The sequence below is a fragment of the Helianthus annuus genome, chromosome 4, assembly GCF_002127325.2.
Source record: "Helianthus annuus cultivar XRQ/B chromosome 4, HanXRQr2.0-SUNRISE, whole genome shotgun sequence".
NCBI lineage: Eukaryota > Viridiplantae > Streptophyta > Magnoliopsida > Asterales > Asteraceae > Helianthus > Helianthus annuus.
Window position 1 is genome coordinate 9519225 of NC_035436.2, and position 60948 is coordinate 9580172.

The 60948-nt window shown below is 35.5% G+C and overlaps 4 protein-coding genes and 1 long non-coding RNA gene across 5 annotated transcripts; 2 read left to right on the forward strand and 3 right to left on the reverse strand.

Moving 5' to 3' along the window:
- The first annotated feature begins 9557 nt into the window (after positions 1-9557).
- LOC118491705 lies at positions 9558-10016 on the forward strand. The gene is made up of 3 exons (XR_004891984.1): positions 9558-9696; positions 9786-9855; positions 9949-10016. It is a non-coding gene; the product is annotated as an uncharacterized LOC118491705 (long non-coding RNA).
- A 2087-nt stretch (positions 10017-12103) lies between these two features.
- On the reverse strand, positions 12104-17634 carry LOC110932898 (receptor-like protein 56). Its single transcript, XM_022176150.2, has 6 exons — positions 17521-17634; positions 17045-17078; positions 15599-15745; positions 14470-15467; positions 13360-14215; positions 12104-12225 (listed from the first exon to the last, which is right to left on the reverse strand). Exons 1-6 carry the CDS (start codon positions 17632-17634, stop codon positions 12104-12106), a joined length of 2271 nt encoding a protein of 756 aa, XP_022031842.2.
- Positions 17143-19612, forward strand: LOC110935730. Its single transcript, XM_022178080.2, has 2 exons — positions 17143-17332; positions 18513-19612. Exon 2 carries the CDS (start codon positions 18518-18520, stop codon positions 19505-19507), a length of 990 nt encoding a protein of 329 aa, XP_022033772.1. The 5' UTR covers positions 17143-17332; positions 18513-18517; the 3' UTR covers positions 19508-19612.
- Positions 19613-24104: 4492 nt separating this feature from the next.
- On the reverse strand, positions 24105-29559 carry LOC110935731 (receptor-like protein 15). Its single transcript, XM_035989202.1, has 6 exons — positions 29385-29559; positions 25983-26057; positions 25739-25894; positions 25574-25645; positions 24355-24498; positions 24105-24256 (listed from the first exon to the last, which is right to left on the reverse strand). The coding sequence occupies exons 1-6, from the start codon at positions 29557-29559 to the stop codon at positions 24138-24140; spliced, it is 741 nt and encodes a 246-aa protein (XP_035845095.1). The 3' UTR covers positions 24105-24137.
- Positions 29560-35319: 5760 nt separating this feature from the next.
- LOC110932899 (receptor like protein 21-like) lies at positions 35320-50945 on the reverse strand. The gene is made up of 6 exons (XM_035989718.1): positions 50850-50945; positions 50606-50761; positions 50441-50512; positions 40098-40241; positions 39925-39999; positions 35320-37611 (listed from the first exon to the last, which is right to left on the reverse strand). The coding sequence occupies exons 2-6, from the start codon at positions 50754-50756 to the stop codon at positions 35396-35398; spliced, it is 2658 nt and encodes an 885-aa protein (XP_035845611.1). The 5' UTR covers positions 50757-50761; positions 50850-50945; the 3' UTR covers positions 35320-35395.
- Positions 50946-60948: the final 10003 nt, after the last annotated feature.

Consider the following 60948-nt stretch of genomic DNA (forward strand, 5'->3'; position numbering starts at 1 on the left):
GGATTGTATCCTTGCTGACTCAAACTACTGGGTTGAGGGTAACGTCACCTTCAAAAGTGGGGCCTACTACTATAACTTAGATAATCTCTTAAAAGTGCAAAAGTGCGGAAATCATCAAAGGTTATACTAAAGGCGAGTCGGATCCAAGTGATTCATCTTGTCTATCTGTTTATTTTTATTTTAATTTTCAGCATTTTTAGTTTTTATTTTCATGTTTAAACCTTTTTCTAAATTTTTGATTTGATTAGACGTTGAGGATAAACCGGTACTAAAAGCTCTTGTGTCCTTGGACGACCTCGGTATCTTACCAACGCTATACTACGCTCACGAGGGGTGCACTTGCCCATATGTGTGCTTAGTGTTAGTAGAATATCGTGTTTTATAAATTTAAAACTTGACTAAAGTGTTAAAAAGGGCTAAAAATATAATTAAAATCATATAACGCTACACACGCATCAAAAGTCAAACAAAAGTCATCGTGTTGCATGGCGGGCCCCATTTCGTGAAAATTGTAGCGTTTTCAGATTTGAAAGTGATATGATATAATACGAATTTGGATGATAGTTATCATCATTCTAGAACCCTTGGATGAATTAAGCTAATCAAGAGACGAATTTGGCAGACGAGAAGCATCGAGTTGAAGATTTTAAGCATGTGGATCAAGATTTTCGAGGGTTTCCACCTCTGGTTTCGTGTTCTTAATTGCTTTTGATTTTCACCATGTTGCCTTATTTTGAGAAGATGATTGCTTTTGCTTTTGAAACCATGCTAGGCTAAATACTTAGTATTGACTAGGTTAATGATGATTATACTGTATATTTGACTATACTATTATCGGTTTTGGACTTGTCTTGTGCATTTAATAATAAAGTAGACAACTTGGTTTTAACGATTAGATGTTTATGCGTATTTAAACTTATTCAAACTCTTTTACACGTGTCACTTGTGTTTTTATAAATATCTTTCATGTATGAATGCCAGTTAGGTTGTTGACTGTGTATTATCGACTAGTTTATGGTTAATTGTGCAAGATTTTCGTAGGAACCGTGATTGATGTTTTGAATAGGATTAGGTATTCTACCGATCATAATAGTTTTGAGTTGAGGGTTGTCAGTCTGTCTTTAGTGTTTGATTGCTAGGGTTAGATACTTTGAGAGAAGATCGCCTTAGTTTACCTTTCATTATTTGCTTATATAGTTTGATCAAGACCGTGGCTTTCGTGTTGTGAGGTAGATTGTCTAGAGGGTACTTTATTATTACAGTAGGAAAGCCCGCGAGGGAATCCACTAAACCGGTAGTTCTACAACTTATCGGTTTCCATAGGTTTCTCATTGAGAAAGGTCGAGGGTCCTTTAAGTTTAGCATATGAAGATCTCGGTTCCACAACAGTTCCATTACCCATAGAAGCTTGTCATTTATGTGTAGGATTCAGACCTGGGTGGTGCTTTCTCATTATCTGATCTTATCTTCAGTCTAGTTCGTGTCCGTGTCCGTGTTAGCTTTAGTCAATCTTGTAATTAAGTTCAGTAGATTGCTAGAAACCCCCCTTTCAGAACAACAAAACAAATTTAGCGGAGTCAGTTTTAGATATCTAATCAAGTCTAGTAATCATAATTAGCAGAGTCTCGTGGGTTCAGTATTCGGACTTACTTTAGTTGTACGACATTGACTAGTACACATACCGATTGTGTGGTGTAGGTTTAGAGAGTCTTAGTTTATACATTTAGAACTTAGAGTGTCTAGGTTAGGTTTAAATTAGTTAGTTTATATAGACCATTTTGTTCACATCAAGTTTTTGGCATCGTTGCCAGGGACCTCTTTGGCAATTGCATTTATGAGCTTTGATTTGACTTATCTGCTACATCTGTGCTAATGTCCTTTTGTTATGTTATGAGACAATCTAGAGTCTTCTCACCTTTCTTGTGTTTGTTTTGCAGTGAACGCCCCATTTGCGCTCGCAGGGACCGCCCCCAAGACCACCACATTCGGATAATCTTGTGCTCACGGTTTACACACCAAATGTTAGTACTTATTCTTCTTCTTTTTTCTCTGCCCTGTCTGGATCTACTCTTCAATCTAAAGCGTCCCTTTTTTATTTTCCTCCCAAATCTTCACCACATCCATCTCCACCACCTAGTCCACCACCTGCCCATCCTATATTGACCGAACGTAGGATAATTCACCAGCAGTCCACTCAGGGCTTCACTGGAGTTAATTCTCCAATCACTTGTCCACTAATCACAAATGATAATTCCTGGCAGATTCCCTCATGCATCATTACCGCCTTTGCTAAGTCTTGCCAGTTCCATCGTCATGATATTGAGGATGCTCCTGCCCACATAGCCTGCCTAACCAACATATTCGGTACTTTCAAGCTCCAAGGTGCCATGGATGATTCCATATTCCTTCAACCGTTCCCATTCACTCTAGCTGTATGAGCTGCCACTTGGCTCAACTCTTAGTCGACTGGTACTTTACCACATGGGCGACACTTTGTGAAAGATTCATGAATAAATACTTCCCACCTGCTAAAGCTTCTAGGCTTCAGGACCAAATCCATTCGTTCTGAATGGAACCCGAGGAGCCTTAATATCATGCGTGGGAACGTTTTCGGTCACGAAGGAGAATGTAATTCTATACGATCGTTTCCATTTGAAAAATAATTAAAATACCAAAAACTGTTTGTGATTACTAATGCTCTGCTTGTTTGTTTTTGCTAATCTTTGTTTTGAAGGCATGTCAGGTGAGCCGTCTTCGAGTGTGGGTCTGAAAATGAAGAGAGGACTGCAGGCTCACCGACGGGGAGATGCGGCTGAGCAGGTTAAATCAGATTGGGTTGGAAAGCATCCGAAGATAAAGTATTCATATAAGGAGAGATTGTCGGTCTGCAGCACATGATTTCTGGGGGAGCATACTCTACTACAGTTCTAGTTAGGTACTCCCGATGCTAAAAGGTGTAGTACGCTTATTAGTACTGAGTTATTGGAGCATAATAGTACTGATATGTAAGAACTCAGGAGAGAATAAGGTGAACTGGTTGGATCTGTTTTGCATGTTGCGCATGGTCCAGGGCGGAGATGCCAATTTGGCATGTGTTTAAGCATCGTCTTTTCCTAGAGGTAGGACAGGAGAGAGCATGGCTATATTGGATAGGTTCCAAGAAGTTTGGGAGTGTTTGACAAGTATAGGGTTGAGTATTTGACGTTAGGGCCGGCGACGACATATTTTGGGGTTAGAGAACTACAAAAGGCAAGGATTTTGACTACGATTGATCCTACTGTGTGGGAGGTATTCAGGGTAGGACCACATGTTCAGCCTCTTAAGGAGTCAGCAGCAAGAGAGGAATTACAGGCGGGTGTTTCGACACGTAGGCAGAGACCGCTGCACATGAGTGAGTTACCTGGCCGACAGTATCCCCGTATTGAGCCACCACCGGTACCACTTATTCTAGATACACTTTGTGAGAGGATGGATAGGCGGTATGGTGAGCTGCAAGAGTTGGTTGTTAGTGGACAACGCAGGCATGAGGATGCACTCAGGCACATGATGAGCTCTTTAGGTATTAGTGTTCCAGATTATTTCAGAGCTGAGGAGCCTGAGAGACAGGAGGATGCGTCAACTTGAGGAGATGCACAGTGTCACACCTCGACCCGCAACGGATATGGTGCGGGGCATTATGATTGTCCATAGCTCACTACACTATTATAAGTTTAATATTTAGAACATGATCCAACTTAAAATTTGTCACACTTTACATGGAATTACAAACAAATCATACAATAGACATATTTACCAATATATAATAAAATCTAATTCATTAATCTAAGGCATGTCCTACGTGTCTTTGTCTTCAACTCTACCTGCTATTCGTGTACCTGTATCATTCATGCGTAAAAAAGGGTTTGGGGTAAATTCAAAGTTGGTGAATTAATCTACTTTTAACAGTAAGTATCTTCCTTTATTATTTGATTTATTTTACTTAAAAGAAATGATTTAAAAATATTTGGAGATGCAATTTCATGTGTAGTAGAAACATCCATAACATCTCATAATCACCACAATCACAACAACAATCAACAAATCACCACAATCATTATATAGAAACAATGATACTCAAAGACTGTAGCGTCTCAAGCCTTGGGGGGGGGGGGGGGGGGGCGAGTCTAATACCGGTGGATATACTAAGTTCACCCCATGATCGTGGGGAACCTAGTCAGCCATGAATCAGCCATGAATCCACAATAGAAACCTATGACAAAAAGCGAGTAAATACATAGATACACGTATATGGAACAGTAGATACTAAATGAATGGATAATCTATCGATTTTAGGAAATTGGGTTATCCTATTTGGGAACTTAAATATACATACAATAATTGTCCAAGAAGAATAACTGAAATAATAATTCTATAATTTATTAACAAGGTAAAATCATACAATTACCATTTTAACAGGTTTTAAATATTTTGATAATGCCAATAACTAAATATGTTCATCAAACTCATCTAGATATTATAATATAACATTAAATAATTATCCTAAATTTTATTTTAAAACAAAAATTTTATAATATGATTTATTTGTTTAAACAAAATAAACTGATCCCGATAATTGATTTTGTAGATCTAGATTTTTTCGTTAGTGGCAAGATTGTAATTATCTTTTGTAACTTATGTGTATTTTAATAGAGACAAGGGTATAATTGTATTTTCTCTCTTCATTTAATTAATTTATTTTTCTCTCTCCTGATTTCTCTTTCCAATTAAATGAGTAATTAATTAAATTCTCTATACTATTTTCTCTCACAAATTACCTAACTTAATATTTGATAATTTAGAAAAAAATACAAACATTAACAAATATTGTTCCATCTAGAACACGATTAAAAATATTTAATTACATTCTCTATACATATATGTATTAGATCAATGTTTGATGAAAAGATGCATAGTGGAAACAATATGTAATAATACAAGTGTATAAGTTTAGTATATACCGACCTCTATATACTATGTACTTGAATAATACGTAGGTGTATGCGTCTGGTATATACCGACCTGTATACACATATATATGTACTTGAATAATACACATGTGTATAAATCTGGTTTATACCGACCTGTGGGAACAAGATGTAATAATACACAAGTGTATAAGTCTTGTATATACTAACTTGTATACACATATGTTAAAAAACGTAATTTAATAGGTTTAATATTTAATTTTAAAAAGAACATAAGAGTTTATTTATAAAAAAAAGCTTAGCTCTTCAATCTCCTATAATTAAAATAATGGTGAAATCTATACTATATTATAATGCATGAGAGAGGGGTATTTTAAGATACCCAAAAAATAAGAACTTTCCCCCTCTTTATTTATAGAAAGACCCCTAAAATTTGGATATTTTGGTCTTTTAAATACTATTTATTTTTTAGTTCCTAAACTTATTACACTTAAATCCATAAGGTTTAACAAAATTATAGATAATTAGTTACAATTCATCCCTCCACAACAAACTTATAATTTTTTACGTTTTCTTGACATATCTTATAAAGTATACTGTTAAAAAAATCCAAAGATAGGATGACGATCTACACATTTTTGTCGACGTTTCGGTAGTTGTCTTGTTCAATATCGACGTACGGATTAAAAGGTACAAGTCGATAATGCTTTAATGTACAAGTAATTAATACGTGTGATCTAATATGTCTAATCTACAATTATGTGCTCCATCTATGCAAACAAAAACAAAAAGAATTAAAAGTACCGTAACATAAAATGAAAATATTATGTGTCACATTTTATTTTATTAAAACTGGCTAATATCTACACTTAGATATATCTTATAAAAACTTAAAACTAACCACAACAAACTTCCTAAATAAAGGGGTGACAAAGCTAAAATTAAACCCTAATGCACTTGTATAGTTACTACTATAAATACATAGCAGGACACCCTATATCTATTGCTAAACAAAGTTAAAAAAATAGATCCAGTTCTGAATTCAATTGTTGCGAAAAAACAAGCATGCGAGATTGAAAATCCTAAAGTCAGTTCTGTTATGTCGCAGCAGTGAATAATTGTTTTCTTTTGTTTACTTTTATGTGAATGTTAACTTATTTGATTTTTCAGATTCAGTTGCATGATAAACATGCAATTTAAACAATCCATTTGTCGAACAAGCTTCTAAGGTATTGATTTTGCTGGTGTTTAAGTATTATTTTTGCGTATATCTTTCATATTAACATGTTCGTTATGTTATTATATGTGTGTTTTATTGCAGGATGATGGTGATAAAAGTGTTGATATTATTTTTTATGGTGCAATGTTTAGTCCATACATGTCTAATCTTCAACGTGAATTTAGTGAAGAGGTAATTTTAAGGTTTATTTAATCTTTTTTAAATTTTGTATTCATTTTTTTTCTTTTTAAGGATCGGAAGTTTGAGACTCAAAGGAAGAGATCCAAGAGACTCTCTGAATAGAAATGGGGTGAGGTTATTAATTTAGACGATTTTGATGACAATGACAAAGAAGAGAAATTAGAAAATAATGCCGATTCAAGCACAAACCAGAAAACCCGATTAAAAATATCTGAAGTGTCAATTCAGAAGCAGAACAGATTTCATGCAGTTTAATATAAAATCTATCAAGTGTTTTTATGTATTTTTTTTTTCATTTTCAATTGTTATGTTTGATCTAGACATATGAATAAATTTTATTTTGTATTTGACCTTTATTTTTTATGTTAATATAATGTAGTTACTGACCATATTAATAAAGTTCAAAATAAAGTTAGTATCCTAAATTTACAAGTCAACTGAATTTATATAAGTTAATATCCGAAAGTCTCAATAAATAGATATTGCAGATAGGGTGGGAGTTGGCTACAAAGTCCATTTTTCCTACAAAGTGTACAAAGTTATAAAATACTACAATTTCAGCCATAAAACACACTCCAAACCCACAAATAATAAAGTGAATATTATTAAAACACCATATTTGTGGGTTTTGTATTGTGTTTTGAATGATAAGTCTTTCATTTTCGAATGACTAACATTAGTGTGTTTTATGTTGATTATCATATTGTGTTTTATATTCATAGTTCTATGATGGTGTGTTTGAAGTTTTTATGGACTGTTAGGGTTAGGATATTGTGTTTTAGTGATCTTCACTCTGTTATTTGTGGGTTTTGAATGTGTTTTATGTCTGAAAATGTGGTGTTTTATGACTTTGTACACTTTGTAGAAAAAATAGACTTTGTAGCCGAACCCCACCCAGATATAGTCAAGCTGAAATTATAAAATATTGCAGTTATTCTTGGATATTAATATAATAATTTGTATTTCTTAATTAAAAAATAATAAAGTAATAAACTTTAAAGCTAAACTAAAAACCTGAACTTACTATAATATAAAGTTAATAAAGATATAAACTCTTAACATCCTATTTTTTATAAAAATTGTTTTTAAAATTTTATAAAAATATGATTTTTTATATATTTAAAAATGAAATTTAACAATTAAATTTTAAGGTGTAAAACGTTTTTACGAGTGAACTACTATTTTTTATTTTTATAAAAACAAAAATTTTAAACTTAAAGTTTATTCGATGAGTACTGTGTGGATATTAAAAAAAGTTATCAACTTTAAAGAATACAATTATAAACATTATCATTTAACCAACAAAATAAACTTACTTTACAACTATAACAACTTATCTTTTATCTTTTGTTTGTTTGATTGTTATTTTTTATTAAAATTGAAACTTTACATGTGTAAAACAGTTTTTTTTATTTATTCATAAACAAAACATTTTGTTTTTTATAACAAAATAATTCTTTTATAAACATTTTTTGTAACAAGTAATATGAATAAAATACTCCAGAAATTTACGATCTTTACTAGATAAATACTAAAATGTGTTGCAAATTTTTAGGAATTATAAGTTCAACTATATTGTTATAGATAATATTAGTCAGTTTCAAAAGAATTCTTTACCAACTTGACTAGATACATGGTAGATGATGTTGCATATTTTTAGGATTATAAGTTAAAAGTAAACTCATATAGATAAGATTAGTTAGAAACTAAAAATCTGAACTTAGTATGATATAATGTTATTAAAGATATAAACTCTTAACATCCTATTTTTTTTATTAAAACATCTCTTGAAATTTTATTAAAATATAAATTCTTTATATCTGTAAAAAACCAAAATTTAACAATTTAAGTTAAAGCTCTAAAACGTACTTACGAGTCAAATACTATTTTTTATTTTTATAAAAACAAAAATATTAAACTTAAAGTGTATTGGATGAGTACTATGTGGATATTTAATAAAAGTTATGAATTTTAAAGAATAAAATTATACTTCATAATTTAACCAATAAAATAAAATACTTTACAATTATAACAACTTATCTTTTATTTTTTGTCTTTAGATTATTAATTTTCATAAAAAAAATAAAACTTTACATATGTGTAACACTTATGACATATATCCACCACAATAATGTTATCATAATTATTATACTAATAAGAAAACTACCAGAGTGCCGCAATGCAAAGTGTCGCCCCCGCCGCATCGCGCGGGCACCCTACTAGTCTATACTATATTATAATGCATGAGGCAAGAGCATTTTAAGATACCCAAAAAATAAGAACTTCCCCCCTCCCTTTATTTATAGAAAGGCCCCTAAAATGAGGGTAGTTTGGTCTTTTAAACACTATTTATATTTTAGCCCCTAAACTCATTACACTTAAATTCTTGAGTTTTAATAAAATTATAAATAATTAGTTACAGTTTTCCCCCTCAACAACAAACTTATAATTCTTTTACCTATTCTTTTCATAAACTATGATGTATTAAAAATATTGAAGGTACCATGGCGACCTTCTAATTTTTTTCGACGTTTCGATGTTTGTCTTGGTCAGTATTGACGTACGGATTAAAATGTACAGATTGATGATGCCTTAGTGTACAAGTGATTAAAGCTCAACGTACTTTTAGTCGTCGTCAGAAGTAAAATATAGATTAAAAAGGTAAAATCATTATCAATTTAAAAGTAAAACCATTGTTGAATAATTGATTAAAAATTTCCTTTACATTTTAGTCAAATTTTAACAGAACTTCCTACTTTAAAGGGGTAACAAAATTTTATTGTTAACCAAGCGGGAAAATTTTTAAAATTTAAACTTTAAATTGCAGTACTAAAGTTTATCCTCTAATCTATATCTATACTATTTTATAAATTGTATTGGAAGGTTAAACTGGCCTTTTCCACAAATCTATTAAAATTGAACGATTTACACACGCGTATCCAAGGGAGATTCAAAATTAAAAAATAAGATCCACAATAACCTCAATATCCATTCACGTATCCGAGTGAGATTCAAAATTTAAAAACTAGATCTACAGATCTCGTTATCTCTCAACAAACCTTTTTTAATTATTGTTTTTTTTTTTCACTCAGAGACCAAATCCCAAATCCGTTCCAGATGTCGATGGCGAAGACAAAGGGAAATCGGAGGTGATGAAAGTCTCAACATTAGGGTTAGGGTTCCGCCATATCAGCGACGGTTTGAGATGTCGCCTTACGAAGGGTAATGGTTGTGAGCTCCTGAAATGAATCGACATCTACATGTCTCAGATCTGGTCAGATCATCAATCTCTAAGACCAATCCGACGATTAGGTATGTTTCACTTGCTCCGGTTGTTTTCAGTTTGTTATGATTTCGGTGATCTGGAACATTGTTTTTGGTCTATTAATGTTTGTATATAGATATATTTTTGTACATTAGAATGAGGATATAATGTTGTGATACGTACACCAACAGGTGATATGTCACAAGGTAAAACTCCTGTACTTTTTACTCATCTTTCATTATTTTTTTTCCAATTAATTAGTTAGTTTAGTTCTGATACTTGAAATTCAAAACTTGCAGTGGGCAGAAGTTCTATTTGCAGATGCTTTTTCATCATTTTTGAGGATGCTGGGTTAAATGCTGATAAGGTATGATTGTGCTTATAACAATTTACCTAACAACTTCATTGTTACTCTCCTTTTAAATAACTCCGTTAAGGAAGAAAATACAAAAAAGGAATTGAAGAGCTGTCTTTTAAAAATAACACAAACTGAGTTTTATAAACTCAAGAAATGATAAATGAAGCGTATGTAACCGGTTTATTGTTGAAACTACACACTATACATGCACCAAAAAGTCATGTCAAGACACTTGAAACTGAACACAAGTGAATTTCGCGGGTTAACACGAAAATGACCCGTTCAATCAGAATATTTTATTTTATTTACTGAATATTAACGTTGATAAGTCATATATCAAGTCATTTTACTCATAACTTTGTGATTTGAAATGCAGATTTCTATCGAATTATGAGGGCCTGAACCCTGTCATGAGCCCCTGTTGAAGCACAATGGCTTTTTACAGACAACTACATGAACATCCAGTGGAATACTACACATATATAGTGGTAGCTTAGCGATAGGAGGTTCAAACATAGTGGAAGTTACACAGCAATAAGTAACCCAGAAGGGGGTATACTAAAATATGAAATGGATGACAAAATTGTGATACGATGCCGCATTTGTTTATGTGTAGCTGCCAACTTAAAGTTATTTAATTTATATCTAACGTTAATCATGTGTACGTAGTTTTCTGTGAAATTATCTTAGTATTGCACTCGTTGGACCAAGATGCGCTAAAGGGGCTAACACCATCAAACTGAGAGGAAAAGCATCTAAATTTGCCAAAGCAACAATGAAGGCACTAATGACATCATTCAAGGCCTGTTTAAAATTCGCATCCGCATAACTAAAAGAGAGTCACATTTCTTTATGTTTAGGTCACAGTTTCACTTAGTTACTTGTGAAATGATATGTTTCAGGGGCATGTTCGAGTTGTTATTTATTCGGTCAATGGTGGTGTTCATCTACTGTAATTATTACGAATCGACATAACATTAAAATAGCTTCCCTTTCTGTCAACAGAGATTTGGAGTATGGGCTGACTGGGACAACCTTTATCTCACTCTTGATCAGAGGCTACTCAGGTAACTAAGCTAAATCAGTATCACCTATAGTTTTTTTTATTTGACCAGTAATTATATTTTTTAGTATCTTATTCTTTTGGCCTTTTAGATTGGAGTGTTCGGGCAAATGGTTTATAAAGGGTGAGAAAGCCAATTCACTAGAGTCTTTCATCCTGCACTAGGTATGATTTCCGTTCTACCTGACCTCTATTACTGTTTGGGAAAAATCCGGTTCACTAGGGTACTTCATCCCTTAATTCACTTGATAAATAAAGTAGAGAAAGTGATAATCACAACATTAAAATTCATGCTACGAAGAAATATTACAGCCATGGGCTAAATTTCCTCAAAAGTAATGACTTTTAAAAAGTTATGATGACCCAGTTTAAATCTTAAAGCTCATGTGTCTTAATATTTAAACCTCATGTGAATTTAGTGCGAGTTATATCGACTTTTTTATGCATATGTAATTGGTCGACTTTCCGTTTTTTTGTGTGTTAATAACTTTGAAGTGTGTATTTAACTATTTATTCAGTTATGTTGCCAAAAATTGTGACGTGGGACTACAAGGTGAATGGACTTCAAGTGTGTTTATTTTGTAATGTTGCCATTAATGTAGTTGCTGCTATTAGAAGCATGGATTATCCTACAAACAGTTTTATTACAGTTGATTATATAGTTATGGTTATTTTGATTATATAGTTTAGGTGCATCTGCTTGTATGGAGTGGTGAAGATCCGTGCTAAAAAAGGTTTGACATGTGGGGTATACGGAGAATTTTGGCCTATTTACTTAAGAACTGGTCGATTCAGGTCATGTTTGTTCTCTTAAGAGTTGTATGAAGAAAACAACTAAAAACGAAACATGTTAAACGGGTCGGATTTTGTCCAAGTGTACATTCTTTTCCATATGTTAAAGAGAATGAAAGTTTTTTTATTTTGTTGACAGGTTTGTGAAGAAGGAATTAGCTGCAAAATAAAGTCATAATTCTTTATTTGGAGACCCATCCCTCAACACTGTAAAAACCTTGAGGTAATGGCCATTGGGTATTCAAACCATAAGAAATATAAGACCAAGAAACAAAGATATGTTCCAGTCTTTGATGGTCCAAAATTTCCACTTTGGTGTCATGTATTCTTTGATCAAGTATTGGGTAGCGTCTAGCGATAACACTGGGTATGTACATATTCATAATAAATAAAGCTTTAAGAGTAAATGTTTGGAGGTCAAACATGATTTTTCTTTTTCCATTTATTTCATTATAAATACCTACCATCATTTTGCTAACACCTACTTTTAACAAAATTAGGTTGGTGTGAAATATGATTACAAAAAAGTGTATTATTTTTAGAAACTAATGTATTTTTATAAGTAAACGATATAGCAGAAGTTCCATTGTTTCTATTTGTGCTATTCATGCAATCTGTTAGAGATGAAACATAAATTGTATCGTCCCACTAATGCTCTTACCTTTTTATTCAATCGGACAATCATGGTATCATAAGATCGAGAACTAGACAAATCTTCATAGTAAGTACCCCAAAAAAGAAAAAGAAACAAAAACTCTTAAACTTAAAAATTCCCTTATTTTGTTTCTCGAATGTTCATTTACGGATAGCCAATACAAAGATCAAATACCACGTGGAAACAATGCAACGGATATGAAATGAATTATACAAAAAAAGTATTATCCATATGACTTCACTACTAGAAACGAGTGCCGTAATGCAAAGTGTCGCCCCAGCCGCATCGCGCGGGCACCCTACTAGTAATAAAAAATGAGAGAGAGAGAGAGAGAGAGAGAGAGAGAGAGAGTGAGAGAGAGAGAGAGAGAGTGACAGAGAGAGAGAGAGAGAGAGTTAAGAGATGAGAAAATTAAGGGATTTTAATTAAAAATATTTGGGTAATGTCAATCTTACCCTTTTAATCTAAAAAATATCAAGGGTCAAGATTAGTTCACTCTCAAGAAGTTGTATTTGTGAACAAATGAACCTAATCCTATAGGGGAGAGTTATCTTGAGAACGCTAAATATTGCGAAAATCGTGAGAACGAACGAAAAAACCAATCAAAACCAAATTTTTTAATACAAACCTCAGTGTAATATATATATATATATAGGTGGGTGTGTGTGTGTGTGTATGAATATGATATATAGCACGCTTGTTTGTGTAGCTGAATTATATCGCACATATATCATAATGATGAAGTGTAGATACCTTGAAATTAAAAAGCATGGCCTACTTTCGAAATAACATAGAGATTTTCCTTCCTATATAATAAAAGAAGTAGTAACATGTATACAAACATTCTTCAACGAAGTCCAACCACCTTTTACGCCAATAAGGATTGATGTAAAGAAGAATGGCAAATCCAAACATGAACACCAACCATGTGGAACTAGAACTTCCATAGAATGATGTCATATCAACATCATGCCATTTTTCATATGTTTCTTCCTCATTTAATTGATAGGTTTCGTGTGGTTCAGTCGTACATTTATACTCTAATGGTGGTCCACAAAGAAGTGGATTCCCTTCATAGCTCTCTTTGGTAAATGTACTAAATTGTTCTTTCATTTCTGGGAGTTTACCTGATAAATTGTTGTAAGAAACATTAAAAACAGCTAAAGAGTGTAGCTTAATAAGTTCAACCGGAACTTTCCCTGTCAAACCATTTGAAGAAAGGTCTAAGCTCTCAATATCTGTGAGATTTGATAAGCTCACTGGAATTGGTCCTGTTAACACATTGTGAGACAAGTTCAAAACACGAATATGTGTTAACAATCCCAACTCTTTAGGGATATCACCGGTTAATTTATTACAAGATAGATCTAATCCCGACATGATATTGAGAATGCCTCCCTTGTAGAATAGAGCGAGGGTTTTTGTTGTGAACGTAATTTCGTCTTGTGTCTCAAACAAGTTATCAGAGTCATGGATATTAAACTTCTTATTTAGAATGCTCCTATAATTGTAAAAAGAATTCCTATGGTATGAATGGTAGCTAGTCTCCATGAAAGCCTGGTACGTTGGGCGAGCAATATTTTTTAGACATGGAGGTATTTGACCAGAAAGAGAATTACTAGATAGATCAATCAAACTCACACTGGTTAACTGGCACAACTGCTTTGGAATAGAGCCACTAAACTTATTTTTTCTTAACTGAAGAATCCGTAAGTCCGATAGTTCACCGAGAAATTCAGGAATCGTTCCTGACAAACTATTGTTGCCAATGTCCAAAGTCAAAATACTTAACATACTACGAAAAGAGTTGGGCATTGATCCAGTTAATAAATTAGAACCCATATGAAGATGCTCAACAATTTGCAAATTTAAGCACGGTGGGATGGTACCGGAAAAATAATTTTCTGAGATATCGAGAAACCGGAGTGAAGCTATTCCACAAGGAAACTGACCTTCCAACCTATCCAGTGAGGAACCAAACCTGTAAAAAGGTTATTGCTAATATCCAAAACTGTTAGTTGAGACAATGTACTCGTTTTGTTGGGCGCACTTTGAATTTTCCCTGAGAAATAGTTACTATCCAAGTGAATGCTCTCAATGTTACCGAAGCTTAAGTTTCCTGAAAGTACTTCACCATGCAGTCTGTTATTTGATAGCTTTAATACAAACAATTCAGAGAGGTTCGTAAGCAGTCCTGTTGGTACTTCTCCGGACAATTGATTACTAGATAAATCTAGTTTCTCTAATTGCCACATATCACCAATTGAACACGGTATGGCACCCTCTAAAGAATTCCTGGACAAATTCAAATTAGTTATATAGGGAAGGAACTTTTGTATATCTTTAGGAATAACACCTATCATGAGATTTCCAGACAAATCCAGCCACCATATATTAGGATTCCTATAAAATGGCATAAGGAAATTATGGCAAAATGAGTTGTTCCTTAGATTAAGAAGTTCCAGCATTGTGTTGTTTTTAATCAACCAATTAGGAAGTTTTCCTTGTATGGAGTTGTGAGATATGTCTAGCACTTGTAACTTGTGTTGGTTAACTAGAAATCCAGGAAGAACACTTCCTTTTGCTCTATTCACATTGCAATTAGATAGCACAAGAACTACCAACTGGAACATAGGAGTCCAACCTATAGGTTCTTCTGTTTCCACCATGAAGTTGTCATTGTCACTTGTTAATTCAACAACCTCAAGCTTTGTATGATTAGAGAATGAGCTAAAAGAGAATGAGCCTTCAAATTTGTTATGACTAACATCAATGTACTCCAGAGATGTGAGATTAGCAATCAAAGATGGCAAAAGCATTCCGGAGAATCGGTTTGACGAGATATCAAACAACCTAAGAGATGATAGCGTTTTGAGACATTCCGGCAGGTTTCCACCAAACATGTTAGCACTAAGATCTAGCTCATGGAGGTTCTTTAACTCGCAAATCCCTGTCAAATTAAAAAAAAAGTATGATTCACTCTTTAAGAGTAAAAACGGCTTGCACTAGCATGGACATTTGTTGACAAAAAGGTTAACTAACTATTAGGTTGTGTATACAATTTTGCTTTTGATAACTTACCATGATCGGGTAATGATCCATTGAGCTTATTCTTAGAAAATGATACAGCTTTCAGAGAAGATAGTAACTTTATGTTTGATGGGATGCTCCCAAAAAAATTGTTGTTACTCAGATCTAAGACCTCCAGACGGTGAAAAGATGTGAAAGCTATATGGAAGACAACAAGAGAGGATTAAATATGTAGGGTAAAGTTCTTGTACAAATAATTTTAACATACTAAACATACAAATTGAAGGAAAACTCAAAAAGACAAGGTGACATTTTTGTAATTATCAATAACTATCAAAGTTACTCTACAAATATATCTAAAAAAACCTAACCACTCCCCCCACCCAAAAAAAAAAACCTAAACCCCCCACCCCCCCCACCCCCCAAAAACCTAAAAAAAACCTACCCCCCACCCCCCAAAAACCTAAACCCGCCCCCCCCACAAAAAAAACCTAAAAAAAAACCTAACCCCCCCCCACCCCCAAAAACCTAAAAAAAACCTAACCCCCCCCCCCCCACCCACCCAAGCTAAAATGCTAAAAACTAAACCCCCCAAAAAACCTAAAAAAATAAAAAAAAATAAAAAAAAACACACAAATTATTTTATTTTATTGTTTAACATTTTTTATTAAAAATCGCTACTTTTAGTAGCAGCCAAAAAAAAAATTTTTTTTTTTGCTAACGAAATGTAGCGATTTTTTAATAAAAAAAGTTAAAAAAAATTTGTGTTTTTTTAGGTATTTTTGGTTGTAACTTTGATAGTTGGTAGTTACAAAAATGACACCTTGTCTTTTTGGGTTTTCCTTCAATTTGTATGTTTAGTATGTTAAGATTATTTGTATTTGATCTTTTGCCTAAATATGTATATTACTAAACAAAGACTGAAAATCTATACAAGTAATGTTTTATCAATTACTTTCAATTGATTCTTGTGTTGGTATGTTGACAGATATATTTTTATTGAACCTAAAAATATAATTTGAACTTGTGGCTTCGATCTCTTCGTGAAGGGAGTAGTGCTTTTTTGTTTAACTACAAAATAACACCTTTGTTTAACAAGAAATATTATTTAAAAAGAGTAATAAGTTCAGTTTCAAAACCATAAAAGAAAAAAAAATCGCATTATTTTGACAAAGGACTAAAACACATAAAATGTTGCAATAATTCAAATGTGACCATTGGTTATTACTCACATGTTGAAGAACTGGGGTCATTAGTATTATCGAGTCATAGGGAGTCTTTTTAGTTTTTCACGGTTTTTGATGTTACTTTTTCTTATAGGCTATATTTAATTAATAATGTTTGTTTCTGTACAGAGATATATCAATTTTTTAATTAATAAAAGGGTTTTAAATAATTAGGTATAAGAACATATTTACCCTTCACTTAATACTTAATGGTTAAAATTAACTGGATTATGACAAGACAAACCATGTAGAATTTTGAAACATTAAGTACAAAACTCGTTAAATTTAAAGGCAAATGATGTCACCTGAAATTGAATATAAAGATAAAGTACAAAACTTTCAATTCACTTTTGTTATAAACCAGACATTTTAGGCCCAACCCATTACTTATGGGCTTTAGGGTTTACAGTTTTATTTATCTATATATTGTAATGAAACAATGAGAATTGAGTTGATCCCTATTAATCTTTTGTTTTTATCACGTTATCAGCACGAGTCGCTCTATTCATCAGGGAATTTACTGGCCTGGATTCAGATAATTGTTGTTCATCAAATCCGGGTACACTGTCATTTTTTTTTTCTGCAATTTTCTTTGAAACTTTAGAAGAAAGTAGGACTGTCCTGTTTTTTTGTAAATTAGGTTAGAAACCATACACAATTAAGTTAGTTTTTTTTTTCTTCAAACTGACACGGTTCAAATTCAAAGTTTCAAATTGAAAATCAAAGAACAATATTTTTTTTCCTAACAATCCGGCGGTCACTGCCGCCACCAACAACCGAACAAAACGCATCATACATAAAATTTCTGATCTGAAAACTTTTCTCCGGCCGACGAATATACTCACCGGCGGACCGGCCCATGTGCATCACGTCTGGTTCTGTTGAAAAAAAAAAGGAAGAAAATAATAATAATAATACAATAACCGACCGGCGAGTTTGCTCGACGACGGCGAATCGACACAACTAGGTTACGACGTTGATCGCGAGAGAAGTACTTGATGTCGAACACGTTCTCCGGATGGCCTTCGCCGGTTCAGTGGCCGGACAAAACGGCCGGTTGTCAACGGCGAGAGGAATGGCGGATTTGTAATCTGGATCGGCGTATGTACCGGTGATTTCCTATGGTTTTTTTGGTTGTGGATGCCCTTGATGAAGATTTGTGGGGTTTATTTATTAATTTTTTTTCTCTTTTCCCTTGCAAATTATTGTTAGAATAAGGTTTTGAAATGGAGATAGAGAAGGATATGACGAATCTGAAGAAAAAAAAAAGAATTATTATCTTCCTGATTTGAGATTTGAGAATTTGCTAGATATTTCTCCTCATTTATTTAATAATAAATAAACTTTAAGTGTGTTATAGCTGTTTTCCATCTCAAAACAAATTAATGTATTATTTATTTATAAATAATATTAATTTAAGGTATTTATCGATTATTTTTATTTAAGTTTGAAAGGAGTTAGGACGGTTGGCAAATTCTCAAGTCCATTACAAAACCATCAATCGCGAAGATTATCATTTGTTGAATTGTTTCCACTTGTTATTATCAAGAAAGGCAATCGTATTTTAATCTATTCTTTATCATATCATCATCATATATATAATATACTTTTATTATTATATAACAACAGCTTAACATATAGAACCCGAAGTTCTACATTTAGAGAACCTGAAGTTCTCCTACAATGAATATATTTTATATTGCGGCTCCATTTTAAATCCATGCTTCTTTCATTTGTAGACAAAATGTCGAATTTACCAAAGCTTGAATTCACCGCACTTGACATCTCGGGTAACAACTACCTCCCGTGGACTCTTGATGCTAAAATTCATTTGACGGCAAATAATTTAGGGGAGACAATTATTGATGGTAATCAAAGTAAACCTCAAGATAAAGCGAAAGCCATGATATTCCTCCGCCATCATCTTCATGAATATCTAAAGCGGGAATATCTAACTGTTGAGGACCCTCTTGAATTATGGACAAACATCAAAGAACGTTTTGACCACCAGAAGTTGGTCTTACTCCCCAAAGCCCGCTATGAATGGCTTCATTTACGACTACAGGATTTTAAGACCGCTAGTGAGTATAATTCTGCCCTGTTCCGCATTACCTCTGAACTTAAATTATGTGGTGAGAAAATTACCGATGAAGACATACTTGAAAAAACTTTCTCAATGTTCCATGCCTCAAATATGCTCCTGTCGCAGCAATACAGGGAACGTCAATTTACTAAGTATTCTGAATTGATATCATGTCTTCTGGTCGCGGAGCAAAACAACAAGCTCCTACTACAAAATCATCAATCGCGACCTGCCGGTGCAAGCCCATTCCCTGAAGCGAATGTGGCCAATTATCAAAGCGGACGAGGTAGAGGTAGAGGCCGCGGCCCCAGCAGAGGTCGTGGTCGTGGTCGAGGACGAGGATATACATGGCGTCGGGAGTCCCATAAAACTAAACATAGCGGTGGTGTATCGAGTCGACACAATACGGGGCGACCTTCGAAAGGAAAAAGTAGCGGGAACCAAAACAATATTTGTTATAAATGTGGGATGTCAAATCATTGTTCCCGCACATGTCACACCCCTAAACACCTCGTTGAGACATATCAACGTATGATGAAAGAAAAAGGAAAGAATGCTGAAACTAATCTGATTGAGAATGAACCTTCAGCCACGATATCAGACGTTCATTTGGATGCATGTGATTTCATTGAAAATGTTCGTGATGTTTAAACATATTTAATGTACCTTTTATGTTTTACTTTTCACACTGTGACCTTGGTATTTGTTTTGGTTTGAAACTCTTTCAATGTTTTATTTTTATTTTTTTTGCATTAACTTTTATTTTTTTTTATTTATTTCCTGAAGAAATATGCATGCTAGCTCCAGTAGAGCTATTATTGGTGATGAATGTCAGGTAGATAGCGTTAGTACTAACACTATTCTCAAAGATATGAAATTTTTCTAAGAGTTGTCTCCGGCAGAGACACCGATTAGTACTATATATGGTGTCAGTAACCTATCGAAGGCTCCGGCAGAGCACACATAACATTATCTTCGGGTACCAAATTAACTATCGAAAATGCATTATATTCTAGTAAATCCAGAAGAAATTTACTTAGCTTTAAAGATATTTGAAAAAATGGTTACCACCTAAAAACAATATCTGAAAATAATATTGAATATCTTCAAATTACTTCAAACAAAAATGGCCAAGAAACAATTGTTGAACAATTAGAAGCGTTATCCTCTGGATTATATTGTACTAATATCAATCCTATCGAATCATACATGGTGAGTAACCAAAAGCTGTTAGATAAAGACACATTCAATATATGGCATGACCGTCTAGGTCACCCTGGTAGCATAATAATGAGACGAATAATCAAAAGTGCAACCGGGCACCCCCTCAAAAACTTAAAAGTTTTGCTACCACAAGACTTATCATGTGCAGCATGCTCTCTGGGCAAATTTATAACTCGGCCCTCACAAACTAAATTGATATATGAAACCCCATCATTTTTAGAAAGAATCCAAGGGGATATTTGTGGGCATATTCATCCTCCGTGTGGACCATTCCGCTATTTCTTGGTCTTAATAGACGCATCCTCAAGGTGGTCACATGTGAGCCTTTTAGCTACTCGAAATGTAGCATTTTCCTGACTTTTAGCTCAAATCATACAATTGAGAGCCAATTTCCCCGATAATCAAATTAGAAACATCCGGACGGATAATGCAGGAGAGTTCACATCTCAAGCTTTTAATGACTATTGTATGTCAATCGGGATCAACGTTGAACATTCAGTACCTCATGTTCACACACAAAATGGTTTAGCTGAATCTCTGATAAAACGATTACAAATAATCGCTAGACCACTCTTAATGAGATGTAAATTACCATCTTCTGCATGGGGTCATGCTATTTTGCATGTTGTTGCACTGGTTAGATTGAGACCAACTGCTGATCACGAATACTCCCCATTGCAACTGGTCTCTGGACGAGAACCAAGTTTGTCCCACCTTAGAATTTTTGGTTGTGCGGTATATGTACCAATACCGCCACCACAACGTACTACAATGGGACCCCAAAGAAGGCTGGGTATCTATATTGGTTATAACTCCCAGTCCATAATTAAATATTTAGAACCAATGACGGGAGACATGTTTACAGCACGGTATGCTGACTGTCATTTTGATGAAACAATGTTCCCAGTCTTAGGGGGAGATAAGGACAAAGAAAGACTGGTAACACAAGAAATAACGTGGAATGCATCATCGCTATCAAATTTCGACCCCCGAAGTGGTCAATGTGAATATGAAGTCCAAAAGATCATACATTTGCAAAGAATAGCGAATGAATTACCAGATGCATTCACAGACACGAATAGAGTGACAAAGTCACATGTACCAGCATCAAATGCACCTGCTCGAATTGAAGTAATCCCAGAAGCGATTACTATACAACGAAAGCGTGGGAGACCAATCGGTTCCAAAGACAAAAACCCACGGAAACGAAAAGAGCAAAGTAACGTAGTTGGTGAAAACTCCCAAAAGATTATAAGTGAAACCCCGGTAGAGGTAAATGTCCCAGACGAAACAACTATGAATCCAGAGGAAAATGAAGTTTCAGAAGAAACACCGGTACCGAACGAAAATGAGATCTCTATTAATTATGTACAAGATAGTACAATGTGGAACCGGAATAAAACACGTGTTGATGATATATTTGCATATGCTATAGCAACGGATGTAATCAATGAAAATGATTACGTACCAAAAACTTTAGAAGCGTGCATGCACAGAAATGATTGGCCAAGATGGCAAGAAGCCATAAACGTCGAATTGAATTCGCTCGAAAAGCGACATGTTTTCGGACCTGTAGTCCGAACGCCCATAGACGTCAAACCAGTAGGTTATAAATGGGTGTTTGCAATAAAGAGAAATGAAAAGAATGAGATTGTACGATATAAGGCTCGACTTGTAGCACAAGGGTTTTCCCAAATCCCCGGAGTTGATTATGAGGAAACGTATTCCCCTGTAGTGGATGCGATAACCCTTAGGTTCCTAATCGGCCTCACAATCTCTGAAGGACTTCATATGAGACTAATGGATGTCATCACCGCATACTTATACGGGACACTTGAAAATGACATCTACATGAAAATCCCTAAAGGATTAAAATTGCCTGAAGCATTAAAATCAACACCTCGAGATATGTGTTCTATAAAGCTCCAGAGATCCTTATATGGTCTTAAACAATCTGGTCGTATGTGGTACAATCGACTTAGTGAATATCTCGAAAAAGAAGGATACAAGTCTGATGTAATCAGTCCATGTGTCTTTATAAAAAGATCACTCTCAAATTTCACTATAATAGCAGTTTATGTTGATGATATCAACATCATCGGATCTCCTGAAGAGATAGAGAAAGCTGCTCAGTTGTTAAAAAAGGAATTTGAAATGAAAGATCTTGGTATGACAAAATTATGTATCGGACTACAATTTGAGTATCTGTGCAATGGCACATTTGTCCATCAATCAAACTACATCCAGAAGATGTTAGTACGGTTCAATATGGATAAAGCACATCCGTTTAGCGTACCTATGGTTGTCCGACCGCTAGATCCACAGAAGGATCCTTATCGCCCTCAAGAAGAAGGCGAAGAAGTACTTGGTCCAGAAGTACCATACTTAAGCGCGATCGGTGCCCTTATGTATCTCGCAAATAACACAAGACCTGACATTGCATTTGCAGTACATGTACTAGCGAGATACAGTTCGAATCCAACACGTAGACACTGGAATGATGTAAAACATATATTCCGGTATATTTGCGGGACACAAGATTTAGGTCTTTTCTATCAGAAAGATCAAAAGTCCCAGCTTGTTGGGTATGCTGATTCCGGATATCTATCAGATCCTCACAAAGCAAAATCTCAGACAGGTTATGTATTCACATACGGTGGCACAACAATTTCTTGGAAGTCAATTAAGCAAACACTTACAGCAACATCATCAAATGATGCCGAATTGATAGCACTATATGATGCTGGTCGAGAATGTGTGTGGTTGAGATCAATGATTAATCACATACAAGAAGCATGCGGATTAGAACAGATCAAGAAGGAGCCGACGATTATTTATGAAGACAATGCTGCTTGCATAGCTCAGATCAGAGAAGGTTACATTAAAGGTGATCAAACAAAGCACATCTCACCAAAGTTCTTTTCGACATATGACTTGCAAAAGGAAGGGGAAATTGATGTTCGCCAGATTAAGTCAAGTGAAAATCTAGCTGACTTGTTCACAAAATCTTTACTTAGAAGTAGTTTCGAGCAGCTATCACACAAGATCTGTCTTCATAGATTGAAAGATGTTTGTTGAATTAAGGGGGAGAATTATACACGCTGTACTCTTTTTCCCTTAACTAAGTTTTGTCCCACTGGGTTTTCTTAGTAAGGTTTTTAATGAGGCAGCATAGCTGATCCGGTAGTGTCAGTTTATTTATCCAGGTCCTGAAGTACCTATTTAACATCATCCTGAAGTATGTTGTTAAACTGTGTGTAATTGGCCCAACCCATTACTTATGGGCTTTAGGGTTTACAGTTTTATTTATCTATATATTGTAATGAAACAATGAGAATTGAGTTGATCCCTATTAATCTTTTGTTTTTATCAACTTTAAAATAAATAACTTTAGTTATGTTTTACTTTGAATCATGGTTGTAAAACAAAGTCTCTAAAGCTGAGAATTCCCCGAGTAGTCGCTACAAGTTGGCTGCTGAGACGACTTTCTTCAACTCCGCCTAATTATTCGGAATCGATCCAACGTGGTCAACCTCAGCCAGAATCGGATCTATAGGTCAACTCAGGCCAAGTTTGACTTAAAAAAATAAAACATAATTTATATGCCTATCATATTAAAGAAATAATATCATTTTCACGCATTTTGTTATAAATATTAGTAAATTTATGTTATTTGACATGTATTTAATTTCTAGAAACTAATTTCTTTATAAGTTAACATGTCCGAGTACTCTCCACCTAGGCCGAGTACTATCAACTTCCCGGTTGACCGACTAGGGAGCGTCTCAGAACCTTTGCAACCATGCTTTGAGTTATTTTTTATTTAAATTTAATAATTGGTTATGGCGTCAGGCATGGGAAGCGTACGAAGCTCGTAGGGTTTTCAGTGATTGGCAAATTGTAAAGAAAAATAGTGAAAAAAACTGATTTGCTTATGTTGAGGAGAGAGTGGTTATGGTAAGTTTGACAAATGTGGCTAAGATACACTCCACCTTATCAACCACACTTTCATTATACAGCATTGATGCAGCTCAAAAGCACCCACAACATACTTCCCTCATATTCCCCAATAACTAACAAAGGAAAACGAAAGAAGCTGACCTTCTATCGGCAATGTTTCATTGAAATTATTTGTACTCAAGAGGAGAACTTCCAAGTAAGGCAAATTAGGTACTCCTGAAAACATCATTCAATAACCACAGTAGCAGGTCAGCAATCCACTTAAGTTAGTTGAGAATACTGAAATGGTGTTGGAGCAAGTGACAGAAACAAACCATTAGCAAAAAGTCTTCCTCCCTCAATGAAGCAACGCTCCAAAGAAAGAAATCTTAGGGATGGAAATGCAGCAATGAACTTCATGTCGTCAATATTGAAGATGTTGGAATCAAGGTTCAAGTGCACCAGGTTGCTCATGGTACCTGAATAGTTCATGCACACGAGACAAAGCAGAATGTCGTCCAATTAAGACTTTGGCTGAAACAATTCTAAAATTCATTCCACTACAACAAGTAAAAGATATTATCTTGGTATGTAAATATCGTGTTGAGTTTCTACACAAAACATCATCAAGATTTTTCCATGTCAAGTAGGGATGAGCATTTTTCCCAAATACTTGTACGCGTACCCATACCGTACCCGTACTGCCGTACTGATTTTAGGTACTCGGTACATGTATTGATACCCAGTTTTATTGATTTTGGTATACGGTACTTTCGATATTGGTACGGGTAAAAATGGTACTTGTACCGAATTTTATATAAAACTTTAAAATTTTTTTATATTATGTTCTATTTCATATTATTGTATTTATAGTACTCGTATTAATTTTACATATTTGATACCCATATGGTTTTGATACTCGTACCTGTTTTACCTATTTGGTACTTGAACTATATTTACATTCGTGCCAATTTTACTTATATAGTACTTGTATGGGTGCTCAAAAACTAAAATAAAACAAACAAGTACCAAAGCGGGTACCATACCGAAATACCCGTACCATACCAATATATTTGGTACGGTATTTGGGACCCAATTTTGTTCAAATTCGGTACCGATGTTTTCGGTACTGGTACAGATACAAGTACGGGTACTGTACCATTCTCATCCCTAATTTGAGGCCTTCTTAGTTAGATGTAATAAATTCTTGCTTAAAATTTTTAATAAAACATATATTTTTTCAGCCTTCAATTAGAAATGACATCGAAATAGAAGGTAAACGTGCAACGAACTACGCCGCTACCCTTTTTTGAATAGTAAAACCAAGTCTTTTAAAAACCACATTCATAGAGAACCTTTGGACTCGACATGTTGTGCGGCTTTCTCGTGCTTAAATGGTATAGATTAGGAGTATATAGTTATAGTTCGAACAGGAGATGATGCATTTGCATATAAACATATATACTTAATATAGTTATGGTTTGAATAGGGATGCACAAAAATGGATCTTGTAAAATGAGAGAAAAGAAAATCGTGTTTTTTTAACAACATAACCATTTAATGTGAGTGATTGAAGGCCACAGGAGCTCAAGTCAAGTGTATTTAAGTTCCTCAAGGAAGATAATTCTGCACAAAAGAAATATATTAAGTTTATAAACAGTACTAAAGATGAGTATTTTACTTTTCTTAATGATGAGGATTTCACGAGAAATTACATGCCTTGCAATGGAAAGGAACTTCCCAAATCGTTAGAACTAAGATCAAGAAGCTTGAGAGATGGGAGGAAACTTAGGCATGAGATGATGCTCTTGTTGAACTTGTTATCTGCAAGAGATATACTATGTAGCCTCTCCAGTTTCATTAAGCTCATACAACCTATAACAATATTATGAGAAAAACCACTTTGTTGTATGTTTATAATAATGGATGACTTGAGGAATGAAATGTTTGATAATCGTTTTACCTTCGATACTTGGTGTGACGTTAAGACCAGTAAAACTTAAATCCAAATTTTCCAGATTAGTCAAATGACTTAGTGCTGTAATAGAAAATAAACAAAATGCCTTATAAGTACTATTTAACTTCTCATGATTTCAAAGTATGTAATTTATTTTTACACCTATTTATTTCATACTAGCTATCATTACAGTTTGTTATACGATATTGAGAATTATATTAAAAAAATGTTAGCTCTAAGAGATACACTCTCTATGCTTCTCAATCTAATTTAAGCACTTACGTCTAATTATATGAGAAAACAAAAGCATGGTGTTAAGTTTAATATGTACTTTGGAAGAATGGAGTAAGGATTATTGCTAACAAAGTACTTTATTTTTATATATTTACACGTACATCATACCTTGGATACCTGATATTCTTAAACCCATTATACATTAAATTTGATTTCTTAAAATTTTTTATCAGCTAACTTTCACACCCTCTAATGGAACTCTAACGATCTACACCTTATGTTCAACATTCAACTCAACATGATGCTTAAACCTTAACCACATTAAACCACATTAATGGAAGAAACACTTTTCATACACACTATGATAACGCTAGGCCACATGAGTTATCAAATGAATTAATTATCTCATACTCGTGTAAAACATATTTGTAATATATAATAGGTATATTTCTTTTTTCTTTCCCAGATACCTTATAAGCCTTGTTATAGAAGAAAATGTTCATATACATAGTCTCCTGAAATAAGAAGTCGTAGGAATGGTATCAAACAGACTCCAATTGTTTGTGTTTAAAAAGCTGGATATAAAATGGTTTTTAATAAAAAATTTTGTTTTAAAAAAACAAGTAATATAATAATACAAAAAAGTAATAAAAAAACAATAAAGACAAAAAGACAAAAAAAGTAAATTTACTAAACTACCCTTTTGCATTAAAATATTAAAAACAGAATAAGACAAAATTATTTAATATTTATTTTAATTACTTTTAATCTTATTCATCCATCTTAAAGATCTAATGGTTAGAAAGTGGTTCTCTCGGTTATTACAACTGGGGGAGAGTTTCATTTTAGCGGCCCCCATATATATATATATATATATATATATATATATATATATATATATGTATATATATATAGGGTCAAGATTTAGAGAGATCGGTGAAAAGTGTGAGAACGGTGAGAACGATTTTGGTGGTGAATTGTGGCATTGATGTTAAATTACACTAAGAGGTAATATTGTCAAAAAAACCCACTCACATGAACTGGGTGTTCAAATAAAACGCCATAAAAACACCCAATTCAGAAAAAGCCAAACACTTAAAAGCTATTTTTAAGCTATAATTTACAACAACTCAGAAAAACCATTTTTGAACGCCATAAAACACTCAAAAGCTATTTTTTAAGCTACAATTTAGAACAGCTCAAAAAAACCACTTTTTTGAACGCCATAAAACAATCAATAGCTATTTTTTTAGTCATATAGCTCCCAGTTAAAACGACATAACAAAAAAACCTATATTTTCAGGGTACAAAGTGTAACTTATAGTGTGAACAAGTGTAAACCGTTTTTTTGAGTCAACTTCTAGTTAAAACGCTATAACAAAAAAATAAATATTTTAAGGGTCCAAAGTGTAACTTATAGTGTGAACAAGTGTAAACAAGTGTGAACACAAGTATTTAATTAGTTTCATCATACCCGTCGCTTTGGGGGAATGTGATTGGAAATAAAAGAATTCATACTCCGAAGACACACAGCTCAAAAAAACCATTTTTTGAGCCACCAGTTAAAACGCCATAACAAAAAAACTATTTTTTTGAGCTATAATTTACAACAGCTCAAAAAACCCATTTTTGAGCCATTTGCCTAAAATTAATATTTTTTGAGCTCAGAAAAATCATAATTTGTACTGGAAAAACACCGTAAAACATGCAGTTCAGAAAAACGCCATGAAAAACTCAGATGAAAACGCCATAAAGCACTCAGTTCAGAAAAATGCCATGAAAATACCTAGTTAAAACGCCATAAAAACACCTAGTTTAGAAAAACGCCATGAAAATACCTAGTCTAAAACGCCATAAAACCCAGTTATTTTTTTTTCGACAAGTATATTAATAGTATATTTATTGGAAAGATAAAAAAACGCTGAGTTCTATGGTGTAACTTTTTTCGAAAAATAATCACGTATAAAAAGTTATTGTCGTTTAAATATAATGGGGGAAAATGGCATGTGATTAGCATATGCACCTTTGTTTGGATCTTTCTATTTTACCACTTCTGGGAGTTCCAAGACCCCTATTATTTACAAAAATGTCACCGCATCAATCTCAGCCACAAACCACTAAGATCTTGTGGCTGAGAATCGTTCTCACCGTTCTCACACTTTGAGGCGTTCTCTCCTGATCCTGTTCCTATATATATATACACACACACACACACACATAGTGTGAGGTTTATTGGGGAACACTAAAAAGTGGGGAACAGTAGGGAACACACTCAAACGAACTCCGATTGAACTCATTGCAGCGGCGTTAGAACTGTCTCGTCGAACCCTAACTAGGATCTCTTAACCCTAAACCCTAAATCATAACCCCTAAACCCTAAATATATTAGGGTTTGGCTTCTAGGGTTTAGCTTTAGGGTTTAGCCTTATGGTTTAGCTTTAGGGTTTAGAGTTTAGCTTTAAGGTTTAGGGTTTAGCTTTAGGGTTTAGCTATAGGGTTTAGCTTTGCCTTTCGGGTTTAGCTTTTAGGGTTTATAGTTTAGATTTTATGGTTTAGCTTAGGTTTTAGCCTTATTTTTTAGCTTTAGGGTTTAGAGTTTAGGAGTTAGGATTTAGGGTTTAGGGTTAAGAGATCTTAGTTAGGGTTCGACGAGCCATTTCTAACGCCACTGGAACGAGTCCAATCGGAGTTCGTTTGAGCCGCTTCCCCGTTGTTTCTCACTTTTTGAGTGTTCCCCGATGAACCTTAGCAGTTATACGTATATATATATATATGTATGTATGTATATATAGGATAAGGATCCGTTAGGAACCACCCTTTATTGCGAGAACTGCGAGAACCAATGTGAACACATGGCATTATTGTAAATATATTGAACTCAACACAAAACACACGGTGGCATATATTGTAAATATATTGAACTGTAACATAAGACACGTCCCCTGTTTTAGGGTTTCTCCAGTTCAATTCATTCATTCCCAAACCACAATCTGCATCATCAGCAACGACACATTAAGGGATCACGACTGTTCACGGCGGAGTACAGGCGGCGCACAAGAGTGTACGGTGGTTCTCACGGCAGTAAACAACGGTCGATCCCAAAAATTTCACGGGTTCGTTCGTATCTCATCGGCCGTTCACGGATTTCACGGTGGAGCGGCAGTCGACGTTCACGGGTTGCACGGCGCGGTATAAGTCGGCGGTGGTGATGGTCTGGTGGTGGTGACCATGACAACTGTGTGTCTAGGGTTCCGGTGAGGGTACCAGTGTCTCTCATATTGTCTCTCATCGACCGATCTAGATACAGAATGGGACACTTGAATGTTATCTTGAACAACCGCAACGTCATTGACTTGAATCAACTGATCTAGATACAGAATGGGACACTTGAAGGTGATCTTGAAGTCAGAGACTTGAATCGGTGTTCCAATGAGAATTCAAGTAATCTCTTTTCGTCTGCATCTCTCCATTTTTATGCAGATCGGTTCATCGTGTAGTTAGTGGGCGAGCGTGAAGGAGATGGCTAGTGACTGTAGGTTCATCACCGTCAATCCAACATCGTGGTCACAACTACACCACCGGACCATCCCGGATGGGTCAATGCGGATTGGACATTTGTAAGTGTTTATTATTGTGTAAATCGGTGTTAATTTTAAGTTTTTTTTTTCTGTTCGTATGTTGCTTTTGAATTATTACATTTACTATATTTGAAGTGCTTATGTAAAAGTGAATAAAAATGACGTCAAGAGGAGATGAGATTGCTCTGATTGGCATAATTCAGTGTTTCTCATCTTTATAAGTTTTTTTGTGACTGATATGCACATGTGCATTGCAGTTTATACGGTTTGAGACTAAAAGGTATTATACATCTATACTTGTAAATTATCTATACTTGTGAATTATACTACTGCATTAAAATGATAAGCAATAAATTATACTGCATTGAATGATATGTAAATGTGCATTATGTTGACAAATACATTATGTCGTTATATATTAAATGATAATGCACATGTGCATTATGTAGACATTATTATGTTGACAACTACATTGTGCACATTTGTGCACATGTGCATTATTTTGACAATTAAACTATGTAGACATTTAACGACAATCCGTAACCATCACAAATTAATCATCACATATAAACTTTTAGCCAACCCAACGGTACATAACTATACATATGTTTAAACATCACTAATACCACCTATTTATCATTAATAAACATCAAACAACTAACTTATTGTTTTTCTTACGTATATTACTTATCATGCACATGTGCATCCCATTACCACACCCTGTAATAATTACAAAATTTTAAACAACTTTTATTCATTATTTACACAGGAACAATATGCCTAATGGCGCCTAATGGCACCCCATATTGGATACCCGATATTGACGATGATCCCGAAGAATCTGCATACATAAAAGAATCTGAGAAAACTCTTAGACGTTCAACCAGACCAGAAGTCCGTAAATCAACCAACCCGACTTATTATTCTTGATTGAACTATTTACGACGATAAACGTTTTGCACTATATGTTTGTTTTCAAATGTTTATGATTATCATCGTTATATTTTGTTATCAATTACCTATTGTATGTGTTATACTTTGTTATCAATTACCTATTATATGTAATCATTTCAAATTTTATTATTATCCATCTAACATATATGACCAAACTTACAAATGCACATGTGCATACATGTTTACTGTTTGACTCCATATGGTTACTGATATGAAAAAATGCACATGTGCATACACTTATTTAACTATGGTTACTCAATATTATATGCACATATATTATCTCCACTTTGGGGTTTCGGTAGTTCACCAGCACCAGTTCATGGTCTTCTCACTCGGCCGAGAGGCATTCACGGCGGTTCACGGCGGTTCACGGCGGTGGAGAGCCGTGCACGGTGGTTTTCATGGCATATAGATAGTCATGTCCATGTACTTCATGGCGATTGCAGTCGGCACGATGTTTACAATGGCATATGGCGTCTTCGTGTCGATCCTTGTATATCCGATGAACCTCCTCATATATTGTCTGAAATATCATCATCATACGGTAACACATCATATATCACCACTATGCATACTAATTCACCTTATGCACATGTGCATTTCCAACATATACTATGCCATATTACATCAAATTATGGAATTAACAATCACATAGTTGTCATCGTCCAATAAACAAATATAAATTATCGTTAAAAGAAAATAACTAACATATAAACCATTATACAAAAAACAACCATAATTTTCAACATAACATCGTTCTATCCAACTTTCTTTCATTAATGTTTTCCACTACTGTCTTGTCGCCCTTATCATCCATCACATAAGATCCATCACATCGTGCATTCGTCTACTTGTCCTATTCCTTGTATTTCTTTATCCTGCCGTAACTGCACGTAGCATCAAAGAACATCGTTCAACAGAAAGTAACAATTGGATGCACATGTGCATATATTACCAACTGCATCATCGACTAATAACCAACCTTCTTTGGCTTTTCACTTAACACTTTTGTATTCACCTTCCTTATCATCTGGCAGTTTTGTTCCCCCTTTGTCATTCGATCTCAACAAAAGTGATATTTTCTTCGCTTTTTTCCATTTTTTTGCCTACAATAATAGTTGAAGCATAATATAATCAAACATGCAATTTCAATTAGTATGTGCATTAAACAACCTTTTTCATCACTGTAACGATATGAATTCGTGCATCTATATGCACATGTGCATCACATATTCTTATAATGATGCTTAAAATCAATCCATATGTAAAGTTTAATGTTATGTGCTCAAATTCAATATGCACGTATGCATCAATTTAAACAACATCAACAAAATCTAATTACACAGAATCATATACACGAATATTAAACAAAGCTGCTCATGTTTGCTATGCACATGTGAATCACATGAAACAATAACACCATCATATCCTAATTACACAAAATCACAATAACACCATCATATCCTAATTACACAAAACCACGTATCTTACACAAAACTTCACACGTTCACTATGCACATGTGCATTACCTAAAACAACAACACCAGCATTTTCTAATTACCCAAAATCATATACACGTATCCTAAACAAATCTGCTCAAACTCACTATGCACATGAATGATATTATTAACTTTATTTGGTTCACATATACATACTAGGTCGGTTATGGCACTGTAGAAGATATGTGCGATAACATAACAAGCACAGTTAACAGATCATCGAGTTGAATCACATTCATATAAATCATTGATGGAAATCAAAATTACTGATAAAAACAGATACCTAAAGAACAATATATATATCTACTGGTAATAATCAGATCCTTACCGAGTGTTACTGATAAAAAAACAGATACTTAAAGCGTTGCACTTTGCCCTATTTTTTATCCAAAGAAACCCAAGCGTGTTAACTTCCTCCTTCAGACGTGTCAGATTCGTTTGCTTCCTATTAAAAACATCATTCATGTTTCTCCATATAAACAATAGCATAATCTGAATGATTGAGATCATAACCTGTTTCTATTTTTTAGATCCGTAGTAGCGCTGATGCAGATACACAAAATCCTTCAGATCTAGCACGAATACTGATCCCAACTTGCACCATTCAGCGACAAAATCCCATAGACTTTGAGCCAATCTGCATGAAACAAAAAGTTGGCTCGCTGTTTCGTCCCCGTCATGGCAGATCTTCCAATCAAGGGCTAGAATTTGGACATTTCTTCTACTAAGATTCGTTGTTGTTGGTAGTCTATCCAAAACAAGCCTCCAAACCAATAAATTTATTTTTAGCGGCACCCATCTGTTCCAAAAGAACCCGGAACCATCATTTGGAAATGACTTTTCCTCGATTATCTTCCTGATGTTACGAACTGTAAATAACCCTGAGGATACTGGAGACCACATCCATCTGCCTGGACCCACCTCAAAAGAGACTGCGTTCGTTGCATAGGTTAAGTCCGACAACTCAGCGAGTTCAGATGGGTTAAGTTGCAGATGCAGCGTTAGTTGTCCATTTTCTACCCCCATCCGCTCTTGTAGACACGCTGATTTACGGCGTTCCAACGCATATAAAAGTGCGTACCTGCTGCACAACGACTGGTCACCCAACCATACTTCCTTCCAGAATGTTACTTAACTTTCTGAGCCCGCTAAAACAACGACATTAGATCCACCCCCAAACCTGCAAAATCACTAGAAATATTGGCAATTTGTTTCCACGTACCAGGCGCGAACAATTTAACTGGATTGACCTTATTAACCTATTCTAGCAATTTATGCACATGTGCATAATTATACGCATTTTCATCAATATGACTGACCCTTTCAAAACTAATATGGCAAAATATGCATATGTGCATAACTATGCACATGTGCATTAACATGACTGACCTTATCAACAGTTTTGCTTCATTAAAAAAAAAACCCTAACCCGTAACAAATCCAATTTCGTATTACCACCAATCATATTTAACATTAATCAGTAAAAAAATTACAAACAAAAAAGCACATAACTACCACATTACAGATTGTGCTATCACACAACGATCGCCCCTAATCCCTCAAAAATTATATACATCACACCATTTTCACTAATGCATATAAGAAACAAAGATTAAGCCTCATATTCACATATAAAAGATCTGAATCGGTGATTAAGCTTCATGCTAACATATAAATATGCAAAACAAAGTGTATAAACTTACAAATTCACGAAACGGCGTAATGACGCTGGATATTCCGACAATAACTAGGTTATGGCAGTTCATTGGACGTTTGTTCTTCAAATTCTCCCTTATTATGCCACAATCTTCAATGATTCTGTTCTTTTTTTGCCCTAATTTCGCATATATAACGAATATAAGCTCGATGAATCTTTTATTTGTGCCCTAATTTCGAATATACTACGAATAAAGGATGAATGGTAAGATCGAGATGACGAATTTTGGAGAATCTGGAGTGACGGATGTGAACTGAGATGACGAATTTTGAAGTCCAGGAGTATCAGACGTGGGTGTTTAGGAGGAGGCTCTTAATGTCAGGTGTTTAGGAGGAGACACTTAATTCCAATTTTGTGATATATTTACAGTATTGCCCCCTGTTCACATTGGTTCTCGCGGTCCACGCAATAAAGGTGGTTCTCGCATGAACCTTACCCTATATATATATATATATATGTATATATATATATATATAAGATTAGGTTCAAACGTGAACAAATTTCCAAGAGTGAACCGCGTGAACTGATCTGAACCATTTATTCCATATACATTTAACCAGGGTAAGATTGTAACTTTATATAAATATTGAATTTTAATTATTGTCTTATTAATTTCAAAATCCTAACATATTTAAATCATCATCAGTTACCAAAATTTTCGACATCAACAAAACAATTACTTATTTTAAATATGTTAGGATAATCGTAACTTATTTTAATATTGTCATTGTTTTTGGTCATAGTAGCAAGATTCGAATTATAGTTTTAGTCTTTTTTTTGTTGAACTAGAGTTTTCAGTCATCTTTTTTTATTGTGTATAACTCTTAGCTCCGTAGTACACATGTGTACTGCTCTGTTCTATACATTCCAACACGATAGTACACATGTGTATAATACATGGTATAGTACACATCTGACCCGCAACATTGTTGTCTTAGCTCCGTAGTACGCATGTGTACTACTGTGTTCTACTGTTCTATACATTCCAACACGATAGTACACATGTGTATAATACATGGTATATTTACAGGATTTACTCTCTTATTATTGGAAATAATTTTCTTTTCTAGTTTTAAATAAGCAAAATAATATAATTACACTTCTACCCTTTTAATTTTAATAAAACAATAAAATCTAACCTATTAATTACAATCATGCCACCCTTTTAAATAATCAAGATCATATTAATCAGCGGTCAAGATTTGTTCACGCAGTTCACTCTTAGAAGGTTGTTCACGCTGGAACCTTACCCTATATATATATATATATATATATATATATATATATATATATATATATATATATATATATATATATATATATATATATAGGTGGGTGTGAATATGTATATATAACATGCTTGTTTGTGTAGCTGAATTATATCGTACATATATCAAAATGATGAAGTGTAGATACCTAGACGTTAAACAACATGGCCTACTTTCGAAATAACATAGAGATTTTCCATCCTAAATAGTAAAAGAAGTAGTAACATGTATACAAACATTCTTCAACGAAGTCCAACCACCTTTTACGCCAATAAGGATTGATGTAAAGAAGAATAGCAAATCCAAACATGAACACCAGCCATGTGGAACCAAAACTTCCATAGAATGATGTCATATCAACATCATGCCATTTTTCATATGTTTCTTCCTCATTTAATTGATAGGTTTCGTGTGGTTCAGTCGTACATTTATACTCTAATGGTGGTCCACAAAGAAGTGGATTCCCTTCATAGCTCTCTTTGGTAAATGTACTAAATTGTTCTTTCATTTCTGGGAGTTTACCTGATAAATTGTTATAAGAAACATTAAAAACAGCTAAAGAGTGTAGCTTAATAAGTTCAACCGAAACTTTCCCTGTCAAACCATTTGAAGAAAGGTCTAAGCTCTCAATATCTGTGAGATTTGATAAGCTCGCTGGAATTGGTCCTGTTAACACATTGTGAGACAAGTTCAAAACACGAATATGGGTTAACAATCCCAACTCTTTAGGGATATCACCGGTTAATTTATTACAAGATAGATCTAATCCCGACATCATATTGAGAATGCCTCCCTTGTAGAATAGAGCGAGGGTTTTTGTTGTGAACGTAATTTCGTCTTGTGTCTCATACAAGTTATCAGAGTCATGGATATTAAACTTCTTATTTAGAATGCTCCTATAATTGTAAAACGAATTCCTAGGGTATGATGCGTAGCTACTCTCGATGAAAGCCTGGTACGTTGGGCGAGCAATATTTTTTAGACAATGAGGTATTTGACCAGAAAGAGAATTACTAGATAGATCAATCAAACTCACACTGGTTAACTGGCACAACTGCTTTGGAATAGAGCCACTAAACTTATTTTTTCTTAACTGAAGAATCCGTAAGTCCGATAATTCACCGAGAAATTCAGGAATCGGTCCTGACAAACTATTGTTGCCAATGTCCAAAGTCAAAATACTAAACATACTACGAAAAGAGTTGGGTATTGATCCAGTTAATAAATTAGAACCCATATGAAGATGCTCAACAATTTGCAAATTTAAGCACGCTGGGATGGTACCGGAAAAATAATTTTCTGAGATATCGAGAAACCGGAGTGAAGCTATTCCACAAGGAAACTGACCTTCCAACCTATTATTTCTTGCCACAAATTCTTTCAAGGTACCGTTGCCTATCCAGTGAGGAACCAAACCTGTAAAAAGGTTATTGCTAATATCCAAAACTGTTAGTTGAGACAATGTACTCGTTTTGTTGGGCGCACTGTGAATTTTCCCTGAGAAATAGTTACTATCCAAGTGAATGCTCTCAATGTTACCGAAGCTGAAGTTTCCTGAAAGTACTTCACCATGCAGTATGTTATTAGATAGCTTTAATAAAGACAATTCAGAGAGGTCCGTAAGCAATCCTGTTGGTACTTCTCCGGACAATTGATTACTAGATAAATCTAGTGTTTCTAATTGCCACATGTCACCAATTGAACACGGTATGCCACCCTCTAAAGAATTCCTGGACAAATTCAAATTAGTTATATAGGGAAGGAACTTTTGTATATCTTTAGGAATAACACCCATCATGAGATTTCCAGACAAATCCAGCCACCATATATTAGGATTCCTATAAAATGGCATAAGGAAATTATGGCAAAATGAGTTGTTCCTTAGATTAAGAAGTTCCAGCATTGTGTTGTTTTTAATCAACCAATTAGGAAGTTCTCCTTGTATGGAGTTGTGAGATATGTCTAGCACTTGTAACTTGTGTTGGTTAACTAGAAATCCAGGAAGAACACTTCCTTTTGCTCTATTCACATTGCAATTAGATAGCACAAGAACTACCAACTGGAACATAGGAGTCCAACCTATAGGTTCTTCTGTTTCCACCATGAAGTTGTCATTGTCACTTGTTAATTCAACAACCTCAAGCTTTGTATGATTAGAGAATGAGCTAAAAGAGAATGAGCCTTCAAATTTGTTATGGCTAACATCAATGTACTCGAGAGATGTGAGATTAGCAATCAAAGATGGCAAAAGCATTCCGGAGAATCGGTTTGACGAGATATCAAACAACCTAAGAGATGATAGCATTTTGAGACATTCCGGCAGGTTTCCACCAAACATGTTAGCACTAAGATCTAGCTCATGGAGGTTCTTTAACTCGCAAATCCCTGTCAAATTAAAAAAAAGTATGATTCACTCTTTAAGAGTAAAAACGGCTTGCAATAGCATGGACATTTGTTGACAAAAAGGTTAACTAACTATTAGGTTGTGTATACAATTTTGCTTTTGATAACTTACCATGATGGGGTAATGATCCATTGAGCTTATTCTTAGAAAATGATAAAGCTTTCAGAGAAGATAGTAACTTTATGTTTGATGGGATGCTCCCAAAAAAATTGTTGTTACTCAGATCTAAGACCTCCAGACGGTGGAAAGATGTGAAAGCTATATGGAAGACAACAAGAGAGGATTAATTATGTATATTACTAAACAAAGACTGAAAATCTATACAAGTAATGTTTTATCAATTACTTTCAATTGATTCTTGTGTTGGTATGTTGACAGATATATTTTTATTGAACCTAAAAATATAATTTGAACTTGTGGCTTCGATCTCTTCGTGAAGGGAGTAGTGCTTTTTTGTTTAACTACAAAATAACACCTTTGTTTAACAAGAAATATTATTTAAAAAGAGTAATAAGTTAAGTTTCAAAACCATAAAAGAAAAAAAAAAACGCATTATTTTGACAAAGGACTAAAACAAATAAAATGTCGCAATAATTCAAATGTGACCATTGGTTATTACTCACATGTTGAAGAACTGGGGTCATTTGTTTATATTAGTATTATCGAGTCATAGGGAGTCTTTTTAGTTTCTCACTGTTTTGGATGTTACCTTTTCTTATAGGCTATATTTAATTAATAAAGTTTGTTTCTGTACAGAGATATATCAATCTTTTAATTAATAAAAGGGTTTTAAATAATTAGTGAATAAGAGCATCCACAATAATATAGTTTTTGGTGTTATTTTTACTCATTTTTCCACATCATCCATTTTTTCTTATTGTGGACCTTGTTTTTATACCTCATTTTATAGATATGTTTGTCTGCAAAAACGACTAAAAACAACAAAATGGTGAGACCTATGTACTTTTAATATATATAACATAGAGAGAGAATAAGTGGTGTAAATGTGTGGTTAAAAATAAAAAAAAAACGCCCGGAAACGCCCCCACCCCCATTACGGCCGGCGTTTTCCGGCGTTATCTTTGAACAAATTTGTTGTTGGCGTTTTATTTAAAACGTTTCAAGGGTGTTTGACTGGCCAATCAATTGAGGACATGTGGGTTTAGAGAGAGAGATGGAATGTGGGGTTTGATTTGGTCGGATTTTTAGCCCGATTTTATGGGTTTGCAGGTCGCAGGCATAGGCACGAAGAAGAAGAAGGGTTTGTTTTAAAACTTTGATATTGACACTTAGGCCCCTATAGTTTTAAACTTTATTATTTTTTGTTTTGACACATTAGGCCCTAAAGTAATTTTTTAGTATTGTATTTTTTTTATTTTCTGTATTTTTTATTTTCTGTATTTTTATTTTCTGTTTTTAATTTTTTAGTATTGTATTTTTTTATGTTTTAAGTTAAAAAAAATAATTGGGAAATGATTGCATGGGCGTTATTGGAATAATGCCCCACTACACCACTTTATGCTATAATGTCCCATGCTGACTGGGATGACAAGTGTCGTAAAACGCCCCATGGTAGGGGCATTATATTGATTTACCACTACACATGGTCTAAGGACATATTTACCCTTCACTTAATGGTTAAAATTAACTGGATTAGAACAAAAGACAAACCATGTAGAATTTTAAAACACTAAGTACAGAACTCTTTAATTTTAAAGGCAAATGATGTCACCTGAAATTGGATATAAAGATAAAGCACAAAACTTTCAATTCACTTTAAAATAAATAATTTTAGTTATGTTTTACTTTGAATCATGGTTGTAAAACAAAGTCTCTAAAGCTGAGAATTCCCCGAGTAGTCGCTACAAGTTGGCTGCTGAGACGACTTTCTTCAACTCCGCCTAATTATTCGGAATCGATCAAACGTGGTCAACCTCGGCCAGAATCGGATCTATAGGTCAACTCAGGCCAAGTTTGACTTAAAAAAATAAAACATAATTTATATGCCTATCATATTAAAGAAATGAATATCATTTTCACGCATTTTGTTATAAATATTAATAAATTTATGTTATTTGACATATATTTAATTTCTAGTAAAAAAAACTGATTTGCTTATCTTGAGGAGAGAGAGAGAGAGACTGGTTATGGTAAGTTTGACAAATGTGGCTAAGATACACTCCACCTTGTCAACCACACTTTCATTATACAGCATTGATGCAGCTCAAAAGCACCCACAACATACTTCCCTTATATTCCTCAATAACTAACAAAGGAAAACGAAAGAAGCTGACCTTCCATCGGCAATGTTTCATTGAAATTATTTGTACTCAAGAGGAGAACTTCCAAGTAAGGCAAATTAGGTACTCCTGAAAACATCATTCAATAACCACATTAGCAGGTCAGCAATCCACTTAAGTTAGTTGAGAATACTGAAATGGTGTTGGAGCAAGTGACAGAAACAAACCATTAGCAAAAAGTCTTCCTACCTCAATGAAGCAACGCTCCAAAGAAAGAAATCTTAGGGATGGAAATGCAGCAATGAACCTCATGTCGTCAATATTGAAGATGTTGGAATCAAGGTTCAAGTGCACGAGGTTGCTCATGGTACCTGAATAGTTCATGCACACGAGACAAAGCAGAATGTCGTCCAATTAAGACTTTGGCTGAAAAAATTCTAAAATTCATTCCACTACAACAACTAAAAGATATTATCTTGGTATGTAAATATCGTGTTGAGTTTCTGCACAAAACATCATCAAGATTTTTCCATGTCAGGTAGGGATGAGCATTTTTACCTAAATACTCGCACCCGTACCCATACCCGTACACGTACACGTACCCGTACCGATTTTAGGTACTTGGTACATGTATTAGTACACAGTTTTATTGATTTTGGTATCCGGTACTGTAGGTCCCTCTCGGAGGATCGAGAACAAACCTAAACCTTGTTATACTAACCCACTAGCGAGTGCGGAATCCAAGCTAGCAAGCAAACCGGGATGAAACAAGTATAAACACAAACACACAAGGGTTCACCGATTAACACCACTGTATTAATACGTATGAAGGTTTCGGTTACAAGCACAATGTTTACAAATCTAACTTGCAAACTCTCAAAGAGTGTGTGTGTTTCGGACAGAATGCTCTCAAGAACTCTCTATCTCTCGGATGTGCTTCTGTCTAACAAGTCTACTGAACTCAACACACTGCATGGGTATTTATACCCAGCCCATGATGTCTGGTTCGAAGGATCCGATAGATGGTCCGAAGGATCATCTATCGATGACAAGTCAATCGAAGGATCAGCATGGACTTCGAAGGATGATCTATCGATCATCCATCGAAGGTTCATCTTTCGATCACCTCGAAGGATCAACATTATCCTTCGAGAGCTATCCTTCAAGCTATCCTTCGAGCTATCCTTCGACACAGAACATCTTTCAACATTTCACCAACTGTTGTCCAAGTCAAACCGGAGGATGGTTGACTTGGTCAACTTACAACACTAATCAGGACATCGTTTACATCGTGACCGAATACAGACAAAGTACAAACACAAGTGCACCAACAAACTCCCCCTTGGCTGTAGCTTTATCTTGATCTTCTATAATTGTAGACTCGTCTTGAACTTCGACGGTCTTTGGTCTTCGAGTTCTCAAAACTCTGATGTCCTTTCAAGTCTTCAATGTCGGAGGATCTTCAAAGTCTTCACGCCTTGAAAGCAGAGAGTGTATCAACAAACTACCCGTAACATGTAGGAAGTGTGTTGACAAACTCCCCCTTAACATAAGCTCCCCCTTGAGTTATGCTCGTGAAACACTTTATCTTTATGAAGTGAGATCCTTGAGGTGTTGAAGAAGGCCAGCGGCAACTCGATCATCTTCATTCGTTGAGTGCCTTCACGCCGTGTCTTCATTCCAAAGCTTTGTCATCGACCATGTTCTCCTAGCCTTTAGAATCTGCACATGCATGAAATCTAAACGCGTAATGAGAACAACTGCTTGGAATATAGTTAATCATAAACAAATGACACACGTATGACCATGTCACAATCAAACACCGTCCGACAGTTTGAAAGTTTAATAAATTTATCATTTTCAATTTCTAACTTTCAAAACATGCAAATTTCGACCGTTTATGAAGATTTAGTCATTTCGGTTTTCGTTCAGGTTTCAGGCAACGAAGACTCGAGTTCCAACATCGTACGATCGAAAATAAAGTAGAAATAAAATCTTTTTGGAATTTTTGAATTTTTCAAATGTAAAGATTAAAAGCAGTAAATAAATATATACAGACATTCTTTTTGCGAGTTTCGAGGGTAAGAGAATCATATCAGTGTACGGTCATGCCAAAACACTCTTATTGTTCAGTTAGTTAACATTAAGATAAGCATCATATAACAATTATCGGTATTGTTGTCCACTTAAGCTCAACTTATCAGATGTAATCATGTTTAGGAGATACGTTAAGGTATGATTTATACTTACCGACCGGTGTTCATCCACATCACGACACATTCCCGTATCAAGGTATGCACGAGGGTTCATCTTACCGGTGAGTATACCGATTATCATCTGTTTGACTGTATATGATGTGAGATTCTCACTTATTTTGATTTGAAAACAAGCCCTTTGTGATATAATCACTTATTGATGAGGAACTTGATTTTCATATGCATGAGGGCACAGGAGCAAGTCCGTGAACAGGTCAGTACTTCCGTACAGCAGAGAGACGAACTTGACTCCCGGATAATGTGATATTTTATCACTTATTTGTTGTGGACATGTGATTGTTTATCACTTATTGAGGTCGAATGCAGTATGTATTATGTACACGTATGTATAGTATCATGGAAGATCTTAGACTTAGTCTATTTATAGAAGCAACCATGATACCCAGATGATAAGCAGCATAAAGACCGAATATCTCAGAACCTCGGCAATCTATCAAACGAAATTTCGGTACTAAGACCATATGCCAATGAATGGTTCCCACCTGGTCTTCAGTCGGTTAAGATTTATATCACCCTTCACACTTTAAAATGATTGTGAGCCTACCGATACATCTTATATAGAGCTGCTTATCGTTTTTCATTTAAGGTTTAAAGAGGCTTGGATAGACCACTGATGTACTATCATTTTTTCTTTTGCTCGCCAGGAAACTCATTTTTGATTTTCTATTGTTTTTGTGTTTTTGAAATTTTTTTCGATGTTTTTGGATTTTCATATTTTTGGATTTACTCCCCCTAAAATCAATAAACTAAGACAAATTTAAAAACACGAAGATATTTACAAAAATGATTTTCCGATGTTGGTTTTACTCTTGCTTGACCTTAATGCCGTTTACCAATAATTATGTTTTTATCAGAAAAGATTTATCGAATTTTGGGAAAATCAGTTGGCACGTCGGTAAGCGGTGCGGACCATAACAACATTGACGAGTTTCATAAAGAAACAATCACGTGTGAGGTGATATTCGAGATCAACGTGTCAGGCCAAAGAGTGCTGTACGAGACGATATAATTCATATAGCAGCCTAAAAATCAATAAGTATAGGAGAGATTAGAAATTTAAAACCGTATCCTGCAACTGCTTCGTGCATTGCAAGGAATCTGAGCACTCTCCCAAACTAGACAAAGTCGATTTTGTAGCTACTGAAAAATCTCTTCACAGCAACACGATCAAAGACCTTTGGTTCCGGCTGGTCTTCCACATTGCACCAGCGAAAGGTCTTTGTCTTTCTCTTTCAGAAGCGGTGTGCGGATGTTCAATCTACACCACGGCATCTGCACATCGTTCATTGTATTCTTTCCTGAGAACCCAATCAAAAACCATAACAAACAAAATTTTGGCACTTTCTTCATCTGGTCGAATTTTGCAACTTCATTCAACCACGTTCTTCTTCTTTCTCTTTTTCTTTCCTCTCTCTCTCCATCAATGGCAACAACATTCTCCTAGATATAACAATATTTCGAAGTAATATGTCGCCAATCTTGTGCATGGACGCTCCACTATCAACAATCCTAAAACTATCAATAGTTCCTCCTGGAACATCCTGCACACTCACTCAGAGATTAGTTGGAGAGGGGGACCCAAGCCTTCACAGACTTGGGTCGTCCGTCATCATCGAGAATTGTAACATCCATTTCCCGATGATTCGGAATTGATGTAGCTCCCCCTGAAACAGTTACCGGTTTTGGTATCCAAATCTCTTTCTGTTTTTCATGTTTAACATCCAATTTAACAGATTTTGTTTGGATAATCTCCGGTTTTAAAATCTTTTCAACTTCTTTTCTTTGTTTCTTTTTCTGTTTCTTTGCTCGTTGTTTAACAAGACGAGGGTCCTGTTTTGGTGAAACAGATCTTTTATGGTAATTGTGACCATGGGGGCATCAACTTTTGCCTTTCTCTTGGTGAGATATGGACAATTCTTAATGATGTGTCCATACACACAGCATTCAAAGCATGATCTCCGCTCAACAAACCTCGGAGTATCATAACTGTAATAGCTGGATGATGAACTTCGTGATCTGGAGGTACTTGGTCCTACATCACAACCGTTTGTTTGTTGTGTATAGTTGTTTTGACTGTTTCTTTTCAAAATTTTACTTTGTTTAACAGAATCCTTGTTGGATTTGTTTTTAAAAGTATCAATTTTATCAGTCCCTCTTGATTTCACGAAGTTTATCTTCCGATTTTCTCCATGTTTGCCTTTTCTATTCTCTTGGACGGCATGATTTTGTTCACGGGGATCATCAACCTTTGCTTTCAACTTATGAAGATATGGACAGCTTCGAATTATGTGTCCAATTGTACCACATTCAAAACAATATCTTCGTTCAACAATCCCCGAAGCATCATGTGATCGTCTTGCCGACGATGATGAACTTTGTGATCCCGAGGTACTAGGTTTTTGAACAGTTTGGAGCATTTCTTTTCAACACTGTTGCTTGTTTAACAAAATCTAAGTTCAAATTTTTGTTTTTCTTTTGGGTCTGTTTCTTCTGACCCTGAGTCGGTGCTTTTCCTTTAGGTTTGGTATGATTTTGCTGCCTCTTTTCTGTTGGTAACTTTTGATTGCCATATTGTTTTCGAATTTCAGCCTTTGGAATAGGAGGACACTGTGTAACTGTAACACGTGGTCCTGTCTTTCCCAAAAACTTACTAGTCGAATCTTCAAAGACTTTACTTATTAAAGATTGATTAACATTCTTAATAGGAAGATCTTTGTCAGAGTAGATTTTATCATCACCAACAAGAGCGTACAGCAAGTTCACACCCTCCGACTCTTGTGCAGACGAGGACTCGTTTGCAACAGTCTTAGCGGGTTTTGCAGGAGGATCACATAGAATATGATTCTCAAGAGGTATGTCCTCATCTTTGACCACCGCATCAGACTTTGCTGGGACAGCATCATCAGATTCATCATCAGAAGAATCAGCATCCTCAATGATGACCGGAGGATCCTGATTCAGTTCAGCAGAAGACACACATGTATCTGCTGAAGTATCTGAATCTGGTGATACATCTTTCTTGTATCCGAGTCCTGCTGCAAATTCCTTTACATCTAGAGGAACAGATGGTTCAAAGAACACTCTATCCTCCTCGTCAGGCATCGCATCATAATTGTGTCTCACAGGTGGTGGACATTTCTTGTATCCTATGCATGTGACATCCCGTTTTTCTTTCTGAACGTCAATGATGTGATCCAACACATAGCTAGAGCTCAAATAACTGTCTAGCTTAAGTTGGATCGCATCACTTTCGGTTTTCACACAAGCCATTTCCTTTTGCATTATCTCAAGGCGAGATATATATAAGTTAATATCAGTTTGTTTTCTGGAAACCATTTTTGTTAATTCGGTTTTATCTTTCTTCAGGTTCTCAATTACCGATTTAAACTCTTTTTCATGGTTCTCATAAAACATGTTGGCTTCAGTGCACTTTGAAAGATCCACGGTCAACTTCTGGTTGTGAATAAATGTCACATCATACTTTTCTTGCAAAGCCTCGTGCTTACTTTGCAATTCACACCACTTGGCTTTCAATGATACATGTTTGTCTTGCAAGTCAAACAAACTAGCTTGTACGGCATCATGTTTGCCTTGCAACTCAGACATGTTTGCTTCTAAATCAGCACACTTAACCCTTAATCTAGCACAATTATCACAATCTACAGCAGTGGGTTTATCGACACATACCTGACTGGACTCACTCTCAGGTGTCGGCCTTTCTGCATCAGAATTAATAACCTCCCTTGATGATTCACATTCAGATCCATCCTCGCTTGAACTTGAAGTTGTATCACCCTCAACTGAAGTTGAAACATCTTCATCTGAACTTCTGTCATGTTCAGAACTGTCATCATTTCCCGAGGATTCACCATTGCTGGCATCTTTGACAATTTCAGCATACAACGCCGTGTTTGTCTGACTACTGTTCCTTGGATCAGGAGATGATGGTGCTTCAGTAGAAAGATGACATTGTGAGGCAACTGGTGGTAATGGATTTCCATATAAATCTGTTGTCATTTTCGGTTCACTTTGCCTTTGATTAGTAACCGATGCCCATTGTTCTGCTGTAATTCGAGGTCGTATGGGAGATTCGGCCCATGAAGGCGATAAACTTGTAGACGTGTACTTTCCACTGTCTGGCGCCGGTGTACCCCACCATGAGGGAGTGGAACCAGAACTTGTATATTTACCACTGTCTGGGGCCGGATTCCACCAATTCGGATTCATGATTAATAAGCAAAATAAATGCTAAGAGAATAATCCGAAAGATCACACAGCCGAAGGATCCTGGTCCGAAAGATCTGAAATCACAGAAACTTGTTAACAATAAACAGACCACACTTCGAAAGATCAACTCTTGTTCGAAGGATCAACAGTACTCGAAAGATTACTGTTGAATCTCGAACAATGATTTCGAAAGATTCAAGAACTCGAAGGATTCCCCTTTGAAAGATCCTTATCTTTCGAGTTATATCCTTATCTTTCGGACACCTGTCTTTCGAATAGATTCCTTTATCGAAAGATATGTTTCGGACTTCGAAGGATGGGTCGAAAGATAGTTATCTGTCGAGCCTTCCTTGATCGAAAGACGGTCTTTCGATGTCGAAAGATATCTTTCGAGCGATTCTGACACACTGACGCTGATGTGACAGGTTGGTGAAAAGGTGATGGGTAGGTAAGTCAACTTTCGGCAAAAGGGTATGGCAGACTGTACTTTCTTACCAACCCAAGATTTTCAAACAAAGCTTACCCAAAATGGACAACAACCAGTCACCGGAATAATGACCGGAAATTTGACCGGAAAACACCAAATCACTTAAAAACAAGTTTTCAAGTTACCCAACCCAACCTTGAACACTCCCGAAGGTTTAGAAACCGTTTTTCAGTTTAAAAATGCAAGAAAACCACCAAAAACGGGTGCTAAACCAAGTGTCCAAACACACCAAAACTTGAACAAACCCGGTTTTAAACAAGGTAAAGAGCCAAGATCTGATACCACTTGTAGGTCCCTCTCGGAGGATCGAGAACAAACCTAAACCTTGTTATACTAACTCACTAGCGAGTGCGGAATCCAAGCTAGCAAGCAAACCGGGATGAGACAAGTATAAACACAAACACACAAGGGTTCACCGATTAACACAACTTGTATTAATGCAAATGAAGATTCCGGTTACAAGCACAATGTTTACAAATCTAACTTGCAAACTCTCAAAGTGTGTGTGTGAGTTTTGGACAGAATGCTCTCAAGAACTCTCTATCTTAACGTAAGTATAAATCATACCTTAACGTATCTCCTAAACATGATTACATCTGATAAGTTGAGCTTAAGTGGACAACAATACCGATAATTGTTATAGGATGCTTATCTTAATGTTAACTAACTGAACAATAAGAGTGTTTTGGCATGACCGTACACTGATATGATTCTCTTACCCTCGAAACTCACAAAAAGATTGTCTGTATATATTTATTTACTGCTTTCAGTCTTTACATTTGAAAAACTCAAAAAGCCAAAAAGATTTTATTTCTTCTTTATTTTCGATCGTACGATGTTGGAACTCGAGTCTTCGTTGCCTGAAACCTGAACGAAAACCGAATTGACTAAATCTTCATAAACGGTCGAAATTTGCATGTTTTGAAAGTTAGAAATTGAAAATGACAAAGCTACAGCCAAGGGGGAGTTTGTTGGTGCACTTGTGTCTGTACTTTGTCTGTATTCGGTCACGATGTAAACGATGTCCTGATTAGTGTTGTAAGTTGACCAAGTCAACCATCCTCCGGTTTGACTTGGACAACAGTTTGTAATATGTTGAAAGATGTTCTGAGTCGAAGGATAAGAGATCGAAGGATGTGGATCCTTCGATCTCATCGAAAGATATGTTTCGAATGATAGACCTCGAAAGGTGATCTTTCGATGTCCATGCTGATCCTTCGATTGACTTGTCATCGATAGATGATCCTTCGGACCATCTATCGGATCCTTCGAACCAGACATCATGGGCTGGGTATAAATACCCATGCAGTGTGTTGAGTTTCAATAGACTTGTTAGACAGATGCACACACCCGAAAGTTAGAGAGAGTTGTTGAGAGCATTCTGTCCAAAACTCACACACACACTTTGAGAGTTTGCAAGTTAGATTTGTAAACATTGTGCTTGTAACCGGAATCTTCATTTGCATTAATACAAGTTGTGTTAATCGGTGAACCCTTGTGTGTTTGTGTTTATACTTGTCTCATCCCGGTTTGCTTGCTAGCTTGGATTCCGCACTCGCTAGTGAGTTAGTATAACAAGGTTTAGGTTTGTTCTCGATCCTCCGAGAGGGACCTACAAGAGGATCAACAGTGCTCGAAAGACCACTGTTGATCCTCTTGTAGGTCCCTCTCGGAGGATCGAATGTTTCGAATGATAGACCTCGAAAGGTGATCTTTCGATGTCCATGCTGATCCTTCGATTGACTTGTCATCGATAGATGATCCTTCGGACCATCTATCGGATCCTTCGAATCAGACATCATGGGCTGGGTATAAATACCCATGCAGTGTGTTGAGTTTCAATAGACTTGTTAGACAGATGCACACACCCGAAAGTTAGAGAGAGTTGTTGAGAGCATTCTGTCCAAAACTCACACACACACTTTGAGAGTTTGCAAGTTAGATTTGTAAACATTGTGCTTGTAACCGGAATCTTCATTTGCATTAATACAAGTTGTGTTAATCGGTGAACCCTTGTGTGTTTGTGTTTATACTTGTCTCATCCCGGTTTGCTTGCTAGCTTGGATTCCGCACTCGCTAGTGAGTTAGTATAACAAGGTTTAGGTTTGTTCTCGATCCTTCGAGAGGGACCTACAAGAGGATCAACAGTGCTCGAAAGACCACTGTTGATCCTCTTGTAGGTCCCTCTCGGAGGATCGAGAACAAACCTAAACCTTGTTATACTAACTCACTAGCGAGTGCGGAATCCAAGCTAGCAAGCAAACCGGGATGAGACAAGTATAAACACAAACACACAAGGGTTCACCGATTAACACAACTTGTATTAATGCAAATGAAGATTCCGGTTACAAGCACAATGTTTACAAATCTAACTTGCAAACTCTCAAAGTGTGTGTGTGAGTTTTGGACAGAATGCTCTCAACAACTCTCTCTAACTTTCGGGTGTGTGCATCTGTCTAACAAGTCTATTGAAACTCAACACACTGCATGGGTATTTATACCCAGCCCATGATGTCTGGTTCGAAGGATCCGATAGATGGTCCGAAGGATCATCTATCGATGACAAGTCAATCGAAGGATCAGCATGGACATCGAAAGATCACCTTTCGAGGTCTATCATTCGAAACATATCTTCGAGCTATCCTTCGACACAGAACATCTTTCAACATTTCACCAACTGTTGTCCAAGTCAAACCGGAGGATGGTTGACTTGGTCAACTTACAACACTAATCAGGACATCGTTTACATCGTGACCGAATACAGACAAAGTACAGACACAAGTGCACCAACAGGTACTTTCGATATTGGTACAGGTAAAAATGGTACTTGTACCGAATTTTATATAAAACTTCAATTTTTTTTTTATATTATGTTCTATTTCACATTATTGTATTTATAGTACTCGTATTAATTTTACCTATTTGGTATCCATATCGTATTGATACTCGTACCTGTTTTATCTATTTGGTACTTGAACTATATTGACATTCGTGCCAATTTTACTTATATAGTACTTGTATGGGTGCTCAAAAACTAAAATAAAATAAACAAGTACCAAAGCGGGTACCATACCGAAATACCCGTACCATACCAATATATTTGGTACGGTATTTGGGACCCAATTTTGTTCAAATTCGGTACCAATGTTTTCGGTACTGGTACAGATACAAGTACGGATACGGTACCATTCTCATCCCTAATTTCAGGCCTTCTTAATTAGATGTGATAAATTCTTGCTTAAAATTTTTAATAAAAAATATACTTTTTCAACATTCAATTAGAAATGACATCGAAATAGAAGGTAAACGTGCAACGAACTACGCCGCTATCCCTTTTTAATAGTAAAACCAAGTCTTTTAAAAACCACATTCATAGAGAACCTTTGGACTCGACATGTTGTGCGGCTTTCTCGTGCTTAAATGGTATAGATTAGGAGTATATAGTTATAGTTCGAACAGGAGATGATGCATTTGCATATAAACATATATACTTAATATAGTTATGGTTTGAATAGGGATGCACAAAAATGGATCTTGTAAAATGAGAGAACAGAAAATCGTGTTTTTTTAACAACATAACCATTTAATGTGAGTGATTGAAGGCCACAGGAGCTCAAGTCAAGTGTATTTAAGTTCCTCAAGGAAGATAATTCTGCACAAAAGAAATATATTAAGTTTATAAACAGTACTAAAGATGAGTATTTTACTTTTCTTAATGATGAGGATTTCACGAGAAATTACATGCCTTGCAATGGAAAGGAACTTCCCAAATCGTTAGAACTAAGATCAAGAAGCTTGAGAGATGAGAGGAAACTTAGGCATGAGATGATGCTCTTGTTGAACTTGTTATCTGCAAGAGATATAGTATGTAGCCTCTCCAGTTTCATTAAGCTCATACAACCTATAACAATATTATGAGAAAAACCACTTTCTTGTATGTTTATGATAATGGATGAATTGTGGAATGAAATGTTTGATAATGGTTTTACCTTCGATACTTGGTGTGACGTTAAGACCGGTAAAACTTAAATCCAAATTTTCCAGATTAGTCAAATGACTTAGTGCTGTAATAGAAAATAAACAAATGCCTTATAAGTACTATTTAACTTCTCATGATTTCAAAGTATGTAGTTTATTTTTACACCTATTTATTTCATACTAGCTATCATTACAGTTTGTTATACGATATTGAGAATTATATTAAAAAAATGTTAGCTCTAAGAGATACACTCTCTATGCTTCTCAATCTAATTTAAGCACTTACGTCTAATTATATGAGAAAACAAAAACATGGTGTTAAATTTAATATGTACTTTGGAAGAAAGGAGTAATGATTATTGCTAACAAAGTACTTTATTTTTATATATTTACACGTACATCATACCTTGGATACCTGATATTAAACCCATTAAACATTAAATTTGATTTCTTAAAGTTTTTTATCAGCTAACTTGCACAGCCTCTAATGGAACTCTAACGATCTACACCTTATGTTCAACATTCAACATGATGCTTAAACCTCAACCGCATTAATGGAAGAAACACTTTTCATACACACTATGATAACGCTAGGCCACATGAGTTATCAAATGAATTAATTATCTCATACTCGTGTAAAACATATTTGTAATATATAATAGGTATATTTCTTTTTTTCTTTCCCAGTTACCTTATAATCCTTGTTATAGAAGAAAATGTTCATATACATAGTCTCCTGAAATAAGAAGTCGTAGGAATAGTATCAAACGGACTCCAATTGAACTTATTATAGCGGTATTCGAACCAACTCATCGAACTTTACGATCTTAGATTTTTGGTTTTTGCTTTTGGATTTTTAACTTGTAGATCTTAGAATTTTTGTTTAGATCATTGTGTCTTTTCTTTTTTAAATTCTGTCATTGTTTCTTTTTTTTTTTTTTTGCGATTCACTGTGTCTTTTTACCTCCGCATTGTATTATACTTTGTGTACCATTGTGTTATATTTTGCGCTCTATTGTGTCTTTGTACCTCTTGTAGATTTAGAAGACTTTGTAGGACAACTTTACCTCATTATTTGAATCTTTCTGGTTTATCTACTATTGCAATTTTCATCTTTACATTTATGAAATTGCATGAATTATTTATATCAGAGTGGATTGCAAGTTTTGTCATTTATGTATATATACCCAATTTCAGACGGTGTCCTTTGTCTTTAAAATTGATGGTGTCTTTTGTTTTTACAATTGATGAGTTTGTACTTAATGTTTTAAAATTCTACACGTTATGTCCTTTAGCCCTAACCAGGTTAGATATTTCTGTTAAATCTGGTCATGTGTGACTAGCACAAGAGGGCATATTTGCCATTTTACAATTACAGGACTATTGTGCAACTATTTAATATCTATGGACTGGCATTCTTTCTTTTGTTTTGCAGATCGGCTAGCATGTCGCAAATTTTCTGATCATGTTTGAGCATTTGTGTGATAAACTCTTCTGCATTGTTTTTGAGATCTGATGGAGGAAAGTGGAGGACTTCATCAAGCAATCGAATACTGCTCCAGGTTTTCTTGTAATTATTATCACTGGTGATGCCGACTTTTCTGTTTAGTTCTTCGTCTGCTCTTTTTTTCATCGAGCGACCATCTAGAGAATTGTGTTTTAACATCGCTGATGTCTGACCAGTGGTAGAAGCATCTGTTTGCCACTAGAGTATTGGTGGTGTTGCTGATTTTGATTTGTTTTTTTGATAGACAGTTTTTTAAAAGACAATTGTTAATGTTTTGAATCAAACTAATTATCAGTCATTTATAGTGTTTAAAATGTATATTTATGGTAAACGAAGAGGTTAATCGTAATTATGATAACCTGTTTTTTTTGAAGGTTTAAAATTTGTCCTTTGGGTTTCTTGATATTTAATTTTATAGTTTTCCTATGAAAATTTATTTTTGAAAGGTTTTGCATTAAAATGCTGCTATTTTTAATATAAATTTATATGTTTAAATTACATGTACACGTTTTTCTCTCCTATATTATTAAATGTACAGTGAATTTAAATCCGACATTTGGGCTGTTAGATATTTCACTATATAATATCATTGCCAGTTCACCTGTTTTTCATTACGTTTTACTACAAAGATATACTTCTTTCACATCAGTTGAGTAATATATAACTTAAAATGGCGTCATACACTTCTGCTGAGTCTGATGATTAAAAGCAGCGCTTTATCAAGCAAGATGAGGATCAACTATATGTGGATAGGGCTACTCTTCAAGAGCTGAAGAGATGTTTTGATGGACTACACATTGGTCTGTTCACGAGAGACCAGGTTTCCAGAAACCTCCTGATGGCGATGCCTTCGACTTCAGTTTGTGACCTTTGTGTTGTCAGTAATATAGAGTGCACTGATGTGCACAAAATGCAACATATAAATTACATCAATTGTGGCTTAAAACTAACCCTTTTTTAGTACTAATGTTGGAAAAAGTGTGCTTTTGTCTTCCTTTTATATTTTCAGGATTAAATGAGCTCAAAATAACAAAAGAAGCAAAAAGACAGGAAAATCTAACATAAATACAAGAAAGGGAACAAAAGTGACATGCCTGACCCCCCGACAGCATCTTCCCAAGCAAAACAAAGAAGACAGAAGACTGAACACGCCCCGTGCTCAGCGAGCACGAGATGGTGCCCAAGAAGCAGCAGAAAAAACAAACCTATAGAAGCTTATACTGCCCACCACGGGGCCGTGCCCAGCGGACACGGGGGCGTGGTCAACTTGCTGCAGGCGCATTTATTGTAATTGCGAATTACAATTAATGAAGAGAGAGATTGTCAGATGGACACCGGGCCGTGCCCGAGCTTCTGTTCAGCCTATAAATAGGAGTGTTTGGAGCTCTTGCAACTCATCCCTTGGCACACCACCTCTCTCACACTTCACCCACCACCCACCACCATCACAACACCATCATCCACCACCATCATCCATTGTCCATCATAGAGTGTGTGAGTCGTCTTGGGATCCAAGATTGATCGTAAGAGTTCTTGACAACCAAAGGCCATGTTTGCCTAAGTCTCTTACATCACTTGGTGAATACAAGTGTTTAGTGTAATACTTTTTATTTTTAATCTTTTACACTTTTTAATTGGTTTTGTATTAATGACTTTAATTACTAGTTTCTTATGTTGAAGGTGATTCTTCCTTATCGTTTGTCTGTGGTGTCTTGGCATTATTTTACTGTCTATATAAAATAAAAGATTTTCACCATTCATATCTCCACGGTCTATATGGAGGTATGTTGGCTACCTGGTCGGGGGTTAAGGGAACGGTTTGGTAAGAGTCTTGCCATTGTTCAGTGTATAAATCCTGCAAAGGACCTGGGTCAAATTTAGTAGGACCTCCTTCAATACCCAAAGGTATTGGATGGCGGGGGTCCAAACTCTTTGATCCCCTCATAAGTTAAACTACTATTAAAACTTTAACCCAGCTACTTAGGATTGTATCCTTGCTGACTCAAACTACTGGGTTGAGGGTAACGTCACCTTCAAAAAAGGGGCCTACTACAATAACTAAGATAATCTCTTAAACAAGTGCAAAAGTGCGAAAATAATCAAAGGTTACACTACACACGAGTCGGATCCAAGTGATTCATCTTGTATATCTATTTTTATTTTTATTTTATTTTTCAGCATGTTAGTTAGTTTTATTTTCTTAGTTTAAAAACATTTTTCTACATTTTGATTAGATTAGACGTTGAGGATAAACCGGTATTAAAAGCTCTTGTGTCCTTGGACGACCTCGGTATCTTACCAATACTATACTACGTTCACGATGGGTGCACTTGCCCATATGTGTGTTTAGTGTTAGTAAATATCGTGTTTTATAAATTTAAAACTTGGCTAAAAGTGTAAAAAGGGCTTAAAATATATACTTAAATTATATTACACTTCACGCACATCATGCATTGATAGAGACGTGGAGTTCATGGCGATGCTCAAGGATATACATCGAGAGGTTCAGCACTCGATGGAGTTGAAGCTAAAATTTCTTAATTCTTGATGTTATATTCTTAAATTTCTGGGTGTTATTGTTAGATTTGAAAGTTTCTTAGTTCAATACTCGATGTAGTTGTTGATCTTTTAATGTCAAAAATTTTAATTCTATTAATTTTTCTTTTCGCATTTTTTACTTTTACTTATTTTAGCAAGCATAAGTATTATTTTATAGTTTTGAATATCATCTGAGGATTGCAAATCTATATTGATGTAGATGTGAAATTGTGTCTGAGTTTGATTTAAATTATGTTGATGTTGAATTATGCCTGAACAGATGTTTGGTAAGTCAACAGAGGTTTAAATCCCTCAGGTTGGTTTAAGGCTGAACAGATGATTACAAAGCCAAAATAGACCCATCGTTTGCCTGTATCCTTAAGAGGGGCGAAAGTAAAAATAATCCTTATCTCTCCCTCAAAGGCGCCCAACCAAATATTTTAGGAGAAATGCTTCTTGATGAACTATTTCAACTAGAAGATCTAGTTCTTAATTGGTTAAACGAACTTAAGATGGATTTCCTTGATTCATCTCAAGACGATTACCAAGAAGAAGTGTCGGGGTCGCATTCAGACAACCTCGCTGCTCCCGATAATACCTTTAACTCTAGCAAAGACTTGGAAGATAGTCGTCCCTGTGCCGATTGTGCCGTGTAGGACTCCCCATCGACTTCGTTCGATGCATACATATACCTGAGCGATTCGGCATACACCTTCTTTAAAGAGAGCCCGGGAAAGGGTTGGACTTGTCCACCTACATTTAGCATAGGAATCACCCTCACCGACAACCTTTTGCGTTCTCGTCTTAATCTAGAACAATTAAGGTATCTTAGGCACTTTGGGGTTGTTCCATTCAGTAAGGAACCGCCCGATCCGGATCAGTTCCTTGAAAATAGACAAACTTCATAATCAGCCTTTTGACACGGGGCCGTGCCCAGCCAACACGCCCCCGTGTCCACCAAAAGATTCCTTTCTGACATTACGTCAGAATACGGACAAACTGTGTCAGGATCCTGCCTGCACACGGGGCCGTGTCCAGCCGACACGGGGCCATGTCCAGCACGCTGTCGTTTTCTATAAATGCAGCGAAGAATCCTGCACATTTGGACCATTCAGGGATAGAGATTTGAAGGGATCTTCTCTCCTACCATCCTAGGTATGTTCTAAAAGAAGGTTCCAACAACCATCTTGTCCTTTCCTCTTTTATCCATTTCCTTCTTCATCTTTCTCCAAAAACCTCCATTAAAGTTTGAGATTTCAAGCTTTATGGCAAGGATTAATGAGTTTTGTTCAAAGAATCTTGTTAAAAATAAGTTGTATAACATTGTTTTAAGTTACTATTGTTCAAAAAGGCTTCACAAGTTAGACAAATAACTTAAAACTTCAAGATTCCTTGTTTCAAAATTCTACAGAAAGGTGAACACGGGGCCGTGCTCATTGAGCACGGGGCCGTGTCCAAGATACTGTTTTATTAAGATAAGCTGTTTTCGGTTTATTTTCGTAGAATGTCAAGTGAAAACAGTGGAACATCGTCCGTGCAATCAAGAAACAGTAGAAGTTGGAGAAGGCCTTCCATTGAAGCTACCCTTGTACACTACGTCATTGCACTACGGGAAGCTCTCGATGAAATGACTTCGGCAGAGGAGGTCCTAATAGACCGTATAAATTATCTTACGGTGGGGCTGGAAAATAGTTTTCAAGAGATTAACCTCTTGCGCCAGAGGTTAAATATTCTTGTAACACCTCCCATGGAACCCGTCCTCCCTCAAGAGGATTGGAACTAGCACTTGGAGTCAACAACCCTACCGGATGGGGTGACATTCCAGCGGAGCCTCCTCTCGAAACTCTACAAGAAGTCCCGGTGGAAGTTGCACCTCCTCAAACCGACGCCAACGAACCCTCCTTCCTCCTCCTCTCAAGGGAGATAGAGGAGTGGCTCGCCGACATATGAGGATTCCATGCCCGGAGGAAGGAGTTCTATGAAGCCGCATCCAACCGAGACTACTACTTTCTCGAAAAATTTACTAATTAGAATAACTTGTAGGCTAGAACTCCTTGGTTTAAGCTTCTTGTGCTTACTTATCTAACTTACTAGTATTTTAGGACTATGTAATTCTCTCTATGACGGTTTTTAATGAAATGATGGCTTTAAGATGATGTTGTAATAAATACTCGGGATGGTGAAGGATAGCAAGGGAAACGAGAAACATAGCCCCATGCACGAAAACAGGGTCATCCGACAACAATTTCTTCATTACAGTAAGCTCAGCATGGGCCGTGTCCGCCCAACACGGCCCCGTGCTGCACACTCTGCAGAAAATTGCCCAGTTCAGGTAACTGGACACGGGCCGTGTTCGCTGAACACGCCCCCGTGTCCAGGCTTCTGTTTCTTTTCTTTAATTTTTGTCACTGGCACCTGAACACGGGGCCGTGCCCGGTCACCACGGGGCCGTGTCCAGGATGCTAGTAACATAAAATTTTGCTTTTAACACCATTTTACACATTCAATCAACCTAAAAACTTATTTTTGGGACACATTGAGGACAATGTGTAATTTAAGTGTGGGGGGATGCTAAAACCTTGAATCTTGCAAGTCCTAATAACAAGCCTTACACAAAACTCAATTGGAACCGCTAATCACCCCAAATTTTTTCAAAAATTTTCATTTTTTTTACTTGTCTAAGTTTAAGTTGGGAATTCAAGTTCTAACAAGGTTATATTTTTACAAGTTTACAACCGATAGCGTCGTGATAAAAAGAACCAACATAAGAAAATTACGAAAAGGCATGACAAACTTAGTTAAAATTTGATTATATATACTTGATCACATAAAAACCATTTTCCACAAAAGTGAGTTTTGAGCCTTTAACGAGCATACAAATATATATATATATATATATATATATATATATATATATATATATATATATATATATATATATATATATATATATATATATATATATATATATATATATATATATATATATATAGGGGGCTGCTAGAATGAGAACCACCCCGAGTTGTAAGAACCGCGAGAACTACACCCCACGGAGCGCCGTTCGCCGCGATTTTTTTTTACAAGTAGATGTGTGCATTATAAACACGGCCGTAAAAAATCACGGCGAACGGCGCTCCGTGGGGTGTACTTTTTTACACCTCAAGTTTGGTGTTTTTTAATTTTTTTTCTTTTTTCTTTTTTTTTCACCAAACTTGAGGTGTAAAAAAGTACACCCCACGGAGCGCCGTTCGCCGTGATTTTTTACGGCCGTGTTTATAATGCACACATCTAGTTGTAAAAAAAAATCGCGGCGAACGGCGCTCCATGGGGTGTAGTTCTCGCGGTTCTTACAACTCGAGGTGGTTCTCATTCTAGCGGCTCCCTATATATATATATATATATATATATATATATATATATATATATATCTTTACACTAAATGCTCATTTTTCGTTTCTTGTGTGAATATCCGCTTGGTTCATACGACTCTAGAACTTGCCACAACAATACATTCCCGGTCCTTACCAACTTAAACCCGAGTAAGTAAATGATGGAGGCATTAGGACTAACCTCTTTTATTTCTACACCATTATTTTTCTTTTTTTACCACCTACCCAAAATCCCCCTAGTTAACCCCTTTGAGCCTAAACCTTTTCATTTCTTAACCCAAAACCATCACCCTTTTTACCCACCTAAACCTTTTTATTTTTAACCCTTTATTTTAGTAACAACGTTCGGTTTGCCTATGACTTATGTTGAAAAAAAAAATAAAAAAAATAAAAAAAAAATAACTTTGTTTGAACAATTCATCAAAATAAAATAAAAATGTGAAAAATAAAAAGTCTTTCAAAAACCGACGTTTGTTACGCTTTTCGCCCTTTTACTAACCACTAACCACTAACCCAACCACCCACCTTTAGCCCAAGCCTAACCCTTCATCCGAAAAGTCCTCTTGATATTTACAAAGGTACATAGTTAAAAAGGAGGAGGACTGATTGCTTGGCAATCTTATGGTAGGAGTAAGTTCCATGCCGCTCTCGAGTGATTCACTAAAAATATACACCTTCGGCCGAGTGTTGAGTGATTCCCCCGTGAGGTATGTGAACTTGTATATAAATGGAATTTTAAAGAGGTATGTTATGCCCTAATAAATAATTTGTCTTATGAAATGTTTTTAATAAATCATGACGAATTGGATTGTAAATAAATAAAAATAAAACCTAAACAATCTTGGAAATCCCGACACTCTATGACAAGCCCAAAAACCTTCTCTTCTACCCATTCCATTTGGGAGTGAATAAAGCCACATTATAAAGAGCTTTGCTTGAGGACAAGCAAAGATTCAAGTGTGGGGGTATTTGATGTGCACAAAATGCAACATATAAATTACATCAATTGTGGCTTAAAACTAACCCTTTTTTAGTACTAATGTTGGAAATGGCAAGTAATACTACTCCTAGACCCCCTAATATAAGAACCAATCCCAGAAAGACTAAAAGAAAATCATGTATTAGTCCAGGTAAATCCATTATATATAAAATAAGAGATAAATAAATCAAAATCTTGCATAACTTTATTGACCCAGTCAGGAAAAAAGAAGTAACTCTACCTTTTTTATAATAGTTCTTAATTATTCAATTTGAAAAATTCCATTTTCATGGATATGGATTGAATTATTGGCCTAATCTCTCGAAAGAGTAATTTGAGTCTATATATTTTTAAATCATCAATATGGACTATAGAAAATAAATCTATTTTTCATATGAATATAAATTCAAATATGAATATAAATTCAAACAAAATTCTCGCTCCCTAATCAATATAATTATGAATATAATTGTAGTTATTCACCAAACAAAAACCTTCATTCTTTTAGATCAAAATGAATTCTTAAGTTTTTATTTCAGGCAAATTTAAAATTGTTCGAATTGTGTAATCGTCAATTATTGACATTAAGTATGCTTTTGTCTTCCTTTTGTATTTTCAGGATTAAATGAGCTCAAAATAACAAAAGAAGCAAAAAGACAGCAAAATCTAACATAAATACAAGAAAGGGAACAAAAGTGACATGCCCGACCCCCCGACAGCATCTTCACAAGCAAAACAAAGAAGACAGAAGACTGAACACGCCCCGTGCTCAGCGAGCACGAGGCCGTGCCCAAGAAGCAGCAGAAAAGACAAACCTATAGAAGCTTCTACTGCCCACCACGGGGCCGTGCCCAGCGGACACGGGGGCGTGGTCAACTTGCTGTAGGCGCATTTATTGTAATTGCGAATTACAATTAATGAAGAGAGAGATTGTCAGATGGACACGGGGCCGTGCCCGAGCTTCTGTTCAGCCTATAAATAGGAGTGTTTGGAGCTCTTGCAACTCATCCCCTGGCACACCACCTCTCTCACACTTCACCCACCACCCACCACCATCACAACACCATCATCCACCACCATCATCCATTGTCCATCATAGAGTGTGTGAGTCGTCTCGGGATCCAAGATTGATCGTAAGAGTTCTTGACAACCAAAAGCCATGTTTGCCTAAGTCTCTTACATCACTTGGTGAAGACAAGTGTTTAGTGTAATACTTTTTATTTTTAATCTTTTGCACTTTTTAATCGGTTTTGTATTAATGACTTTAATTACTAGTTCTTATGTTGAAGGTGATTCTTCCTTATCGTTTGTCCGTGGTGTCTTGGCATTATTTTACTGTCTATATAAAATAAAAGATTTTCACCATTCATATCTCCACGGTCTATATGGAGGTATGTTGGCTACCTGGTCGGGGGTTAAGGGAACGGTTTGGTAAGAGTCTTGCCATTGTTCAGTGTATAGATCCTGCAAAGGACCTGGGTCAAATTTAGTAGGACCTCCTTCAATACCCAAAAGTATTGGATGGCAGGGGTCTAAACTCTTTGATCCTCTCATAAGTTAAACTACTATTAAAACTTTAACCCTGCTACTTAGGACTGTATCTCTGCTGACTCAGACTACTTAGCTGAGGGTAACGTCGCCTTCAAAAGAGGGGCCTATCACATTATGCATTAATAACTTAATTAATTATCATTAAA

Bases quoted from the DNA above. Each gene is read 5' to 3' on its own strand.
- LOC110932899 (XM_035989718.1), bottom strand. From the start codon at position 50,756: ATGAGCTTAATGAAACTGGAGAGGCTACATACTATATCTCTTGCAGAT. The intron at 40,242-50,440 runs GTTATGTTGTTA...TGAACTATTCAG, and splicing joins TCAATCACTCACATTAAATG to GTACCATGAGCAACCTCGTG. The intron at 37,612-39,924 runs GTCAGCTTCTTT...TTAATTTGACAG, and splicing joins TGAAACATTGCCGATGGAAG to GGATTTGCGAGTTAAAGAAC.
- LOC110932898 (XM_022176150.2), bottom strand. From the start codon at position 17,634: ATGGGCCGGTCCGCCGGTGAGTATATTCGTCGGCCGGAGAAAAGTTTT. The intron at 17,079-17,520 runs GTTAGGAAAAAA...ATTCAATTTCAG, and splicing joins GCGGCAGTGACCGCCGGATT to GTGACATCATTTGCCTTTAA. The intron at 12,226-13,359 runs GTTTGTATACAT...GTACATACCCAG, and splicing joins GTTGGACTTCGTTGAAGAAT to TGTTATCGCTAGACGCTACC.
- LOC110935731 (XM_035989202.1), bottom strand. From the start codon at position 29,559: ATGACGTTGCGGTTGTTCAAGATAACATTCAAGTGTCCCATTCTGTAT. The intron at 26,058-29,384 runs GTGAACGTCGAC...TTTCTATTACAG, and splicing joins TATACCGCGCCGTGCAACCC to CACTAAGTCATTTGACTAAT. The intron at 25,895-25,982 runs GTAAAACGATTA...ATATTGTTATAG, and splicing joins CGTCACACCAAGTATCGAAG to GTTGTATGAGCTTAATGAAA.
- LOC110935730 (XM_022178080.2), top strand. From the start codon at position 18,518: ATGTCGAATTTACCAAAGCTTGAATTCACCGCACTTGACATCTCGGGT.